The sequence below is a fragment of the Electrophorus electricus genome, chromosome 20, assembly GCF_041902795.1.
Source record: "Electrophorus electricus isolate QZ-2024a chromosome 20, ASM4190279v1, whole genome shotgun sequence".
In the NCBI taxonomy this organism is placed as follows: domain Eukaryota; kingdom Metazoa; phylum Chordata; class Actinopteri; order Gymnotiformes; family Gymnotidae; genus Electrophorus; species Electrophorus electricus.
Window position 1 is genome coordinate 14,222,888 of NC_137516.1, and position 70,873 is coordinate 14,293,760.

Consider the following 70,873-nt stretch of genomic DNA (forward strand, 5'->3'; position numbering starts at 1 on the left):
GATTCATCAGACCACATGACCTTCTTTCATTTCTCCAGAATCTTTATGCTCCCTAGCAAATTGAAGCCGTTTTTGCCGCTGACAAGTTTCACAGCTGTTTAGTCCCAATCCCTTGCGTTCCCCTCGCATTGTGTGTGTGGAAATGCTCTTATTTCCACTATTAAACATATCCCTGAGTTCTACTGTTGCTTTTCTACAATTTGATTTCCCCACATGTTTAAGTGATTGCTGATCACAATCATTCAAGATTTTTTTCCCACCACATTCCTTCCTCTAAAATGATGTTTCCCCACTGTCCTTCCACTTTTTATTAATGCGTTGGACAGTTCTTAACCAGATTTTAGTAGTTTCAGCAATCTCCTTAGATGTTTTCTCTGCTTGATGCATGCCAATAATTTGACCCTTCTGAAACAGATTAACATCTTTTCCACAAACACAGGATGTGTCTTTCGACATGTTTGTTTAACAAATGAGAGGCTACTCACTGCATGCAGTAATTATCCAATGGGAGGCTCTTACCTAGTTGCTTAGTTAAATCCAGGGGGTGACTTTTTTTTGGCCAGGCAGTGTATGTGTTGCAATTACACAGATACTGTTTCAGTTTGTAAGTGAGCAGTGAAGAGACAAGCTCACTTGGTGCCAAGACATGTGAAAATGACAAATTATACTTTTAGAGGGATGTAATTATTCTTCCCTTTGACATAGTAAAGTAGTGTTTGAATTCTGAATCCCTGTAAATATATATAGAGATGTAAAGAATATTGTTTTTTGGACCCAAACATTACTGTGCTTTGCTTGGGTTACAGTAGTGAATGCTGAACAGTGATTTTCAGGTACATGGCTTTGCATTTTTTAAACTCTTCATCTGTTTGTACTGTTAAGGACTGAAACTGACAGTGTTTTGCAGTACATGTATTTTACCCTGTGCATTGCTACTGTTGGTTTAATACATACGTCTTTCTTTAAGTCATTGTTGCATAATCCTACAAGTTCTTCCACATTCTCCTAGGTCTTCCTCTGAGATAGGTCAGCCTATTGTTTCCTCAATGTCTCAATGAAGCATAAAGGAGTTATTTATAAAGGTTTTCATCTATAGTTAGCTAGTTATCAGTTAAGATGAGATGGGTACTACTGCAGTCAAAGTCTGAAAGCACAGGGCGGTGGGGCACAAAGACCAGCCTGAAACCTCCTGGTTAACAAACAATACATACAATATGTTGCAGTCACTTATTGTCAATGAGAAAACATTTTTAACAAATTAGGTAATTTGTGTATACAGGATGAAAACCATTATATTTAGTACTTAGTGTTAGAATGATTAGTATTAGCAATAGTGTCAAGCACACACTATCTGCAATTGATGATTAGTTATGAAGTATTGTAGCACAATTCTCCATACAAAACCTGATCATCTTGATTATCATCTTTTGATCAAGCCATATTATACCTGTTGTGAGTGATTTCTGTTTTGAAGAGAAGCAAAATTAACAGGTCAATTCTATGCCTGATCTGACTGGAATATGTGACTCAGTTTCTCTCTTGCATAAAGGTTATCTTCCTTGAAGTTAATGTAGGTTTTTTTCCTATGCGAGATCATCAATAAAGGCATGGTTATGTAAAATGTGTGTTGTTTGTTACATTATATTTATAATTATTATGACTGAATATTTGATGACATTTTTGAGCCATTTTTGCAGAATTCCAGGTAATTCAAAGTTGTTTATTACATTTTTATTTACCAAGATATCAAATAGAAATAATTTAACATACTCAAATTGATTTAATTTATTCTTGGAAATTTCAAAGCTCTTTATTTTTTAATCTGCATCACTGTTGTCACTAGGCAAACTTGCAATCACTTTCAATGAGATGTTCCCATTGTCAATTAATTCAAGTATTTCACACTCAGTAAATATATTCCTCCTATTTTACTTGTTCTGGTGGACTGTTTTTGCAACAGGAAGCTTTAGCATCAGCGCTAAAAACTGGCACGAACAGCAAACATCAAACATTTTGAAAACCCCTGTGTAAACAGCATATACAAAACACCATGTAAAAATTTTGAGTGGCACGACACAGATACTGGATTATTTTTTATTTCACAATCATTTAAAATTAGAACAAGACCAAAAATAATGAGTGAAAATGCTCTAAATATGTTTAAAATAGTTAAAAAAAACTTTTTTTAAAGCCCTTGTTATCTATGGCTGTGATTATGTTATTTCTTATTAAAATGTCAGATTTTTCTTTAGACACAAATGAAAGGCCTATACTGCTGTTGGACTGGCTTTTAAAAGTCTATTTAATCACACAAGTGTCTGACTGGATTTGTTTGACCACTGTGAAACACACAAATTGTTGCATTAAATTTATTAATAGTCCTTTAGACTGTCAGTTTCTGTCTCATGACATTTCTAAACAAAGGCACTTTATCAATAAGATACTCATCACCTGCAACAACAAACTGAAATCAATTCACATTTCCATACGGAAACAAGAAGTGGCCTCAAAACCCTAGTTTTCCCCTACAGGACAGTATTTCATGAAGTATTTTCAATTAGGAGTCAAGAGTCAAAAAACGACTAATTTCAGCAGCAGTCTAAATGCAAGCTAACATTAGCTAGTTGCACTTTAGAAGTTCCAGTGTTACATTCTTTTTAACTTACATGCAGTTTGTCAGCATGTTGTCCCCTAAAATAACTTTTGATGAACACTGAAAGTCTTCAGGTAACTAGACAATGCCTGTCATAGACAGAAAATACAAATTAATTACTGCTGCATTTCTCTTGTCACATTACAGTAACAATCAATGCTGTACTCCCTACAAAGTAATCTCATTGTTTTGGGTTAATATCTTGACATAGTATAAATAGTACAGGAGATATGGTACAAGTTTTTTTCAGTCCTTTTTGGTCAAATGGTTTCCAGTGACAACAATCTCATCCCCATAAATGTTGTGTACAGTATGACACAAACACCCAGGTTCTTATGTGAGGCATGTCAAGAATCACTAAATACACACAACCTCATGTTCAGAAAGTGTATCGTGCTCAAAATGAGATTCAAAACCAGTGATGCCTTTCCAGTGTTGTGCTTTCAGCAGGGGTTTTAAATCTTAGGTAGTGTCAGCAGAGACCACCTCAGATCTGTCAACTCCACTGGAGAGGGAACAGGCAGGTAGCCAAGGATGGACATTGCATACTGGCAGTACTCTTCCACCTGTTGGATCTTGCTGTAGCTAAGCAGTGCCCTCCAGGCAGTGGCTGCATGTGTGGCGTTCCTGGTCGAGACCTGGAAGTTGCTGCTGGAGAAGTTGCTGCTGCCTGTCATGTTTATGATGAAACACTCGATGTCTCGGCTGGTTGTCAGCTTGACAAAGCAGTAGGTGTTGTGCAAGATCTGGACCGGGTTTTCCACCAGGTCCTTGTAGCACACGAGCATATACTTGCCCTTGAACCAGTCGGGAGGGCTAAGTGCCATCCTCAGGGTGTGGGACATGCATTCGCAGATCACCCCATGCCGGTTACAGCGTAGTAGTCTGAGCCATCCCTTTCCCTCTGGTCCAAATGTAAAATATGTTGGTTCCTGCTGCCTGACTACCTGAAAGTTCTCCCGGATCAGACCATACTTGGACTTGATGCTGGAGTTGGCCACTGTTGGTAAACACTTTAACAGAACTGACCATCGAGGTATATATTTGTTTGGACTGTAATGTTGAAATATATAAATGAAGATAATAGAAATAAATAAGTACTAGGCTTATTTTTCTGTATCTAGTCCAGTATAAGGATAAAACAACATAGGAACATGAACATAGATGCTACAGAGATATGTAGTCTATATAATCTTATATTCTGAGAACTTCTACAATTTTTCTTCAAAAACGACCTTGTATCTAGGAATATCTGTTAGATTTATATTTTAAGATGGAATATGGATATCTGATGATGGATATCTGTGGATCTTCTGTTTATATTCTAATACAGTGAATTATGAATTACACCACTATTTCATATGGTACATGGTAGTTTAATTTAAAAACTGTAACTATTCCCTTGCTCCTGTCCCATTCAAATTTACTCAAAAATCCTTAAAGCAACAAGAAGAAAATCATTAGCTACACTAATCTTCATCTAAGGTATTGCAGATCTTGGTTATCAAAGAACAGCAGACGCAAAACAGTGGGATGACAGTAGCAAAGGATGGGATGCCATTGAGTGGATACAAAGACGTAAATAAAACAAAAATAAAATTTAAAAACCTAATAGTCTGCTTATTTGTATGCAACAAGTAACAACAATGCTGACATCTGATTTGGCATGGATTTAATGACAAATTTAAAACTTAATTTTTGACGAGTTTAGCTTTAACAATATCTATTTAAAAGACAGCTCATCGTGGATTTATTATGCAATATTTTTTTGTGCTACAGAATAACCGCTGTTTGTAATTATAAGAATAATGGACTAATTTATCAAGAGGACTTCCGTTACAGTTATTGAGCCTTTCTTTGTCCATGAGCGCCACCTTCTGTTCCTTGCTCTTTTCACTCAGAGCTCTCTCTCTCTCTCTCTCTCTCTCTCTCTCTCTCTCTCTCTCTCTCTCTCTCTCTCTTTCTCTCTCTCTCTCTCTCTCTCTCTCTCTCTCTCTCTCTCTCCTCTCCCTCTCTCTCTCTCTCTCCTCTCTCTCTCTCTCTCTCTCTCTCTCTCTCTCCTCTCTCTCTCTCTCTCTCTCTCTCTCTCTCTCTCTCTCTCCTTCTCTCTCTCTCTCTCTCTCCTCTCTCTCTCTCTCTCTCTCTCTCTCTCTCTCCTCTCTCTCTTCTCTCTTCTCTCTCTCTCTCTCTTCTCTCTCTCTCTCTCTCTCTCTCTCTCTCTCTCTCTCTCTCTCTCTCTCTCTCTCTCTCTCTTTCTCTTTCTCTCTTTGCCCAGTCTTTCTTTCACTCTTGGTATTTCTTTGGTCGATTTTTTGTTTACCTTTAAGTAACGTCAGTACCAGTTTAAACACAAATTTAAGACAACCTGAGTGCTCAAAAAAAAAAAAGAAAAGAAAAGAAAAGCAAGGTCTGGGAACAGTTTATTAAAGAAGAAAATAAAGGCCAGACAGACTGGCATTTATTTGTCATATATACATATACAGTACAATGAAATTATATTTTCCACATATCCCAGCTTCTTTGGAACAGCAAAGACTTCTTTGGCAGCTAGGATAAGAGCCTCTGGAGCTGAGAGGGTTAAGGACCTTACCCAAGAGCCTAACAGTGATTCAGACCTACAGCCTTTCATTAACCGACAAACAATTGTGAATTTATCGTTTTTTGCAACCCTACTTATTACTATAATTCACAGATAAGGAAACATTTGAAGGTAAACCCGATTATTACATTTGCCATGTTGGTAATATCTGGCCAGTTTTAGTATCACATTAAGCTACTACTATGTTAAGAATTTATCTTCCAGTATTTGAGCTGGTCACATCTCTGACCATTCACGGGAATCATAGGTTCTGGGGTGTATATGTGTGAGAGAGAGAATAAGTTTGTGTGTTCGCTAGGCTGGCTCCTAGTGTCTCTTTCTCTCTGCTCCCTTCTTTCCCATGCTCCGCATTTCCACAGCCTTTCTCTTGTATCCTTCATTTTTCAGCATTTCCACCCAATTGCTCTTTCTTCAGAAAGAATACTGTAGCTGTGGCTAGACACATCTCATTTCTGTTAACCACCTTCAGCTATGAAGAGGAACCATAGACTGTCTATGAGAGGGAGCCATAACCCAGAGGTGCATAGAGAATTCAATCTTTCTTCTGGAACAGAGAACCCAGTGGCACTCTGAGGGGTGAAGCTTCTCTTTCTTTTCAGGACTCTGCCTACAACGCATCCCTGGATGCCTTGCTGCACATTTCCCAGTGGTTCAATTACAATCCAGTCATGGCACTGCTCAATAGTTTTTATGTGTAATAATAATATTTTAAGTATTTAATAACGTAAATAATAAGAATATAATAAACATTGCTTCTACAATGCATGGTCATAAGTGACTGGTGATTTTTATTTAAGACAGGCCTGATGTACGCAGGCTTTACCTTCCAAATGGTACGGTCTTGGGTGAATGGAGGTGAATGCACAATCTGGGAAATTTCCTGGCGGTGTGAATATCTCTAAGGCCAGGCATAGGAACCAAGAGTAGTTCCTAGACAGGTCATTGTGAGCTCAGCTGCAAAAAAAAAACCAAAAAAAAACGTATGTTCCCAACATTCTCTGGGGAATTTAGCCACACCATTTTGTCAGTCAGCGCTTATAAGGCCTTCCCTGATCTTGTCAGGAGCAACACAGGTATGCTCCATAACAAGCCCTTCCCCTGTGGTCTAGCTGTCAGCCAACGCAACATGCCTGAGCGACAGGGGTCGCCGGTGAATAGCGGAATTGTGCGTGGTGTGTTTATCCTGCTTTCTGCTCCAGCAATGGGCTGGCCCAGTTTGGTAACTGATCCTCTTTTCACAGCCATCAATAATGCAGGTAGAGTTGCAATGCCTATTGACAGTCTCTTCAAGAAGCCAACCAGCCTTGGACTGGATGTCAGCAAAGCATCTGTGGACCCTTCAAATAGTTCTTTTTGTTCTCTATGTTCCTTACTTTCTTTTTAAAGAAACCATTTATTTATAATTATTTTTCTTATGTAGAAAAGAGATCATCCTGTGTGGAATTCTCAAGACACTTGAAAGGCATGGCAACTGTTGCGTAGAATCCGCAGTGCAAAACAAGAAGCTGAGAGGATTGGAAGCACTAAGACTGCCTCTTTGTGCTCCTTTCAGAATATGGATGGGTAAGCATAAAGTTAACTATTGCTTAGAAACTGTCAGCTTTCATTCAGCACTAAGATTTTTTCTTATTGTAAACTTGCATTAAGTTCCTTTTCTATCTCCTGTCTTGATATTACTTGACATACAAAATGTATCTTATAGAATTTATTTACTATACTATTATTTCAGGGTTAACTGTGATGACAATGTTGATATTCTGCATAACTGTACTGGGTGTATCAAGCATTAGGTGAAACAGGCAGGGAAATGAGTTTAAGTGCAGGGGTCTACTTGCATCTTGGCTCAGTTATTCCGGTTGATCTTGTAGCATTATGGCAGTGTCATATGAAGCTCTCATGCTGATATAGTGTATCAAACGTATGTCCACTGAGACCAATTAAACTGTCTGATGACAGTTTCATATACCTCTCTTATCAAAACAGGTTCATGGGCATTGTATAAAATATCCACAATTTGTATTAAAGTAATACTTAAACAGTTCTCCACTTGATGATGAGAAAAGGAAGTTATAGGTTTGAGATGTCATTATGCAAATACAACATGCAAATGTGATAATGCTAACTACCATCCCACTCACTTCCACTTACTGGGTGTATTAGCATTTTTGGACTAAGAATCACTTTAAAATGAACGACTTTAAAATGAATGGTCCTTCCTGGCATTTTGGCTTAGCTAGCCCTCTCACCTGTAAGATCTAATGACCCACATTCTGTGCACTGTTCAGGTGTAGAGTGTCATTTGTTTTTACTGCTTTGTTTTCACTCACTCCTATATTCCTCCAGTCCATTTGAGTCTCATTGCAGTAAATGAACTAAACCTATTCACTAATAATAATTAAGCCGAGAGTTGTTTCTGTTGTGTGCAGACATAACTGTATAGGGTAAATATATGTCACATTTTCATCATACTGAGGTTCATTTTTAATATTGGGATATCCAGATATAGGCAATTTGACTGAAAATAGAACAGATTATGGATACTTTTACACAAGGAAAACCACTGACATAGTACTCCATATTACTTTCATGTACATCATGAATGTTTAATGGATATTGATTTAAACATTCATGAATGCATTACTGATGGAAATGTTAATCTTTTGCAGACACCCTTCTCATAAACTGTTACTTAAACCATGAAAGGATATGATCAATCTTCAAGCTCAGGCTGTAAATCAGTGTATAATGATAAGCAAAGTGATACTTATTCAGCCTTTCTCTTGATAAGAGAACCCAAACACAGGCTAAGCATTGCTAACTGCTTTACTTTTGACACTGGCTCTTCACAGGACTTCTACAACCCGCAGGTTTTGACGGCACCTGCTGGCTCGGCATTGGTGTGGCACATTAAACGTTAACCTCAGCTGCTGGGCCATTTAAGGAGACCCGCCCTGAACAGAGTTCAAAAAGGCTGAAGTTCTGTTCCCCTACTTCGCTGCAACTTTATCCTCACCTGTCCAACTCTGTCAAGAGCCTGTATTCCTCACTGCTCCTGTGAGACACTCCTCCTACTTCTAACTGTAACCTGGACCTCAGCTGAACCAGGCTGGAGTGGGAGTCATTCTTAAGGAGAGGTACATTTTAATTAATAGCTTTTTTAGAGCTTCGTAAAGAGTTTATACTCACCATTGGAGACTTGTGACATTTGCTATGCAGTGTGTTGTGGTTTTGTAAAAATGGACACATCAATACTGTCCAGTATTAAAGTACTTATCCTGGAATTTACTTGAGTATTATTAGTAAAAGTAAAAAGCTATATATAGCCTAAAAGATTAATGTGATGTTTTTTTGTGGATTTGATTATAACAGATATAAGCTATGTGAGATGTTTTGCTGTCCAAAGAACTGCTCTTAATTTTATTTAATTATTGAAAAGAAAACTGAACATTGGTGGTTTGTTTTTGAGTTCAATCAAACTTAAAATATGCATCCTTTATGATCTCACAAAAGTATGTCTTTTCACTCAGGAAGACTAAAATTTCTAAGCTCAATGTTCAAAGTGTAAACCATAAATTATGAAATATACGAATATTTGAAAATAGTACTTAATGGTAACTATACTCTGTTTCTAAGCACCCATGTCAAAAAACCATATGTTGAACCTGGTTCCTTTCCTACTGCATTTTGTTGGTCCTTGCCTGAATTGTTTTACTTTGTAGTAGTTTTTGGTTTAATATTGTGGGAGTTTGATCATATGACTACAAGCATATTATCCATTTATTTATATTTTTAAATAATAATAATTATTTTGCAGTATGGTTAAGCTACTTTTGTAGTTTCTGTGGATAATGTCTACAGGTGTTTCATATGGTCAGAGAGGCTGAAGAGTGAGCAACATGGAGGACAGTGTGACACAGATCTCTCGAGAGGACCTGGAGGAGCTCAGGGAGGCCTTCAACAGAATTGGTCAGTTGTTTACCAACACTGCATTGCTCATTAGCTGTTTGCGAAAAACAGGCTGATAAACGATTTGTACAGAATATGAAGAGCAAACTGGGATGCATCTGATTTGTGATTGCTTGTGCTGCATGTGACATGTCAAACATTATCAGATTTTACAGGAAACCAGTGAACATGACATTTACTACACAGTGTCATTTCATGCTTACTGCTTGTTACTATGGAGTTTTGACCATCAGCAGAGACAGAGGTGGAGCAAACCATGGCCTCCTCCAATTGCATGCTTACACACAAAACAATGTCATTCATGTATTCATTGATTGAAGGTTCATTGATTTACGATGCCCTCAGTACAGTTTGTAGTAAGCCAAGGCATGTTTTTTTGTATAGCACTTTTTATACACAGTGGCAAGTGAAAGTGCTTTACACAGATATAGAATAATTAAATAACGAAGCTTATTACATTTCAAGATCTATCACCTCAGAAACATTTTTGCAAAAAAAGAGAGAAGAAAAATTTAGTATGTTCAGTTATTCATAGCCTCCGAGCTATAGTACCTTGCTGACCAAAACACTTTTATAATGAACGCAAGCAGATATAACAGATGAAAGTATATATACCTCACCAAGATTTGCATGCCTTATCTCTCCTGCAGACATTGATAACAGTGGCTATGTCAGTGATTTTGAGCTGCAGGAACTCTTTCGGGAGGCTAGCTTCTCTCTGCCAGGCTACAAAGTGCGAGAGATCGCAGAGAAATTTATCGCTGGTGACACCAACAAGGATGAAAAAATAAGCTTTGAAGAGTTTGTTGCGGTATGGCCAACTATTGTTCTACTCCCTTGCATTATTACACTGAATTTCTAACACACACAAGCATGCATGCGTGCACATACACACACACACACACACACACACACTACAGCCTATGATATTTTTAGCTAAAATCTGGGGAATGCTTTGCTTTAGTGTAATCTTGTATTGCTTAATCATGTCATATCCTGTTTTATTCCATAGATATATCAGGACCTGAGAAGTAAAGAAGTGAGAGAGACCTTCCGCAAAACCATTTCCAGGAGAGATGGGATCCGCTCATTTGGAGGAACATCAGGAATCTCAAGCGAGGGAACACAACACTCATATGCTGGTGAGATTTACCATTGATATCCTGTCAGCTAATGCTGGTGCTGTTGTGCTATTCTTCAGAAGAGAATCTTTGAACTCAAAATGTTCTGACCACTCCAAAACTTTGATATATTAATATTCATAGCCTCCCATAACTGCATGCCTTAGTCAAGCATGTTGTAGCTCTTGCTGAAAGCTGAACCAGAGTGCACTCATTAGCAGTGATGAGTTGCACCACCGAGTCATTTTTATGGTCTTTGGCTCTGCTTGGCTCCTGCTGGTAATCTGAGCCTGCTGTATTGCTAATGTTTTGCCTGTCAAATTGGGCCTCAGACGAAGAGAAAGTGGCCTTTGTGAACTGGATCAATAAAACCTTGGCAAATGACCCAGACTGCAGACATCTCATCCCCATGGACCCCAATAATGACAGTCTGTTCAAATCTGTCAAAGATGGAATACTTCTATGGTAATATGATCATAGATCTGCTCACCCATAGAGTATTGTGAACTTTTGCATGCATTCTTTTATTTTCTAACGTATATTCCAGATGCTTTAGTCTGGAAAGAGACCTGTAGTAAGATTACTAATAATGCTAAACATGTATGCTGTGTGTCGATAGCTAGCGCCTAACTGATTAGGTTTATTTATTTGCAGCAAAATGATCAATCTCTCTCAACCCGACACGATCGATGAAAGAGTCATCAACACAAAGAAACCCACAATGTTCACCATGACTGTAAGCACTCTTCAAAAATACATGTATGTACTATGGCGGTAGATAGAGAGATTTGTGGGTTGGATAGATGGATGGATGGATGGATGGATGGATAGATAGATAGATAGATAGATAGATAGATAGATAGATAGATAGATAGATAGATAGATAGATAGATAGATAGATAGATAGATAGATAGATAGATAGATAGATAGATAGATAGGCAGGCAGGCCTGGACCTGAGACTGGATCAATATTCAGGGCTATGTATACAGCTGTCAATGGTCATCCACAGGGGTGCTTGAAACATTATGAACCCTTTAGAAGTTTCTATATTTCTGCATTTGATCTAAATCTTCATCAGAATGTCACAGAAATCCTAAAAATAAAAGATCAAGAGAACCAAATCAAGCAAATGAGACAAAAATATCAGTCATTTATTTAATGAGGAACCTTATCCATATTTTTGAGTGGCAAAAGAATGTGAACCTTTGCTGTCAGTATCTTGTGTGTCCCCTTTGTGCCGCAATAACTGCAACTAAACTTTTCCGGTAATTGTTGATTAGTCCAGCACATAGGCTTGGAAGAATTTTAGCCCATTCCTCAGTTATGCTGGCGGTTTCCTCCCATGAACCGCTTGTTTCAGGACCTTCTACAACAATCCTATTAGAATAAGGTCATGATTTTGACTTGATCATTCCAAACCTTAACTTTATTCTTCTTTAACTATTCTTTGGTAGAATCACTAATGTGGTTAGGGTCATTGTTGTACTGCATGACCCATGTTCATTTGAGATTTAGCTCACAAACAAATGGCCTGACATTTTCCTTTAGAATGGTATAATTCGGAATTCATTTTCCTCCAGTGATGGCAAGCCCAGATGCAGCAAAAAGGCCCAAACCATGATACTACCACCACCATGCTTCACAGAAGAGATGAGGTTTTTATGTTAGAATGCAGTGTTTTCCTTTTTTCAAACATAAGGTTTCTCATTTAAACCAAAATATCTATTTTGGTCTCATCCATACACAAAACATTGTTCCAATAGCCATCTGGCTTTTCCATGTGAACTTTAGCAAACTGCAGACAGGCCACAATGTTTTTTATGGAAAGCAGTGTCTTTCCGCTTGCAGCCCTGCCAAGCATGCCATTGTTGTTCAGTGTTCTCCTGATGGTGGACTGATGGTTTTCCTGATGGTGGATAAATATTAACCTTAGCCAATGTGAGAAAGGCCTTTAGTTACTTAAAAGTTATCCTTGGCCTTGCAGACTATTACACACCTTGCTCTTGGCTTGATCTTTATTGGTCAACCATTCCGGGAGAAGGTAATAATGGTCTTGAATTTCCTTCTTTTGTACACAATCTGTCTGACTGTGGATTGGTGCGGTCTTTTTAGAGATGGTTTTGTAACCTTTTCCGCCTGATGAGCATCAACAACTTCTTCTAAGGTTGTCAGAAATGTCTATTGTTCAAGCCATGACAGACTTCCACAAATAGGTGTTGTGAAAATCAGTCTTTGCTAGATCTTTAATAAAACAAGGTGCCCACTCACATCTTATTGTCATCCTACTGATTGACAACACCTGACTCAAATTTCATTGTCAAATTTTCTTCTAATCCTAAAGTATCACATACTTTTGCCACTCACATACAGGACCTTGAAAAAGTACTCATACCCCTTGAACTTTTCCACATTTTTACATGTTACACCTACAAACTTAAATGTATTTTATTGGGATTTTATGTGATAAACGAACACAAAGCAGCCAGTAATTGTGAAGTGAAAAGAAAATTATACATGGTTTTCAAATTTTTTAATTAATAAAAATCTGGAAACTGTAGCGTGCATTTGTATTCAGTCCCCCTGTCTGAATACTTTGTGGGACCACCTTTCACTGCAATTACAGCTGGAAGTCTTTTGGGGTATGTCTCTACCAGCTTTGCACATCTACAGGCTGAAACCTTTGCCCATTCTTCTTCAAAATGGCTCAAGCTCAGTCAGATTGGATGGAGAGCATCTGTGAACAGCAATTTTCAAGTCTTGTCACAGATTCTCAATGGGATTTAGGGCTGGACTTTGACTGGGCCATTCTAACACATGAATGTGCTTTGATCTAAACCATTCCATTGTAGCTCTGGCTGTATGTTTAGGGTCGTTGTCCTCCTGGAAGGTGAACCTCCACCCCAGTATCAAGTCTTTTGCAGCCTCTAACAGGTTTCCCTCCAGGATTGCCCTGTATTTAGCTCCATCCATCTTCCCATCAACTCTGACCAGCTTCCCTGTCCCTGCTGAAGAAAAGCATCCCCACAGCATGATGCTGCCACCACCATGTTTAAAGGTGGGGATGGTGTGTTCAGGGTGATGTTCAGTGTTAGTTTTCGCCACACATAGCGTTTTGCATTTAGGCCAAAAAGTTCAACTTTGGTGTCATCTGACCATAGTACCTTCTTCCACATGTTTGCTGTGTCCCCTACATGGTTTGTGGCAAACTGCAAATGAAACTTCTTATGGCTTGCTTTTAAAAATGGATTTCTTCTTGCCACTCTTCCACAAAGACCAGATTTGTGGAGTACACGGCTAATAGTTGTCTGAACTCTGTTCAAGAGGGTGTTGCATTTTCCTTGATTTAATAATAGTTCTGAAGCTCAGAATGCACAGATCAGTTTTTGTTGCTTTGACAGCTTCCTGTAGTGTTCCCGTAGTTCTGGCATGGGGTATGATGTGATTAACTACTAAAGGGACTTGAGTTTAGGCCAGCTCAGTGACATTTCTTTCAGGTTCTGTAAAACCTGAACCTTTCAGGTTCTGCTGTATTTCAGCAGAAGCACTCCGTAGCCAAAAGTGAATTCTTTGAAACGGAGAGGATGAGGACAGGCTTAGAGAATATCAATTACAAGCTTGGGGCCAGTGACCATTGCAAGTGTTTCCAATCAAAAAGAGCTGAGAATGACAGTGCTTGCTGACATGGGCAAGTAAGCCCCAAGGTCTTGTGTGCTTGAAATGATGTGTGCTCAAACAAGTTAAAATAAGGCTAATGACTGTTCTGATGTTGAGTTTTGTTGTGCATAGCTGTCTCTTTTCAGGAATTCTGGAAGGTGCTGTATCAATAAAAAGTGGTTACATTAAGAATGTAATGACCAAAGTATGGCCAGGATTAGGAAATCTCCAGCCTCCATAGGGTACTGTGAAACTGTAGCCAATATTAGCACTGTGACTTTTTTTTTGGAGTCTACAGAAATTCCTTAAGGAAGGCACAGCCAAAATGTTTCTAAATTCACACTGTTCTGAATTAGTGTTAGGCTGCATACCTTGAGTTCCCTGATGATGGAAATAGTAAAGGAAATAAGGGTGTAGCTCAAACCGGTGGTGGTCATCAATGAGGACAGGTTAGCCTATCTTAGCCCCACTGAGGTCTGCTAGCTATAATACTGATAGCAGGAATGAGATGTTTTTTATGTTCCATTGTCCTATTGAACTGTCTCTTATCAACTCCCAACTGCATTTGATTATTTTTAGCATGGTGGCTGTTTGATGGATGAGACCCAAAGCTTGGGGACCTCCCTTTGTTTAACAATGCCCAGTGCCTCAGTGGCCTCTCATTTAATTTCAATAAGCGTTCTCATATGGAATGCATCTATATGGTTGAGCTAACAGTTAAACAGATGTGCCTGGGTATTATGTATTTTTACAGTTCCCTGCAAGACCTTTGTGTACCCATGTTGATGACTATGCAAACGTGCTCAAAGGCAATCACAGACAGGCAGCTTATCATGGGAATTGCTGCCTTATCAAATACACAGGGCATGCTGTGATAACTGTGTCATGGAAGCTTATCATTGGGTTTGATCTGTAAGTGAAGATTCTAACAGACGTGTTGTGTGAAGGTGTGAAGTTATTGCCTGAAATATGCAAAAGACCCTGAATGGGCACCAATGTCCGCTAACACTTCAAGGGAGTATTGTTTGACTTGCATTGGATTTTTTGTAAAGTAGTACTTAAAGTAAAGTAGTACTTAAATCCTGCTTATTCATTAGAATGAAGTATTATTTGAGTCATCTGTAGTGCATTTCTTTTGCATGGTGTTCAGATGCTTCTTTTGTCAGTTTTACTCAGACCCCACATGATGCAATGAGTGGGCATAACCACACACAGTATTCATCAGCAGTTTTAGTTTGTTTGTTAACCTTGCCAGAATTTCTAAACATGAAAATCGACATCCTTTTTTTGGTAAAACGTACAATATGAAAGCAATACACTCAAAGTCCTTGCCCATATCAAGGTGTAACAGAGCTGGCCCAAGTGCCGCAGGGTGCAGGGCAGGACGCACAGACTTCCTTGATGGTGCAACACGTTTATTAAGATTAAACACATACGACACAGGTGGCACTCACACATAACACTTACAGTACACATGACTCTACACTTAACATTAAACGATGAACACATACACATTAACACGTGACTACACAAACTAACGTTATGGCTACAGAGCTCAGAATTAACACACATGTAGGGACAATGACCAACAAGGGCGCACACACTGACACGGCTTCAAATACAGACAAACAATTAACACTAAACCCTGTGCAGGTGTGTGCTATCCCAGGGGGGTGTGGTTACGAATAATGCACATGTGAGACCTTCTGCACGCGGTGGGCCATACCACGTGACTCGTGGGGGGAGGAGCCTTCCGTGACACAGAGACATGGGTATAGAAAAAAAATGTTGGGCCCTGTGAACAATAGTTTGAAATAAACAACAGTGATTCGAAACAATAGTAAGTAAATAAACAAGGGTGGAGGGGAAATTATATATAGAGAACATTCCAGGTGAGTAACTACAGTGTAATATAGTAAGAGATGTAGAAATATTCAAAATTTAGTGAAGTACACAAGGATCCTAGATACACACAACATTTCGGACAGAGGTCCTTCATTAGCTGTAGTGCAAGCAAAGTGCTTCTGAATTTGTAGGAAAAGGAGATGTTGATTTAAATATCTACTTTTTTCAAATATAAGCAGGTTCCTCCTATCCCTATCTTGCTTCATCTTGTTTTCCTTGTTTCCCCCTTGTGTACTTCACTACAAATTTGAAAATCGCTCTCTGTCTCACTCATATATATACAAAGGAGCGATCTCTGGTACAAATGTACAAACACATACTTTTCTCCATTCTCTCACAGGAAAACCTGATCCTGGCCCTTAACTCAGCGTCAGCCATTGGTTGTACAGTGGTCAACATCGATGCCCAGGACATGATGGCAGGGACCCCCCACCTGGTGCTGGGTCTTCTCTGGCAAATCATTAAGATTGGCCTGTTCGCAGACATCGAGATCTCGCGCAATGAAGGTCAGGTATACACTTTAGACTTCAGTCTAAGGTATACACCTTAGACTTCAGTAGGCTAATCCTTCCTCAGTAGTTTCTGCTAACACATGATAGAGTACAAAGGTTTATTAATTAGTCAGCAATGTCTCAGTGAAAGAAAGAGGGAGCCAGAAAGACTGAGAGAAGAGAACCAGTAGGAATATTTTCTCTTCACCTACTCAGCTCTATTTTGAATATGAAATGGACTTCAGCCAAAACGAATGTTTCTAATAATGGATGAAAGCCATTAATTGCTGTGTTCCATTGAGTAATAACTTCTAATGTCGTAAATAATGAAATAATGAAAGCAAATGGGAAGCAATCGGTGGTAAATAATTCATTTTATTAATAGTAAATCTTGTGTACTATATTAGTAACTCTTGATAGTAACTCTTATGTCTTTCAGTGTTATCCTTGTAGCCCTTTTGGATAAAGTATTCCTTTAAGATCAAAACGAGTTGTGTGCAGTACTTAAGTTAGTCCTGACATGATTTAGTATCATCCAACTAATTTCAACAGCTCATTCCACTTGCTAACCTGAGCTAATTAGCAAAAGCAGGTAACTGGAACAAATGGCCTGGCAAGGACTTTTACTTTCTGAACTCTTAGCTTAATATTTGTGTGTGTGTGTGTGTGTGTGTGTGTGTGTGTGTGTGTGTGTGTGTGTGTGTGCGTGTGTGTGCATGCGTGCGTGTGCGTGCGTGCGTGTGTGTGTGCGTGTGTGTGTGCGTGTGTGTGTGTGTGTGTGTGTGCGTGTGTGTGTGTTCATGTACATGCACATGTGAACAGCTCTTATTGCACTTCTGGGTGAATCTGAGGAGCTGGATCACCTGCTCTCGATGTCTCCTGAGGAACTGTTGTTACGCTGGGTAAACTATCACCTCGACGCAGCCGGCTGGCAACAAATCAGAAACTTCAGCGAGGACATCAAGGTATATCCTCACCATCCCCCTTCGCCAATCACAGTGCTAATAGATATTACCTTTTTTGTAAATTTGCCAGAATTTTGTTTTACTAAATGAGAATATCATCATTTCAATTTCAGTACTTTGATGCTAAGAACATCTGAAAATAAACTACTCTTCAGGAGTTATGGAAATAAGAATAGAATCTGTTAGGGTAACATAAAATGATGTGCAATGTGCACCAAGCAAAGTGTTGTTAGTTAGAACAGGAAATGTACTGGCTGTACAAAGTTATTTTGCCAACAATTATCTACCAAATCCAGTGACATTCTATAAAGCTGTTCAAGGGGCAAATCAGTCCAACTTTTACACTGTACAGCAGTTTCTGCATTGCTTGCAGGTTAGAGTAAGCTGTTTACAATGAAAAATAGGTTTCAAATTATTGATTTAGACACAGTATCCTAGCTAATGACTCACACAGCATGGCCCATCAGAGATTAACATAAGATTGTTTAAATTTAGTTGACACACATGAGCCAGCTTCCTCCAAGCTGTTTACAAATGAGCATGATCATATTTATATAATCCTAATTGGCCCCTACAGTTTTATTGTCACTGAGTCTTCCTTTGGCCTGCAGGACTCCAGAGCCTACTTCCACCTGCTTGATCAGATCGCCCCTAAAGGTGACGGAGATGACCAGATCCAAATCACCATCGACATGTCTGGCCTGATGGTGAGCATGCCCTGCCCCCCAATCTTCCATTCTCCATGTGATCCATCAAGCTGTCGTGCGATTGGTCATGTATGAGTGCTGAATCAGTTTCCACTGTGTTAAAGTAATGGCTCACATTTTTATACTTGGGAATCTGACCTGTGAGGCAAATCACAAAACACTTACAAATATTTTATACAATATATGTCTTACAGCTATCCTATAAATAATTATATATAATTATCTACAAACATGTATTTTTATACATTTAATTATATATTTATTTACATATATATTTTATACATATTATTTATACATGTATTTTTACACATTGTATACATATTATGTTATATCTATGTATTAAAAATTATTTAACTATTTAATTTCCTTTCCCCATGCCATTAATTACATACCCACAAGCAACCTTTCCGTATTAAGATGACTGGTTCTCTTTATAGATCTGTGATATTAAATATAGAATAAATATTGAAACGTGGCATGCTTATGCTTTGTAAATGGTTGGAGTTTGTAAGTCTCTTATAATCGCTCAACCAAAACATGAGATAATGTCTGAGGTCCATATTGGGGAATGGGTCAAACAGGCTTCTATTTGCAGTGCCTAGCCTACCAATCCATGAAATCACAGAAAATGCATCTTTATCATAACATCCTAGACCCACAGTTAGAAGTGTAATTATGATTAGATCATCCCAGTTCAAGAACCGTTTTCCTTTGGCGAAAGGTAAAAACAAACCTATAGGAAATTTCAGTTATTTTACAGAAACGTAAGCTATTTTTTGTAGTGTATAATGTGATTATGTTGATTGGATACTGATGCTATTTAGATAGGCCTAGTTATGTAGCTTTGTTGTGTTTTAAAATCTATGTGCTATCCATTTAAACTGAATTACTTTGTACAATATGAATGAAAGTGTCAGCTCTGTGCAGGTAAACGACAATGTATAAAAGTGTTAAACTTTAAGGAAATCCAAGAACGTTATGGTAGAAGGTGGAATGCGAAAAATGGTCGTGGCTGATGTGCCTCTACCTTCCGAAGGAGCGCGACGACGAGAAGAGAGCGGAACTAATGCTGCGTCAGGCAGAGCGGCTCGACTGCCGGCAGTTCGTCACCCCACAGGACATAATGGCTGGGAACCACAAACTCAACACGGCCTTCGTAGCCAACCTGTTCAACATGTTCCCTGCCCTGGGCAGGCCCAAGATCAACGGCATCGACCTCACACTACTCGAGGGTGAGTTCCACTGCGCTAACACAGGCTCCAACTCAGCTGAAGACAAAGGAGCATTTGAACGCATGATCGATTCTGCTTGGGATCCGGCACTGGGCATGTTTAATGCCTCGCAAACTTTGCAGTAGTTTGAAAGCACATGTTCAATTCCAACTTATTAAAGAAAAAAAAAAAACAAATCGAATTTGTTAAAGATTAAAGTAGATGAACAGGCCATCTATACACACACACACACACACACACACACACACACACAAAAGTTAACGTTTGTGTTGTTTTGGTGTCATAGCAGGTACTGTGGAATGTGCTTAATTACTGAAAGAAATATCATGTGAATAAATCCTTATCACTGAATACAACTAATTCCAGTATCTAACTGCTCTTGGACTCAGTACCATGGTTAAACATTGTTCATAGTCAATGATTGTATTATTGTAAAGGAGCTATAGCCAATCCAAAGGCTTTAGATATCTGCCTGTGAAGGACTTACCGTAACTCTCCTCTCTCCTTCCTGCCCAGACCTAACCCCTTCAATTGTAGGTACTGTGATAAGCCACTACTCACTTTGCGTGCTCAGAAGCATGCTTTCACTTTTACTTCCTCTCGGCTCACACGATGACCCACAAACTTTTGTTGTTGTTGTTTGTTCACTTTTATGGCTTGTTTATTGTTGTTTAGTTGGTGTAACTGAATTGCTTACCCAATTGCTGAGAAGTTGGTTGAGGCACCTCCCTTTACAATTTTTAAGTTGTTGATGATGGCACATTTCTTCAAGATAAGATGGACATTCTAAAAAGAGTTAGGATTAGTATTTTGCACAGAGAAATAGTACGTTCTCCGTGTCTCTAGTCTCTCATTCTCTGTGTCTCTGTCTCTCTAGTTTTCATAAAAGGAATGCTGAGGCAAAATCATCATCATTTCAAGATTTAAGATGAAATCTGTTTATTAGGTTACTTATATTGTGACACAATAGTCTTAGTTTCCATTACATTTCTTTCAGAGTAGTTAATGTAAAAATTATTGCATATCTAAGCATAGGGTTCAGTTGATTGGGCAGATGAACATAGTATCTATAGCATTCCTGTATAGAGGTAAACACTGTTACAATCTCCTCAATAAGCATTATGTCTTAACCACTCTAATGTAGTACTTCATTTTTATGACACACGGGTGTAACAGAGCTTCTTTTTTTTTTTGTCAGCTTGCAGTGGTTTACGAAGACCTGATAAAATATTTTGAGACACTCAGCCCTATTTTGCAAAATGTGCGAAGCTAATTTAGAAATATTGTAGCATCACCCCTGTGGCTCATTTGCAGCACAAGCTTGGTTTTATTACATGCTAAAAGGACCAGAGCATAATTTCTACTTCACAGAACCTAACCAAAGGGTTACTGTGCAGTGCCTTTATGTACCCAAGAGTGAATGTAAAGGGGATTGAGATCACTGCATGTGGGTATGTAATTATGTATAAAATCATTGTTTCAAAGCATATAGTCACAACACAGCATGTGTGCATTGATTGTATGAATTAGTGTGAGCAAACGTCTGTGCTGTTCCACACTGTTTACCACGTGAATTACTCAAGAGTGACTGAAGACATAAACTGACTCTGTTCATTTTCTCCCTGCACTTGATAATGCAAAGGCCATCAATGCAGTGGGGCTGTTTTCACTATGTACACTCTGGTCAGACTCTCAACCAGACCACTGCTGTGGTGTGCACACGGTGACGATCCTTTTGACACATGGTGACATCCCTATTCATTTCTACAGGAGAATCGCGAGAAGACCGAACCTTTAGGAACTGGATGAATTCACTTGGAGTTAATCCTTATGTCAATCATCTACATAGGTAAGGCAGCTAGGAAAGTTTTTAAAGGTGCAATTTGTAAGGTTTTTATTTACTGGAAGATGCAGTATCTGCAGTAATTCACAGTTTGTTTCTTGAGCCATTCTTGAAATGCTACAAGGTTGTTCTTACTGTACACTGCAAATACCACAACTTAACTTGCTAAAGCTACTAATATTAAAAAAGATACATATGTGACTTGGCTTTGTAGGCTTGTATTGCTAAGGTTTACAGTAGAGAACTGTACTACCAGGTTGGTTTAGTGCTTGGTTTAGTGTTGAAAGAACTGAAGTTTAGCTCCATGAGCTAATCCACTTTATCTTCAGCAACCTGATGGACGGCCTGATCATTCTTCAGTTGTACGAGCGGATCCAGGTCCCCGTTGACTGGAGGAAAGTGAACAAACGTCCATTCCCAGTTCTTGGCTCCAACATGAAAAAGGTTGGTATGCAAATGATGGAGTGAAGTGACACTTTGAAGTTTGAAACAATATTGTGTAGAATTCAAAATCAGTAGAATTCACCAAAGTTATTCAATACTTATCTAAGTTCCAAAGATTCTCCATGCAAACTATTTATTACAGAAAACAACTGATCAAAATAAAGTTTTGAAAAATTAAATACTTCTACAATGCAGATTTAAACTCTGTGTCTCTGAAAAAGTAGCTTTTGTCAAAAACATTTTAGTATGAAGTAGTAGTATAAAGAGCATCATTGAAAGAGGATAATGTAAATGTATTAACAGATATATAAATTCTTTATTCATATATTTATTATATGAAGACTACATCAGAAATTCCATACCTCTCAGTGGTCAATTCAACACATAAACAGTTTAAAGGAGCAATGTCATTTTTCCAATAAATCTCTGTCACACTAAGAAAGCATTATCTTAAAACTTTAGTGCAACTTTACAAATGTGCTAAATCATGTAATACAATTGCCTCTGTCATTTTGATTTCAGCCATTCATTATAAGCCTTTATATTCCAACATATTCACTATCCAACTTAACAAAGGAAATGTCACCGTAAGGCATGATAGACCTCTGTTAAGAATGCCTACATGTACGTTTGTATCAGAAATTTAAATTATGTTGCGTAAGTTATGCAAATAAAGCTAACATATGTCTGCTTATAGCTTGAGAACTGTAATTATGCTGTGGAACTGGGCAAAAAGGAAGCAAAGTTTTCACTGGTGGGAATCGGAGGTGAAAATATCAATGAGGGCAGTTCCATGCACACCCTGGCCTTGGTGTGGCAGATAATGAGAAGGTGCGTCTAATTATGTTGTATATGGTAACTGTCAAATTGAGAAACATACTCTCAATATCATCTATATTAGACATTTCTGCTTTGCATTTGCACTCACTGGCTACATAGGTACACCTATCTTAGAGCTTCATTTTATAGGTATGCAATGAGAGATTATGGCTCAGATATTCAAGATCTGAGTCACCCTCTACCCCATTCATTACTTACCACTTTCTGACTACAGGACCACTACTGAAAGTATATTATGGGTGTGAGAATATTGTCAACAAAGCTGTGACACTGACGAGGTAGTGGCATGGTGGTGGAGGCTACGCTGAAATGAGTGTATCAAGCTTAGCGTTATTTTTTTCCTCAGTGTGACTGTTAAGATGCTGAGGAAGAGCTGAATTATATTATTTGCTCAACATATTTTTCTATTCATTGATTAAAAGATCTGAATTGCTACAGCATTCTGTTCTTACTTAACCATGGCACACACTTGCTGTGTACAGGTACACAGTCAAAGTTTTGTCAGATATTGGTGATGGAGAAAAAGTAAAAGATCAAGTCATTATCAACTGGGTGAACAATACTTTGCAAGAAGGGCGTAAAGACTCCTTTATCAAGAGCTTTAAGGTAGGAGGTGCAATCTTACTCTGTTTTATTTCTCCTTTTACTAAGCTTTCAAACCCGTACAGCACTTTGATTTCAGATTAGGTCTATGTAGCATAACACACATTAAGCTCATCAGTAAAATTCTCAGTGAGGGTTTGGCTAAAGAGGAAATGCAATGAATGTCTTAGTAGCAATATTATCATGCATCATATTAAATTCAAGCAATACTCTTAGGACAAATCAATCAGCACCAGCTACCCAGTGATCGATCTGATTGATACGGTCGCTCCCGGCGCCATCAAGAATGAGATGGTGAAATGGGGAGATCTGAGTGCTGAGGACAAGCTAAACAATGCAAAGTAACTCTCCCTTACATCACAATCAACTAATCAGAGATCTGCCCCAAAAGCTCCCTATAACTGTCTCATGGTCTATCACACTCACGGTCTCTTTCGGTCATGGTCTCTTTCACTTACAGGTATGCCATCTCTGTAGCTCGTAAAATCGGCGCCAAGGTTTACGCGCTCCCTGATGACATTGTGGAGGTTAACCCCAAGATGGTGATGACTGTGTTTGCGTGCTTGATGGGGAGAGGTCTGAACAAGGTGACAGGCTGACATCTCTCAGAGGAACCTGTGGAAACATCGATGTTCTTTGCTTTCTGTTGTTCCTTGTTGTTACCCCCATCCCTGGTCTTCTACGCTTTTGAGTATTCGTTAAAGCAACATTTCTCCCACAAATGTGAATGTAACAAACGAGGAATGAAACATACTGCAGGAAAATGATCACATCATTTAAGTAATGGTATCCTGTGCTTTCATACATTAGCATTCTTATTTTGACCTGTGAACATTTCCCTTTGAACTTTTTTTTTTCTTGTTTGTATAAAACATGTTGATTGCCGGAAATAATCACTTTTTTTCTTTAAAAAAAGCCTTAATTTATCTTAATCTATCACTTCATTATATGGTAATATTTGCAAATTCCGTTGACCTATATTGACTACTTTTTTCTAAATACATGATTTGTCTAAAAATGTATCTAAGTAACAAGTTTTCAAGTACTAAGTTATTTGTCCACAATGAATGTCTAAACCCTAACCACTGGGGTGGCATTTAAAATGATCAGTATGCAAAGATTACAATGTGTTCTGCTTGATGATTATTACTGAAGCCTCTTAATGGTTTTCCTATCAGGATAGTTTTTCCTTAATATAACTTATTTGGAATTTGCTGATGTACTTTCAACAATTATTTAAAAACCCACATTTTTAAGGAATCATACTATCAATAGAAAAGCCTAAAATGTTCTTTGGAGGTCTGGTGACATAATTAGTGTAATTACTAACAGTCATCAGGCAGCCAGGGACTTGTGTTCATTCCAACCAAAAGAAACAATTAAGCCTCTTCCATTTAAACTGTAGGAAATGGATAATCCAAAACACATTCCCATTCCCCTATGCCACTGTTACTTGAGCCTGCCCAGTTTACCTCCAGGGAGAATTCTGTGGTGGAGCTGGAATCTGGAAGTGATTGCAAAATTTTAACAGTGTGAGAGGGTGTGAGAGAGCCCGGCTAGGGCTAACCTCCGTCGCTTGAACACCCCACAGAGCTCATTCCGCATTGCCTTAGGGAGGCCAGGACCCACTGCCACATGCCCTGGCCCCTGCCGGGGTCCCATTTGGTTGGAGCATTTGAATATGGTGAGAAAAAGCCATGCTAACTCTGATCTAAAGTATTATTAATGTGACTACGAGTAATGGAGTAACCAAACGGCAGCAGTCAGAATAAGCTTCAACAGTGGCTGGACAATCCACTGGGGACAGAAGTGTTTAAGTCTAGAACAGAGAAGTGTAAAATCGAACTGAAGTATATATTATAATGGGGGAATTTCTCAGAGGAAGATTACAGGAGTCAGATAGATAGATAGATAGATAGATAGATAGATAGATAGATAGATAGATAGATAGATAGATAGATAGATAGATAGATAGATAGATAGATAGATAGATAGATAGATAGATAGATAGATAGATAGATAGATAGATAGATAGATAGATAGATAGATAGTCACTTTATTAATCCCAGGGGGAAATTGACATTATGTAATAGGCCAAGCTACAAAAAAGGCAACAGTGCCAAAAACCCCATAAAACTAAAAAAAACACTACAACGTATAAAAATAAGAAATGTATTAAGAACTAAGATACAAAGATATAGTATGCAGGTCTAGTGCAAAGTGTAAAAATGGTAAGGTGTCCAATCATTCACTGTTTACAGTCTAAAAATGTTAACAAAGTAAACATTCTGTTAACAAAGGTCTGATGAACAGAGTAATTACTGAATGCAAACTATATGAGGCCAGGCACCAGCTTTAAACTATTTCAATTATTATTTTGGCCCAAAGTGCAGGACTGAGTACAAAACTGCATTAATGGCAAAACACATGCTCAGGAACAAGAACACATGAAAAAGCATTGTATTTTGCCTCACATTGTGTTCCATCACCTTTAATCTTGTAAGCTCCCAAAAACCATTTTAGAATAACAGAACACCATCTGCCTATCCAACATCACATGCACCCTTATGCATGCAACTCAACCACATTCCCATACACCACAATCCCTGAAGTGGGTCCAGGAGTTTGTTCTGACCAACCAGCAACATGCCTGATTGAACTAAACATACAGCAGGTGGCTGCTGGGTTCCCTGCTGGGGTTTACACATTTCTCCTTTAATTTGTGTGCTGCAGTGCTTCCTCCTTCACAAAAGATTATCTTTTATTTGAGTATTTGTTTTCATCTTTATAGTTTCAGCACTTTCCAGCTGTGTGAATCTGTATTAATCCATAAATCTGCACTTTCCCACAGTCAGGTTCAGACCTGTTTGTATAACCAAGTCGCAGGACCAGAGATCACACACCTATTAAACTGTTGTTGATGGGCTTTTTTTTTTTTTTTTTTTTTAGAAAATTATCTCGTATTTAAACATTTTCAAAGAAATATTGACCCAAAAAACATGACTAAAAGGCAGTCTTACAGACATGAAATGACTCCAGTCCAGGAATAAATTACAGCAAATCTCATGATTAAAAATCATAATTTAGGGTACATGTAGGTGATCAGGTCAGACATTTTATAGTTTTAATTAACAGTACACATAAATAAAAATACACTGTAGTTAAAGCTAACTTGCATTTCACTGGAAATATTCAAAAGTGAAGACCTCAGTCTTTTTCCAAATGCAGAAAAAAATATAATAAATTAATGATTCTTCATTTCTTTATGGTGAACTTTCACAAGCATAATATCTAAAACTAGTCCTTGTCCATATGAACAGCACGAGAGCATTGAGGCTACAAAATCCATGATGGCCTCCTCCTACAATTAACAGCGGATGTTGTTCAACACAGCCAGGTCCCTGTGTTTTGTGGTTTTGAAGGCCATCACAAAGTTATGAGGCGATACAATGCCTTTTCCCAGTGCATCAACGTAGCCCATAATGATGTAGTTCAGGCCTAGAGAACCACAATACACACACACACAAAAGAAAGACAACTATCATTTAAGCTGAATTCGTAAGATAGCAGTATCATACAAAAATAATACAGAATGTAAAAATTATTTCTACTTCCACCAACATTCCACAGCCCATGACAAATGTATCACCCCCACCCCCTACCGCCCCCTCATACCCCCACCATGGCTCCCGTTATCCTCACTTTTCAAAACAAATCCCACCATTGGTGCCTTTTTTAGATATTCCTCTTGAAAACTAAATGGCTATACTTGACTGTCAGACTTTCCATCTGTGCTGGTGCTGCCACGCTCCTGTGCTAAATAAACTGAGGCGTCTGGAACGAAACGACAGGCACACATGCCGTTTCAAAGCAGCCTTACTGCCACTGCCTAAGGCAGGAAAAAGACAAACAAAACAAGCTTTGGGTTACACACCATGATTCTGCAAATGGCGTATCCTGCTTTAAATATCTCACCACCAGGGACAGAGCCAAGCGAGTCTCGAAGCTGCAAGCTGGAATCTCCATATCCACGCAATCTTGGCACTAGATGCACTAAACCCTTCAGTGTTGATATAGCACCAGGCTGACAGTTATAATAACTGAAGGGAAACTTCACAGACAAGTGCCAATGTCGCTAATTATGGGCCGGCCGGCATTATGCTGAGAAATTCTGCTCTCTGATCATCACAGCCATCAGTTCTCCATCAGCCATGGTCGCACTAGGACAAAGTGCTCCAGTAAGGTTTAGATGTAGAAAAGGTGGCCTCACCTCTCCTGACTAGAGGGCACTTCTTACAGAGGACTACGACTCTGGTACTCATAGCCTTGCCGGCCTGCTGCACAGTCAGGTTTCCTTCCTTGTGCAGGCTGGTGATGGAGAAGGTGGCAAGCACACTCTGATCCCGCATGGCCGCTGAGATGAGCGTGCCTGTTATCACTGCAAGGCGAAAGCGAGGGTCTCTGTGTCAACAGTCAGGTCACTCTAAATATACACAGGGTCTGACTGGCTACTGGCACACTCTTCATCAAACAGTGTATCCTACTGTACTCATGTCACAACAAAATATGCATGACAAAATTACCTTTCTTTGTACAGGGTTTTGTTGCATTTACTTTTAATGTGAAAAAAACACTAAATGTTACTTCATGAAAAAAGCAAGGAACAGTTTAAAGTAATATAGCCACTGCCATCAACATATTTATACAAACTGAATTTCCATAGAACCTTTTATAGCTCAGCTGTACAGCACAAAACATATTCACTCGGTAGAAGCTCTCTGGCTCCGTGTTGCTCTAAAGTCTTCGAGTTCTTTCCTCTGCACAAAAGCTTCTTGCTACTTCCTATTTAAAACATTTGATGCTCGCACACATTCCAACTCATAAATATCACAGGCTAGAACACATGCTTGGCATTCTGTTTTTTCCAGTAACATTTGAGCAAAATATCTCTGCAGATATTTGAGCACCAGACAGTTTCATAAGGAAGAGCAAAGTCAAACAGATGTAACTGTTTTCAAAAGAGAATTTTACATGCCCAAATCAGTGAAAACCAACAAAGAAAAACAAAACAAATACAAAAAAAAAAACCCTCACACACCAAAGTTACTCGAGCAATAATGACTTTCAATTGTTCCAGTCCTCCTGCACTTCTGCTTGCAGAGAGCCTCTGAATATGTGAGTGCTGTTGGGAAGAAAAATCATTATCACCACAGTGGGGAACAACAGCATAATTTCACAACACTGAGTTATTAGAAATTGTGCTGATGCACTCATGCATATGAATAACAGGCCACATGACTGAATGGTGGCCCAATCTAATGGCCTTGGCTGAGCAAGCTAATACATTCCATGCGCAAAAAGCATCATGAAACCAAATTTGTACTAATGCTAACAAATACATATATATTGAGTTGCACTGTGAACCAAACATACAGTGTGAGCGGAACAGGAGGCCTGCGCAATACATTGTTTGTTAATTATTATTGCAATACTGACCTTTGAAATACTAATATCACAGAAGGTTTCAGTATGCAAATAAGACATCACACATATGACAGCTTGATTTCTTTTCTGTGCTCTGAATGTCCTGAGTAATCTCTAACCTACCAGATAAGTGTTCTCTGTGTGCCTTGTTTAGTTATATACATGACATTACAAACATGGAATAATTTTGGTCAAAAATACATTTTAAAGGAGTTTTTAAATATATTGCAAAGCATATCACAATTGCAGCAATAAATTAGCAATAATGTAGTAATAAAGTACTTTGTCCATATTATGCTGCCTGCAGAGGTACAAACCCATGGGCAATGTAGTGAGAGTGGCTGGAGTGGTGGTGGGGAAAGAGCGTGTGATGCTCGAGTACTTGGGCTTGAACAGGTAATGGCCTATGAAGCCGTCAGCTGTAAGACTTAGGTCGGAGACAAACTGAATGAAGAGTTGGCTGCCTTCAGAAAAGATTGGGCTGGAGAAAGATAAAAATGAATGTCAGACACTTTAAAATACCTCAAAAAAACATCAACTGCATAAACATCAAACGTGGAGATTTTGAAAGCACATGAATGCCAAGACAGGTCTATGACTCCTGAGCATCTCAGAGCATGATGTAAAAAGACCAGTGTGCCAAGTGGTCATTACTGGGTGTACATCCAACCAAGTAAAGGTCATATTTAACACCACATAGTTTACCGATGACACCATGTGATCTGAGTTTAAACTTTGGCACTAACTGGAGTTGAGATTTAGAATGTGAAGATGGTCTGAAAGACCATGAACTGACCACAGTGCTAGAACAGCAGAGGCGAAGCTCTTACGTAGGGGTGCTGTCTCCACAGAACCTGCCAATCCTCCGAGCCTCGATTGTCTCTGGCCCATTATAAACAGCTACGTGATCATAGCGGCAGTAGTTATCCCTCTCCACATCGAATTTCTCAAACTTCAGTTCTATGATCTGATATGACAATGCAGAGAGAGAGAGAGAGAGAGAGAGAGAGAGAGAGAGAGAGAGAGAGAGAGAGAGAGAGAGAGAGAGAGAGAGAGAGAGAGGGAGAGAGAGAGAGAGAAAGAGAGAGGGAGTGGTGGAGAAGAGTGGTGTATCTGATCAGTGCCCAACTGACCATGAGACATGGAATGGTGTACAATGCAAGGTTGAACCTGATTTGTTTTAAAAATGTATAACATTGAGCAGAGATAATGATTCAGAGTTAATTACAGAAATGTTGACTCTCCATTTCCACTAAATAAACATTGTGTTGACCTCTGAAGCCCTAATCCACATTTTGTTTAATTGTGAGACGCACAGATAAACAAGTCAAATAATTATTACTATCCAGCTTTGCAAAGGAACTCTCAGTGTGTACTTTAGCCTTCCTTCATATTATTTATCTTTCGTTTATATCCTTCATTTATTGTTTTTTTTCCTATCACACTTGGTTTTTTTTTCCAGAACCCTCGCTCTCAGTCATAGAACAGTGTCTTTAATGTCCAGTAGCGAGGAAAAACTTGCTTGGTTCTCGGGTGCGACGATGTGCCACGAACACGTCACGCCCGCGGGGTAGTCCCTGTCTGGCCAGTTAGGGGTCTTTAAGGTTCCCGAGGGCTCATCCAAACGGCCGCCGCAGTAGCGCTCCCCTGAAACGAGCGAGCATCAGGCAAATACGGAGGACGCGTTCAAATTCGACTTTCCTTCTTGGTACTTTGGGGGCCAAAAGGCACACAAAACATTTATTAATGACCTACTTAATAGTATTTAAGGGTATTACATAAATACTAGAGCTATAACTGCGAGCAAAACTAGGCAGTGCAAAAACACTATTACACTATAAAGCAAACAACAGTGCACTCAAGTGCTCGTCCACGAAATGGGTGAACTCCAGCACAGGGCAGGGCTCCCTTTCTGTATTTAGCTAGGAACGAGTTGGTAGCAGAAGATTACCTCTTTCGTGTGGATGAACGGCTGCGTACGCAGCCAGGAAACCGCTCCCAGCCGTGTTGGCATCTGACACCATGACCACAAGCATTTTGTTACCGCTGGCGACCAGCGCACTGGGCCTGGATGTGCCGCAGAAACGGCCGAGGCGTTGCCCGTTAACGTATCCATCGTAGACGTCCACATAGTCGTATCTACAGAGACTGTCATTCTCCAAGTCGAGTACGCGGAATGAGAGGGACACTACTTGGCCCCGAGGCACCTGCGGACAGTAGGTTTGGACAATAAAATCCTGATGACACTGGTCAGTAAGGGGAGACATGGGATCTGTTAACACTAATTAAGTTTATGAAAACGCACGTACCATTATGGGTAACTTGACATGCTTACTGTTATTCAAAATCAATGCTCGATTATAGAACGCCAAAGTACGCATTCACTGAATAAATTCCTTACCGTAATTCTCCAGACACATTTGCTATTAGACGGGTAGATACCAGGGTACCCCTGGCTCCCAATGAACCCCGTATCTCCTGTAAGATTTCCGCCACACGCAAATACAGGCCTATGGGAAATGTATGATGAAATAAACACATTTTGCTAACAGGTACAAAAACAAAATAAAACACATAAAGCAGGACAGTAGAGTATGTAGATGGCAGACGGACTCTATTTAAGGACGTAGGGTCCTCCGTTTTGTTTCCGTGACTAGCTCACGTAGGCTACGCATACATTTGAGTTGTCAGTGCAGACAAAGTTAGTTTTCTAAACAAGAGCCACTTGCAAGGACGTACCTTCGATGCCGCTCGCTAGAAACCAAGGAGAAAAGGACAGTGCTCCAAACACTCCACGTTACTATCCACATTGTATTTGGCAGTTTGGAACAAACGTAACATTCAGAAAATCGTTTTCGGCTGCGCAGCCTCGAGAAAAAGAGTAGCTCAGAAATCTCCCAAGGGATTTTTTTTTCTGTCTGCAGCGGGAGTGGATGAATGCACAGCTTGTTTCAAAGAAGCACAGGAAGGGTAGTGCGGAATTTAAACTGTTTTCATTACGGTTCAGTAAAATGTTGTTCAAAAAGGTTTTTAAATATGTATAAGGCAACTTGTGCTTTATCTTGGCCTACTGACAATGGGACGTAGAAACAAAGCAAGCAAACTAAAAATTAATTACATGTATAAATGAGTTCACCTAATAGCAAGTTTATTAAATGTATAGCCCATTCCACATTCCTTTAGGGCTCATATGGACAGATGTAACACCGAATGAGGCTTGTAGACAAGAGTATTCATATTCTGTTTTACCATTCAAGTAACATGAAGGCTTAATAAGGTGGCTGAGTGAGATCTGACTTTAAATGCAGGCCTATTAGCCTATAGCGTAACAGTAATTTTAAGTCCTGCTCCTGGGACGCAACAACAACCCCGATCGGACACCGCCAATTCAGCTCATAGCACTTTTGAGCTGACAAGTTGGATCAGGGGTGCAAAGACATCGAAAAATGTACACTTTGGCCCCACATGAGCGGGACTGAGAAACACTAGCCAATGATTTCACAGCTCCTCTGTGCATTTCTGTTTTGCCGTCAATTGGTTCATACACATGACCACTAGATGTCTACACTGTACAAGCCTTTGCAAATAAAGCGGACAATCTAATGTCTGTCGGTAATCAATTACAGTAATAGCCATCTTCTTTGTGTTTCGACTTGTGGTCTATATCTATGCACAGATTTAGAGATACATGCTACATTACATTTATTAAATATGGCCAATAAGCCTGCACCTTAAACGTCTTACCGTAAATTGTGACATGTCTATAACTAAACATTCCTCTGTTAACAAAGGCTAATCCATCATATTCACACTATGGTTGAATATTATGTCCATAGTGTCATAATTGCACTATTACCCTATTTATAAAACGGGTATTAGAGGGGGAGAAGGCGAGGCCTGTCTGACTTCCTTATTTCATAGGTGCAATGTGAGTTCCTCTCTATAACAGCTGTGGACATACAACGCCAGGCCCCAGCACAGTCGCTGCTGCTCAGATGGCCAAATGCGGCATTAAAGCAGCCTGTACGTGGGAGGAATCTTTTATACAGTCACGTAAGTTTGCCATCGCTGGTAACTGCAAATTGCCTGCATACTCCAGCCGTCTCCAGCTTACCCGCCGACGTTAGCCGGCTGCCCTCCAACACACCTTGATGTGCCTCGGACGAGCACGAACAACTTTTATGACGCACTTACACGGCCCCGTTAACAGCTGAGCCTCGGTTCCCTGCCAGCAATTCGAGGAACTTCACAAGCATGAGCAGCGCACATCTTTCATTTGGGCCGTGGCCATTGTGGACGTTAGTTTTTAGTATTGGGGTTAATGGAAGAAGGTGTCGCCACACAGCCAATTGTGTGACACACAATTCATTAAAGCTAATACACAGCCATGGGAAGGTGCCCTGATAATTCGCTCAAACGTACATAAGTGCCTCTAAAGGCGCAAACTGCAAGCGTCACGTACGTCGGTCAGGACCCTCTTCTACTCGCAGAGTCAAGTTATTCTCACCTCATGTTGTCAATTGTGCGATTTGTTTTTTGCGCACGGGTGTCCCAATATCCATCGTCCGTATAGCTTTCTGTTTAAATCCATGCCAAGATAAAGACTTTTTTATTATCCATAATGATAATGATCTATGGATCCTCTAAATGTGACAGAACACCGGAGGAAAGACCCACGCCGGATTTTTCGTTTACTCAGCTTTGTGAACTGGCTTACCCCCCAGAGGGCCCTCGGCCAAGCAGTGCCAGACCCCAAGAGCTGTGTGATATTACATCTTTAATTGACTGGAAGATTCCTTTGTGATAAGTCCCTCGGTGCCTTGGACCGAGCCAGCTGGGGGAAATGTGGTAAAAAGAATTTCAGGCAGAGTAAACGCTGTCATACTAGAGGAAAGGTGTTAACACGAGCGCCGCAGGAGAGGTGTAGTAGAATAAAGAATTGGAAAGGATCTTTTTTCGCAATGATAGTTTTTAAAGTGTTTTATTTTGCTTTTTGTGATCAAATTCACTGAGCATTGTGTTATGATTTGTTGCTTACTGGAAATATCTGGTTTGTTGATGCAACAAACCGAAAAAGTAATTGCTTTAAGGATGAATTATTAATTCTGGTATTTCATTAAGTAAAATAGGGATTATTCTTAATTTCCGCACTAGTGCACATTTAAATTAACACTGAAGACCGGGTTTTGTTACGAGAAAAATAGAATGGTGCTCATATGTTCTAGTAGTCCAAATGTACATGCTGAGCTTTTTCACACTGGTTGCAAACTTACACACGTATACATGTATTTTGGCTAGCGTATTTAAAACAGAAAAAACAACAACATTACATTTAAATAAAAAAGAAACCTTGCAGATATAAATTATTTCTTACTTAGCTTATATGATAGCTTTCAAAGGACAGGTTTCTGTTGTGCTTTTTTGTAGTAAGCCAGCAAAAAGCACACCTGATGATCATCAAGCCTGATGCAAGAACTAGATGAATCAGGTGGATATTTTGCAGGGCTGCATGAAAATGTACTGTTGGGACCAGAGCTGAAAATCGCCATTTTAGGATTTAAAAAAGAGAACGAACAGGAAAAAACAGATTAGTTAGGCAGAATTTTCCCCTCAACACGAGAAAGTCCAAAAACACACTGAAAATGACAAAAGACAGCGAAACATGAGACCCACAACCAGTAAGCATAACCTGTGGTAAGGCTTCCACTGGTGACAAATGCAGTGACATTTCCCCTGTAAAACCAATTTAAATCAAGTCAAAAGAAAAAGACTATATAGGACATGTAACCAATTTAGTATTTTAGAGCATTTGACTCTGGTACAGGTGCACTCTAAGTAATAAGTAACCTACCTTAATTACTGGCTTTTCATTTGAATATTACTCACTCATTGCTGGTCACCTGGGTGGCTACATGACTTCACAGCAGGAAGGTATCACCTTTTTCACTTCAGCCATGAAAGCCACTTAATATGCCTGTGAACTGCTACCATACCTTTTTATATCATGGTACAACCACTTAACCCTCCCCCCAAATACCATTAAGTTACATTAATGTCCCTCAAACTTCCATTTCATTTTAGTGTCAAAACCTATATACTGCAATTAAAATATAACTCCAGTTCAGTAGAGTTACCATCACTGGATTTTGTAAAGTAGCATTCAGCCAGAAACCATAATATGAAATGAATTATTGACCACTAACCAACAAATCAGACCAAACCTCAAGTAGAAGTCTATAAGGAGCCCACCATGTTGTGTATTAATGAAAAGCACAGAGTGTAAAAAACAAAAGTGTTAAAATACAATCCAAACATAATTTCCTCCCCACCAGGGCCCCCTTAATCAATGCTACAGACAAGCGCAGAGAGGCAGAACGTTTTCCAAATGGAAAATGAATTCTGAGTCAGCCCACTGGAGATTAAAAAGGTGGAGAGGATGAATAATGATGGGAGACCATGGAGGGAAAAGCAACGAGGAAGAAAAAAAAGTGGCGACTCATCAGTATTCCCAGCTGAGAACGTCTCTGTGTGAAATACTGCAGCTGAAACAGTCCACTAATGGATATGTTTTCAGTTCGTTCTTCTTCCCTTTTTATATGGATAAACATCTCCTAAGGCTTTGTGTTGGGTAGCACAGTCTGAGAGCAGTGGATCTGGGCAGTGATTGTAAGATTGCTTCGTTTGAGCAAACAGTGGTCACAACTCAAGTGAAGTAGGATTTTGTTGTTTGTTAGGGTCAGTAGGTGTGCTTTTTTTCTTCCTACAGCACATGCTATACAGAGTATATATGTTCTGAAATAGAGGTAAAGCAGATGAAAGTTGATGTGTTGAGATTCAGAACAACCAGTAATTCAGTTCTAAACTGAACAGATATTCGGGTCCAGCCATGGACACAACCCTGTCTAAAACCCATCAAAAATGACCATATTCAAATATTCAGTTTGTTGCTTTCCAAATATGGTCAGTATTTCTCTGAGCCACCATGGCCCTCGCAACGGTCATCGCCTCGCTGTGGCGCTTCACACATGAGCTGGAGTGCTCACAGATATTTCAGCTTCATCATAAAGGCTGACCACATGGAAAAGAACGCTTTATCCACTGCTCATAGCTTTACTACTCCAGGCCAGCATCGGCCCTTCCTCTTCCTGCCTCATCCTCCTCTTCATCCTGGGATGTTCCCTGGCCAGTCTCTGTTAAAGGCTAAGTATCCATGCACTACAAAACATGGTCCTGTGGACACCCACTTCAAGTGAACAGATGTGCAAAGTGCCCCAGATTTGGGCACTACAGTACAATTGTACAATCATATTAAAACTGACATTTTCACAGCAAGATGTTACACCGTTCAGTTTATTAGAAGCACCATGTAGGTGTACAGTGAGACTACCATCTCTCAGCTTTTTTCCCCCTAGTGGTCAGTTCTGACTGTAAGATTGCTGTTGACAGACCTCTTTCAAACTCAGCAGTGACACTACCATGGCAGGGTCTCCTAGTGCTGCAAATGATGAGTTATCCAAATATCATCCGAAAAGCAGTGAAACAGTAATGAAAAACTGTATTTATTAGGGTGAAGGGTTTCATGGCTATATAGGAACAATAGCCTGCATTTGTAATCTACATCTAGGTACATTTACAGCATTTAGCTGACACTTTTGCCCAAAGCAACTTACAATTCGGACTGAACACAACATAAGAAACTGAGGGATAAGGGCCTTAATCAGTGGTCCAACAGTGACAACCTAGCAGTGGTAGGACTTAAACTGACAACCTTCTGATTACTCGTCAAGTACTTTAACCACTGCAGTCAGTGTAGGCAAATGGTTATTTGGTTTCTGAATGAATAAGCCTAGAACTTCTGCACTGTTACTCAGGTATGTTGTATCCAAGTTGCTATTAAGTCTCATTGGGGACCGTTCACAAAATTAGAAGAAATCTAAAAATTCACATCTAGCATTACGTTGTTTCTTAGTGTAACTTGTACCTGAACGGTTAACGTGACCGATGACTAGCATTCCATTGTAACAATGATACAGTGGTAAGAAAACAACGCTGTTGCTCATTGGTGCCGTCTGTTGTCATTTATAATATTCCTACAGTAGGTAGCTGTTTGTGTAAACTTTCGGCAAAGCTGACCCTGCTGGACTCAGGGGTTGTAAAGTAGCAGTTTTTCTCAAATTTCTCAACTGCTCATTTGTGTGATGTTCACAGAAAGCCATTAACTGTGAACTGGGGTTTTAGCTGCAGCTTCACAAATTCAGGAAACAAACTTGGAAATTTAGTAGAAATCCATTGGTAGGTCGTGTTGCAGACAAAAAAGGTAATACAAATCCGAAAGGATAATCATACGTGGGTTTTTTTGTGTCCTTCTTGTGCCTACACTACCATACTTTGATTTTAGTCGTAGTCTGGTAAATCTGCAATACTGGAGTCACGTTCACGCATAAAACCCAAATTCTCGTCACGTGATAGCATTTGTGACTTGTGTGTAACACCCCTAAACACTTAATAAGATCGCGTGGCCACTTTTATCTAAAAATACACATAAAATAACTGTAAGGGGCGCTGTGTGACAACTATTTTGTTGTACACTCACGCTCAACTAGATATCAGAGTTCTTATTATAGCAAAAAAAAAAAAAGGTGAACAATAGAATTTAAATCAAATAAATAAGAATGACTTATTCCGAGTATTTTGGCCATTCCATTGGGTTACTTTGGTGTAAGTGTGGACTCAGCATTGTTTACCGCAGGGGTGTGCCCCCGAACACCGTGTGAGGTTGAGGGGTGGGGGGCACTGATTGCACCCTCCTTTTCTTCTGTGCATTTCCCCCATTCGTCGCTCGATCTCGTAAATTGTCACTCCTACGTGTAGTCGCAGAGAAGCAACAGCTACTTTTGTGGCGAAGATGTACACGTAGAACTGGTCGTCAAACAACATGAGTGACGGTTGTGACAAGAGAGATGCTTCGCGGATACGCACTCCTTGGCTTTCACGGTTCTGACTGAAATTAAGGGAGATTCGAGTGTAGTGGGAAATGGATATGCCTTTGAGCTAAAAAAGATTTTCACGGAACAATCAATCGTTAGCCAAGTCTTGTTACTGTGGTTTTATTAAAGTGTGCTGAGATTTCGACCTGCAGGGTTAGTCACAAACTGCTATTCATGTTGCAACCCCAAGGTTCATGACGATGGATTATTTGCTGTTTTTATACAGCCTTTTGGTCCCTGTGGTCTCCGCTGTTGAAGGTAAGTCAAAGTGGTCTTTGTTACGGGCTGGACTGTTTCGCAATTCTGTATTCGCTTTATGGCCATGGATAGTGTGTTCCCGTTATTAGTCTGTGTTCTTTAAAATGTGCAAACGCGAGTCTGTTTCCTTAAAGTGCATCGATTGTTGCACTTATTTAAATGAATGATTTGCTATAAGATGCACGTATAAGAACTAATAAACTTGTTTTTTGTTGTTTTTTATCTTTATATGAACCTGTTCAGTTCACGCGACCATTCTTGTTTCATTGTGTCGGAATGTCGTTATTTTTGGCATGATGGACGGATAGCCTACAAGAATAAACGTGCTTATTGTAACAGTTATACTTTATAGATTACAGAGAATATCGCTCTAGATTGTACATTTTTATGTTGCCATAAAATATACAAGCCACCTCATGTTACAATTTGATAAAGGTATACGTTTGAAATAATGATGATCATCTTTTACTTTTATTAAATATCTATGTCCCGGTGGTATGTTTTGAAATACATTTTTTTTCACACATGTAAAAACTGTAGACTACATAGTCTCGTCTCTATTCAATACTGTGACAACATGTTGTTACGTGATAATCCCTCCTTATCTACCCGCCCTTTGCTCCGATACATTCTTTTTGTTCATATATAAAACAAAAAGACGTTTTAATGATCGGTGTTAGAATTTGTATGTGCGTGCGTGCGTGCGTGCGTGCATGTGAGAGACGTTTATCTACACATGTATGTAACGCTGATATGTAAGACAATGCTTTTTCTCCAGTGAGTTTAGAATTAACCAGCCCCCTACCCCACCCTTCCCCAAACAGCTTTTAAAAGGTTCTTATCAGTACTTTACTGTGCAGAGAAAACCCCCTCCGTTGGTCAGGTGTAACACCTCTCAACCCTCCAGAGCCCGTTAATGTGAGCCCACGCGTGCTAAAAATGACATCGCGTCAAGGCGTGCGCCACGCACGATCTCGTGCTAACTGGCAGCTGGGGCTACATCTGCTCAGTTGACCATCAGAATACGAAAAGGAAAGGACAGCAGGTCACAGTATACTTTACAGCGTGAAGCAGTATCATACCTACAAGAACCCAGTGGGCGTCTAAAATGTGTTGACTGTTGATGCCTACTGTGGCTTCTGGTAAAGGTGCCGTCACAGTTTGCTGACGGTAAGATCACACTGAACTCACTAGGCCTTACAGACAGTGCCTCACCGACCTCTGCTGAGGTCACTGTGAAGTCATTCCTGTCTCAGAACAATTGAACTTTGTCTGTGTTTTTCTAATATCAGTTTCATAATCGTTGGATAATGGCTGTGAAAATGGAGGTGCCTTATTCCTATGTCTTTTGGTCAAGACAGTCGGGTTTTTGTGTCTTGCAGTTTTGTTTATGATGAGAATACGTGAATAGGCAGCAATATCCGATGGTCTAGCCACGTCTTGCTAATCTCTGGTCACAGGACAGCCTCAAACCCGCTCACCGCTGTTCATGCTGGCTCGATTCGTCATCAGTTTCAGTGTCAGTGTCAGCGCTCAATCGATGCTTGGAGCGTGTGTGTGCGCGTGTATGTGCGTGTGTGTGCGTGCGTGCGTGCGCATGCATGCGTGTATGTGTGTGCGTATGTGTGTGCGTATGTGTGTGTGTGTGTGTGCTTGTGTGTGTCAGAGACCAGGCTCTCACACAGGTTTGCTAACAGAGTACATCACTTATACATCCGGTGTAGATCAAGTGGGCATAGCCACCCTGTGACATGAGGAAAAGTGCAAAACTCCATTCTTGGTCCCCAGAGTCAACTTAAATCAACTAAAAATTACCCATGTGTTTATTGTTGCCTTTCTTTAATTTGTATTGCTAATCTAATTTCACATTGAAAGTAAAGTAATATAGCAGTGTTCAAGAATGCTTGTTTTCTGTTTCTGCTCACACCATTAAAACTGAATGGAGAAAATTAGCTATTCAAGGGTGTTTCTGTATATGCAGCATGCAGCTTCAGAAAGAAAAAAACTGGCAGTGACACCATAAACTCCAGGCCAGGCTAATGCACAAATTGCAAAGGGCCTGCAGCAAAGAGCAAGCACAGTCATAAGGAACTGATCAAAGCATCAAAGCAACTTCCCTCTAATTATAATTATATGAATATTTCACATAGCCTGATGCCCTTAAATTCACCCAATGCCTCTCTTTCACTCTATAATTTCCACAGTGATAGAAAGGACCTATACGATATGCATAAACGTGTGTGTGTGTGTGTGTGTGTGTGTGTGTGCGCATGCATATGTGGAGTGTGTGTTTGTGTGTGTGTGTGCATGCATATGTGGAGGGGTTTTTTTTTTTTGTGTGTGTGTGTGTGTACATGCACATGCATGTGTGTGCATGCATATGTTTTTTTTGTGTGTGTGTGTGTGTATGAGTGAACAGTAGTGTCTGCTGCCTGCACTGTATTTCCCAGAGTCCTAATCGGCTAAGTTGACGTTCTGCTCTGAATATTTCATGGCCATGCTTGGAGATGTGTGTGTCACTTTAATTTGAAGTGAACACTCGGCCTCATCCAACAGCAACTCCACAAAGTGAATAAAACATTAGCACACATACAGCCCCCACGTAGGCCAGCGTTGGCAGTTTTGCTCTGCTGATTGCAGTGTGTTTAGAGAACAGGGAATGCTGGAGGAGCTGAATGCTACTGTACGCGCAGCGCACCCTCAGGGAACGCAACAGGCGAGCTGCGGGCTGCTGCTGTTGCTGATAGATAAAGGAGGGATGCACTTATCTATCAGCCGATGTGAAAACTGATTTAGGTGTTCAGCAGATGGAGCAACGAATGCTAATAGACAATTGAGCTTGGTTTGGTAGGGCTGCAGTTTAGATCTGTGTTAAAATGGTGTTGCATGGTGGTTGGGCATGGCTGGCGTTTGCCTGGAGTCTTTATTGATTATCTCTGGTTTGCAGAGACTCTTATGGACAGCAAGTGGGCCACAACCGAGTTAGCCTGGACTACCTATCCAGAAAGTGGGGTAAGTATATGTGTATGTGTGTGTGTGTTATCTGATTGTAAATATGTCTAAAGGCCTCTACACATACTTTACACTCATGTCTGTCTGAAAAAAGAAAGATAAATGAAAATAGCCTGCTCTGATAAATGGATTTCTCCCTGAGGAAACTTCCATTTCTAAAAATGTTTTTTCTTTCTTCTGTATCCAAAATGTGGTGGCACTTGTTACCTGGATGACCAGTGAGGAAATTAAGCACCACAAATTTTGACCTTAAGCTTGATAGAGCTTGCTCTACTCCTGTAGTATGATTTGTCTTTGGAATGTGCATGCAAAATCAGTCAATGGAAACGATGGGTTGCCATGGCAACAATCTTAAGCAGTCCGGTCCCCTCTACCGGCTGGCGCTCGATGTCTGGCATGCCGAAAGCCATACATCATAATAAGTAATGTGCTCCCGCGCACCCCGAGATAAACACATGCTTCCCCCTCGCCGCTCTACTTCTTAATTGTGTTGTGTGAGGTTCTCAGACCCAAATGTCACCTTGGAAAATGCATTATATTTACCCAAATGGCTGACAGGGAATTCACTCGGTCATTGTGTGCAAGAATCACATCTGGTCCAGGACTTCAATGAATTCTTGGGTACAACTTATAGATCTCATTAAGGATGAAGAGGTCTAGAGCTTAATTCTCAGACTCTAGAAAATAATTTCTAGAGGAATAGAGATTCTGATACTCATGGCTAGAGACTGCACAAAGGGCTTGATTGAAGAGGGAAGATTAAGTTTCACATAAAGTAGAGGAAATACTTGATAGGATGAGGGTGATTAGTATATCAGCAATGACCTAGATTTGGAGCACTTCAAGCTAATTTGTAACATTATTGACAGTCAGAATTGGCAATCGAATCGACAGTTTTAAAGTTCTTATCAAGTCTTAGATGATTCTGCAGCCTGTCCTTTCTTGATTGACATTGTGTGTACTTCCTGATTCTGGCTATGGTCTGCCCTCATAACGCAGCATCTTCTTCCCTTCAGTGGGAGGAGGTCAGCGGCTATGACGATTCCATGAACCCCATTCGGACGTACCAGGTGTGCAACGTACTGGAGCCCAACCAGAACAACTGGCTCCGGACAGATTTCATCCCACGGCGTGGTGTGCTGCGTGTCTACGTGGAGCTCAAGTTCTCCGTAAGGGACTGCGCCAGCATCCCTAACATTCCTGGGTCCTGCAAGGAGACCTTCAATCTGTTCTACTATGAGTCTGATGGAGACACAGCCACCGCAACCAGCCCTTCCTGGCGGGAGAACCCCTACGTGAAGGTTAGATCAGCTGAGTTTAGTGGACTTGAGGTTTTCTGCAGACTCCTGTGCAAGGGCCTTGGACATACACTTTATTTTGGATCTTGTGTAGCATGACAGAGAGAAGCACTATTTTGTTCCTCTTTGTAATCTACTGTTTCTTCTGTAGTCCTCTGTATTTTTAAGTGGTGTAAGATTTGGTTAGAGGTATGCCCACTGGCAAGTCTTGCACTACTCAGAAACAGTAAATTATTTTCCGCTCCTGCCATGTATTGAATCTGTGTTGGTAAGACAAGATGTTCTCCTGCTTTAGGTGGACACCATTGCCCCTGATGAGAGCTTCTCCCTGCTGGAATCGGGGATCGTCAACACCAAAGTGCGGAGCTTCGGCCCACTCTCTAAAGCCGGCTTCTACCTGGCCTTCCAGGACCTCGGGGCATGCATGTCCCTCATCTCTGCTAGAGTCTTCTTCAAGAAGTGTTCCACCACCATTGCCAGCTTCGCTGTCTTCCCCGAGACAGCGACGGGTGCCGAAGCCACCTCGCTGGTGATTGCTGCTGGGGCCTGTGTCCCCAACGCCGTGGAGGTGTCTGTCCCTCTGAAGCTGTATTGCAATGGTGATGGCGAGTGGATGGTTCCCGTAGGATCCTGCACCTGCATGCCAGGCTTTGAGCCAGCCAAGAAAGACACACAGTGTCAGGGTAAGTGGAGGCTATTGTCCGACTAAAGCGGCTTTTCATCAAAACCTTCTGAGTGATTTCTAGCGGATGTCGCAGTCTGAAAAGAAGAGATAGCAAGGACATAAGCAGTTCGTGAACTTGTTTTGGTGGGTACAGTGTGTTTTTATGATATAAGTGATGATTCCAAGGTCAGAAAGAGGCTTTTATGTATCTTCTCAGCCCAGACAGCATATTATCTGGTTCCTTATAGTTCAGAAAGATTAAACTGAAAAAAAATTTTTTGATGGTGAAGTTGTTAGTCATAAGGGGTTTCATTATGAATTAGAAAGCGGGGGGGGGGGGGGGGTGTCTAGAAGGTCTTTCTGTTCTAAAGAATGTGAGGGATTCACCCGGACTGGAGTGTATTCTCCTCTAAACGGGGCCTGGGTTTTCTGAAGTAGGGAGAAAATCCAGCCAGCAATGGGTGGAGTGCTGCAGTACCATCAGAGAACAAAGCAGCTAGCAGCAGCAAGAGCCCAAAAGCTGACAGGTCTGATAGGGTCCTAACAGAACGATAGCATGAAGACGGATGGTGCTGCAGAATAGAGGAGGGGAAGCACAGTCTGCGAGCCAGAGAGAAGGGGGTTGGTGGGAGAGATCCACAGGGCAAGATAGAGGGGGGCACTCAATGGGACAAACAAACAAACAAAGACAAAGAGAGTCAAGGAGGGAGAGGAAGTGAGGGCGAGTGAGACGAAGGCGAGGTAGACTCTGGCTAATAAGGGCTGAGTGGTCGTGAACTCAGCCCTTCTCTCGGGCAGTGGAGAACCTGCAGGCAGAGCGCAAGTTCCTCTGAGAGTGTGACTGCTGAAGAACTTCATTTGTTTCCATATGGTCGCTCAAGGTTAAGAGCGCGCCTTAAAGAACTGATAAATGACTCCCCTCAGGGTTCCAGCATGCTTCTGTCCCAGCACTTGGTAAGGGAGAAGCAGAGGCAGGGGGGCTAATTTCCTTTATCACCTCACCGGCTGTAATCCGCTAGCTGATGGACACCACAAACACTCACACCAGGGACGCAGGGAAGCCTGTTAGTATTTATCTGTCAGGCTGGGCATGCTGTCAGTGTCTCTCTTGCTCACTCACTCACTCACTCTCTCTCCTATCTCCTGTTTTTCTCCCTCCCACTCTTTCTTTCTCTCTCCCGCTCTTACTCCCTTACTGTTCCCCCCAACCCACCACCCGTCCCCCAACCTCCCTGATTTTCCAAGCTTTGCCTGTCTCGCTCTCTCCCCCTCTATCTGAATGTGAAATGCTGTGCGTGTTAAGGGGCCACTTGCTTAGATTTTCCACTTTCTTATTATCCTTACTCTGACTCTTTCATTCGCAAAGTAATATATATCATGAGAAGAATACTGACACTCCTCTGTACCTGACATATAATTCAGATCCTGCAGTATGTATAGCAGTGCTACATGGATTGGGCATTAGAGAATGATAGCTTTCACATTATATTTGATTTGGAGGTAGGGTGTGGTGAACTGCTGGCATGTGTCCGGAAAGAACAGAAAAATAACAGCTCCCCTTTGCCATTTTCAAAACAGCCCCATTCCATCAGCAGTTGCTTGTATTTTCAGTAATAATTTTTGTGGATGCATTAACATGATCAGTCATATAAAGTCATAGAGATAATTATGGCTCTGTTTTCTGAGAAGCATCAGTGTATTTTGGATAGCCAGATTTCAGTCCTCTGGATAAAACATTTGCACATGTGTGCGCGTGTGTGTAACTGACCTGAGCAAGCCTTCTCCTTGTGTGTCCTGTTCAGCATGCACCGCTGGCTCCTTCAAGTTTAAACAGGGTGAGAGCTTCTGCATGCCATGCCCTCCAAACAGTCATGCCAACTCCCGAGCATCCAGTGTGTGCCCATGCCAGAGCAGCTACCACCGGGCTGACAGCGACTCTCCTGACTTGCCCTGCACCAGTAAGAGCCACCGTTTCTACGCTAGTTCATTTCCCATCAAAGCAATGAGGATGCTTTGTAACCGGCCACATGTGTTCAAGGTCTTCCGTGTTTTCTGTCTCGTTTAAGTCGCTTGATGACATGGAATTTTTAAAAAGTGATAAAGGTCATATTCATTGCTGTTATCAAAGTGCATTCCAGTTCAGCTCAGCCTGAGGGTTAATCACGCGTCACACAAACTTGCACATGGGTTTAATGAGCACTCCATGCATGAACTCTCTTCTGCATGTGCAATTACCATTCTAAATAGAAACTAGCTTATTTACAGTATTTCCCTGAAAAGCTGGCATGTTTTGAATGTGTTTCACAGAGGGCCATGTGCTTAATATCGTTTGCAGAAAATGATTTTCCTTTCAGTAATCAGCCCTAAAGCTCAGAATTCACCAGGGGTTTATTTTGTTCTTTCAAACTGCAGCCTCTGCTTTTAATTAGTTTGCATTATGACTCACTGAGCCAGAGTCATAGGTCTGAAATTCGACCTGACAAACAACACTATATCCCGTGCTCCAGAGTGAGCCTCCAATCGGACGCTTTCGCAATGAATATGCACGGGTGATTAACTAAATGAATCGATGGGGTCTGCTGAAATGAGTTGGAATAAACACCCACTTTTATCTGGCCCTTTGGGGGATTATATTTGATCCTGCACAGTCTGGCAGTTGGCAGCACGAGTTTTCACACTCTGGCCGTTTGCGGAGTATGCACCCGCTGTAAAGTATGGTGTATCACACGAGAGAAAAAAAAAACATTCAGCATGCAAGAAGATTCATCCCTGTGATATTCTCCAGATATGTAAAATTATAGAATTCAAACCAAGTAGCATAGGGTCATGGAGTTAGGGTAAAAGGCTTGTGTTACATGGTATAAAGGCCCATTGTTTTGTAGTGTAGTGATATTACGTAATACTATGTTACTGCTTAATGTAACAGTATGTAATGTCCATTGGGATAGTAGTACATAATGTAATATCATTATGTTGCACAGTGAAATGGCACTGAATTGAATTGTACTATTATACTGTACTCTTGCACTACATAAGACTACATAGTGTGATTCTCTGCTGTCGCATAATAGAGCAGACTTTAATTACATACCATCATAGCACTGTGTTGCAAAGTTTATATAGATGTTACAAAGTGTAACGGTCTGCGCTAAAACTCTCGCAGCCATCCCTTCCGCCCCGCTGAATGTCATCTCCAGCGTGAATGAGACCTCGGTGTCCTTGGAGTGGGCTGAGCCGCGGGACTCTGGCGGCCGGGCTGATGTCGTCTACAATGTGGTGTGTAAGAAGTGCTCACATGGGGGTGGGCCCTGCGCCCGCTGTGACGACAACGTGGAGGTGTCGCCGCGGCGCCTGGGCCTGGCTGAGAGGTGGGCGGCGGTCAGGAACCTGCAGGCACACACGCGGTACAGCTTCGAGATCCAGGCCGTCAACGGCGTCTCTGCCAAGAGCCCCGCAGCGCCTCACTACGCCACTGTCAACATCACCACAAACCAAGCGGGTGAGGATCAGACTGGGGTTTGAAGTATGCCTAGCTGTGATTGGCTATATGTTTTCTTGTCACTATTCTCTGTGTGCTTGGCAGTGCCTTAGCAGTCCTCTTTGATAAAACTCTTTTTTTTTTTCTTTTCTTTTTTTTTAATCCAGTACAATTTTTTTTTTTTGTGCTCTAAAATGCTTTTTCTAAGATGATGATGATAAGATGATATGAATTGAAAACTTCTACTGTTGAAGGCTTGACCTAAAATGCTCAGGATGGATAAGAAAGAAAAATGTTTAAGCAAGTGTTATTGAATAGGCATTTCCTCTCAATCTCAATCTCTCCCCCCTCTCCTATAGCTCCCTCAGCCATTCCCACAGTGCACCTTATGCGGGCCACAGCCAGCACCCTGAGTCTCTCCTGGTTACCCCCAGACCGGCCAAATGGGGTCATTCTGGATTATGAGATCAAGTACCAGGGGCAGGTATGAACTGCCAGCATAGGTTTATTAGGCCTCACCTTAAAATGGCTTCAGTTCCTTTCAAGCACAGGACAATGACAGGAACAGATGGCCCTCAGTCACAGTTTAAACCTGAAAAAGGCTAAAACATAAGCCTGGTGCAGGGTAGCCTAGTTCGAGTCACTTTGGTTGTTATTTTTGTTGTTTTAGTTTTATTGATACCTTTTTACTTACCAATTCTCCAGTAGTTTAAATCAAAGTCGTGATTGCCATGCTATCCTTCATTTACTCTCAAAACATGTTTCATTGGCTGATGTGATTTTTCACAGTGTATGTGCATGTATGTCTCAGGGAGAATCTTTCTCTCACACGGTCACCGCCCAGACCAGTTCTGCCCGCGTGGAGGGCCTGAAGAGTGGCACGGTGTATGTTGTCCAGGTACGAGCCCGCACGGTGGCAGGATACGGCTTGTACAGCAGCCCGGTGGACTTCAGCACAAATCTGCATGGTACACACCTACTTTTCATTAACCAGTTCTCAGTTACCTAGCTGCATGAACCATCTTATGCTGCAAATTATTGCGAGTGCAAATGTGTCTTCTCTATAGTCTAGTCATAATTATCTCATAAGTATTCAAAGTTATCATTATTGCTGCGTGTTCTTTGTTTAGTAACTTTTTTTTTTGACTGACCTTTTTTTGCTGGATGATTAAATGAATCTCATTGTATTCTGTGGCTTTCGGTGTGGTCATGCTTCTGTTGGAGAATACTGAGCTCATATGTAATGACTTTTGATTGGCCGTGTGGTACATCAGATGATCCAGAGCGGTCAGTGCAGGACCAGCTGCCCCTCATCATTGGCTCGGCTTCAGCTGGCTTCGTGGTCATCATCGCCATGGTGGTCATTGCTGTGGTTTGCCTGAGGTGAGAGCGAGATACCGAATCTTCTCAGTGTGCATTACATTACGCTAATGGGGCCTTACTACTCACATTCGTCACTGTTCTTTAGCATGTTGGTATTTTAATGGCTTGTTCCTTGGAACTCACTTGAAATTCAGTGCACTTTTGACTGCTCTTGCCTTAAAAGAGACTCAGGAGGAACACTGACAAATTTTTTTAAAAGTATCCAGCGTTTTCTGTTTTGCAGAGGTGTTTTGACATTATGTTGCTCTTCAGCTTGTGGTAGCAGAGAAGAGAAAAGAAAAGCTTGCCTTTAGATGTCACAGGTTTCAGTGCAGGCTCGGACTCCTCCACATACAGCAAAGAATCCGCACTGACATCGTGTCTGTGTTAGCTAGTCTTCCTGTCCAGGCCTTCCATATCATGCCCGATCCTCCCCTCCTCACTGTGGCCCCTTTTCTTCTTTCTCATTCATGCATTCACTACCCTTGTGTGTGTGTGTGTGTGTCTGTGTGCGTGCGAATGTGTATTTGAGCGGCCCTCTGTGTGCGTGGGCGAGAGGCATCGTTCTCCCCTGCCATCCATTTAAATTGGAGATGAGATGCTAATTAGCAACAGGCGTCATTGTTAGCTCGGGTCAAGAGACAAAGGGGGTCCTGGGGACAGTGCATTCCAATAGGCCCCTTCTGCTCCCAGGAGCCTTCCAAAGTCCTGCTTCTGTGAACCCACCGAAGCAAAGGCCTAATGAGATGACTCCAGCACTAAAGACACTATTCAACACCTTTTACCTAATGACACAAGCATCAACACGGACCGAACCTAGCCCACTTATTCTGCTAAGCCCCGTTCGCTTAGAGTGCTGGGCCTGTAATGAGACAACACCCAGCTTGTGCTACGGAACCTTACGGACCTGCCCTTGTGCGGTGATGCCACTGTGTCTGGAGAGAACACGAAGTGGCCTCCACAGCCAATCCCCTGCGTCCACTGCTGTGGTCCAGAATGTGGTGTCCAGTGTGAAGTTAGTGCAGTTCCACAGAGGCCAGAGTAAGGCACACTTGTGGGGAGGGATCGTTGAACATGCTCATGCTGTGAGTGTGTGTGTGTGTGTGTGTGTGTGTGTGTGTGTGTGTGTGTGTGTGTGTGTGTGTGTGTGTGTGTTCTGGGCTTTCAGGAGGCAACGTACTGGCTCTGAGCTGGAGTACACTGAGAAACTCCAGCAGTACGGTGAGTTTCCTCTCCCACAGATGGTAGGAAAAGCACCCTAGATTACAGAAACCATATCTCTGTGTTCTGAGGGGGATTCATTGCATTAAGCCATTGCTTTGACTTGCAGTGTCTCCAGGTGTGAAAGTGTACATCGACCCATTCACTTACGAGGACCCCAATGAGGCTGTCCATGAGTTTGCCCGCGAGATCGACATCTCCTGTGTGAAGATAGAGGAAGTCATTGGAGCAGGTAAACAAGGCATTTCATGGCAGAAAGAGTGCTTTAGGCCAACCCAAGCCACAAACACAGACACATACCACCTGCCCATTTCAACAGATCGGTCCATCAGAAAAAAGCTAACATCTAATCAGAACAAACCATGATAGCTAACATTTTTTTTAAGTAATCATTCAGCATTCCAAGCAGAGAAAGAGAAACATCAAATGGCTGTCTAGGGCTTTCAGAGGTCTTCCATGTGTACAAAGCAGTAACACATTACCATATTTAAGATGTAGAACTGTCAAGGGACAGGTGGAGCAGTCAGCTTGTACTTTAACCAAATGACTGCATGCAGCTTGCATGTTTCATCTTCATCTCTTTCTTTATGTCTGTGCTGGTCTATTTTTTCCTTTCATCTCATTTTATTGCTCCATCTCCTCTTCTCTCATTTCCTCACACATTTGGACACAAGTTCCTCATTACCTTCAAACTGCTCTCCCCTCGGAACACCACGGACTCTTTCTTGTCCTCTCTCTCCATCCGTACCTCCCTCGCCCCTTTCTTTCTTTCTTTCTTTTTAGAATATCTCCACTGCTACAGAGCATGTCCCTCTCACCATGAGTGAGTTTTTGGCACCTTGGCTCAGATCCATATTCCTCTGACCCCCACTCCCTACCCCCATGCTCCCTTCCCTTTCTGTCTTTGCCCCTCCTCTAGGAGAGTTTGGGGAGGTGTGTCGTGGCAGACTGAAGCAGCCTGGCAGGAAGGAGATGGCCGTGGCCATCAAGACTCTGAAGGCGGGCTACACAGAGCGGCAGCGGCGGGACTTCCTGGCAGAGGCCAGCATCATGGGCCAGTTCGACCACCCCAATGTCATTCGCCTGGAAGGGGTGTTGACCAGGAGCTGTCCAGTGCTGATCGTCACTGAGTTCATGGAGAACGGTGCTCTGGATTCCTTCCTCAGGGTGAGTTGGGGCTGTGGGCCTTCCAAAAGCATTGCCCTCCGAGAGCATCATAAAATGGTGTTAAGTTAAGGCGTGAGCAGTTACTCAATGGTAGTGGTAGCTCAGTGGTTAAGATTAAGACTTGTAATTAGAAGGTTGCTGGTACAAGCCCCACCACTGCCAAGTTGCCGCTGTTGGGCACCTGAACAAGGCCCTTAACTCTCAAATGCTCAAGTTGTACTCAGTCATAATTGTAAGTTGCTTTGGATAAAAGCATCAGCTGAATACCATAAAAGTGAAAGGCAAGTTTTTCTACAGCAGTTGTCAATGTTAGAGTTTCTGGGGCATAGTGGCCTGATCTTCTGAGAGACCATGATAAATGAGCCAGGTCCTGTACCCTGATTTTAACTTCATGAACATCTAATTGGATTGGGCCAATGATGATGCCATTGTCCATCATCAATTGTTGATAGACGTCACAATGTTCAGACATGGTTTATTAAACTTACCTTACTTCATTCATGTAGACATTTAAAAATAATACTTAGAATAATGCTTTATATTATTGTGTTTATTTTGTAGAATATATATCTCAAGACCAAAATAAATTCATGATAGTGGGGATAAATGGTTCTTTTGTGTGAGCATACATTTACATTTAAATATATTGCTGACTAAATGGAAGAACTACTTTAGTGAACCCTTTATTTTAAAAAGAGGACATTTTTAAAAAAATGTCACACATATGGTTTTTCATGTTCAATTAATAGTAATTAATGTACAAAGGTAATTAATTGAATAGTCATTGGAGAAAGTGTAAAAGAACATATATAAGAATTTGTACTAGCTTTTGAAAGACTGCTGCTTATTCCCCTGTACATAGTGGTTCCCTGTAGAAATCTTCACATGCCTGTTAGGTAGACATTGCCCAACTCTAATGGCCGCAGTTTTGACTAAGCGGGTTGGAGCGGGAATCTAGCTACGAAGCCCTCTGATTTCTCCATGACGACAGAAAAGCTTGCAAATGCCCATGTGAGACAAGGCACCTGGGATTTCTTTTCAGAAATAACCTCGAGTCACCTACAACCTTCTCATGCCTCCGGCATCTCTCTGAAGATGGCGGTCATGTCAGAAAAGACTCCACAGAACAGCGCTGCTCTTAAATGAACCTGCATCTTCTGGAGCCCTATGCTTCAGCGATTCTTCTTTAAGCTATTCTTATTCACTAAAGACAGTGAGGCCTTCACCTCTCTTTCCCCCTTGCTCCCGTCATCTCATAGCACATATCTACACTTGCTCACCAACACAAGCTTTGACAAGAATCATCTTGAACATAGGAGGAAGAACAATTTCTAGAACCTTGTAACCAAATCTTTCCCTACCGCAATGGGAGCACACGCAAGTGCTTAATGATGTGATTACGTTCTTCCTGCTCCGAGGCTCAGCGTGAGTCATGTGGTATTTGGAGAGGCAGGAGATTGAGAAGTAGGTCTCTGAGACCTGCGTTTTACTAGCATTTAGAACTTAGCATGGTAGAGAGGACATATTCCTCTTAAATATGGCATTGTGTTTTCGAGAAAAAAGAACAATTTCAGTGCCCCATGAAAAGGATGTTCTATATTATGCATGCAAGAATTAACAGGCAGAAGGAATCCTACTAGGAGATTAGCTACCAGGGAGATGAGCAAGTTTGCCCATCACAGCATCGCCAGTTCTGTTATCTCAGGGTGGATTACTCATTGCAGCAAAGACAGTCAAATGGAACCGTCACGGCAATTAACCCGATTAGCCCGGGAATGGTGTTGTGTCGTGCACCTGTAAACGGCGCTCACACGTTCGTCTCTCCCACTGCAGCTGAACGACGGCAGGTTCACGGTTACTCAACTTGTTGGAATGCTGCGAGGTGTCGCTGCTGGCATGAAGTACCTGTCAGACATGAACTACGTGCACCGCGACCTGGCCGCCCGCAACGTCCTGGTCAACAGCAACCTGGTGTGCAAAGTGTCTGACTTTGGCTTGTCCCGTTTCCTCGATGACAGTTCGTCGTCTGACCCCACCTACACCAGCTCACTGGTATGGTTCCAGTTTGTAAGATCCAGAGTGGATGTTTTAATTGGAAATTACTTGGAAATATACCTGCAAAATGCTACCCTGCCATTCATACCCATATTTAAATGGTCTGTAAAATCCTTATTAGAGTAAAGAAATCTGTTATCAAGCTCCACTGTGGAAAAAAATCTTATCTTAGTGAAAAGATCTTAGGTCTAGTGTAAATATATAATATTTCTAATTTTGAGACTGTTGTAAGAAGATTACAGGATTATTGAACTTATTGCTATGTGTTTTATTACTTGTTTTAAGTAATTTTATTAGGTAAAATTCTCACTATATTGGCAGATGGTTTTCTTATTTCAAGATAAATGCTTAAAATTACCTGCCAATATCGTGAGATAATTAAAATAAAAAACAGATTAAAAAACAGATTTAAATGTGTCATTTGCAAGTGATTTTTTTAGATCTTTTCCAAATGGGTTTATGGCTGTTTCATATGGAGATAATCTGTTATCAGCCTCAGCTGCCATACAATTTAGAATTAGAAAGTGTCAATTACATGCTCTTGGAAACATCTCAGTTTGTGTGGAGAAAAAAAATTCAGCTCAGACCTTTAGCAGTAGCTTGTAAATTGAGCACTGTACAGATGTTGGCATTTCATGGTTAGCATAGTGCATTTTATGCTCTGGCATTAAATTGTGATACTGGAGGACTGAATGTGCTGCTTTCGTTCCTTGGCCATCTTTAAGTAGTTCAGAATCGGCACACAAAAGGAGTGTTTCGAGCTCATAAACTATGGGAACGATGGAGCCATTTAGATAAAGATAGAATGGCATTTTTTGGTATTAGCATGTGTTTTGATTAGCTGCTTTGTCCTTGCTCTTCCGGACATAGCTGCTTCAATCCGGAGACAGCAAGAGCCATTTTGCTGTTGCTTGTGTGTCCTTAGCACAAATCAATGATCACACTGAAAAAGCCTAAAGGAGGGAAACCCATGAGAAAGTGTTGAGACTCAGCTCTAATTAGGCAACTATGGACCACTGGTGGGTTTGAAGTTGGCGTCTCAAACTCAGGCGTCTTATGTGGTGCGTGGGCGTATGTATATCTCTCTCTCCCATCTCCATCTCGCAGGGTGGCAAAATCCCGATCCGCTGGACCGCCCCCGAGGCTATCGCCTTCCGCAAGTTCACCTCTGCCAGCGATGTGTGGAGCTATGGTATCGTTATGTGGGAGGTGATGTCATTCGGAGAGCGACCCTACTGGGATATGAGCAACCAGGACGTAAGAAGGCTCCTACCACAAGCATCAAACCAGTAGCACACTTTTACTTGTTTTATTTCAGTTTGTACAAATCGATGGAACAAGTACCAGAGTTTTGTCACTCTTTAGTTCTTACAAACGCGGAATATACATTCCGACTTTCTGCTTGCCTATCACTATCGCTCTGCAAGCAGTGTGAAACGAGCTGTAAGCCTGTGAGTGCTGTCTCCCTCACGCTCGCATCAGCCAAAAAACGCTAACGTGAGTGAAATCTCCCAAGGACCAGCCAACATGATCTCATTTACATAACGCTAACTAGGTTTCGCTCACTTTTAGCGGGACTGGCGTTTTCCACAGCAGCGTCCCTCCTCGCGCTCACCGAGGAAGGCAGTGGCACCAAAGATGTCTGCCTCAACCTGTTTTTGTCTTTGGTTTGTCTGTTTTGTTTATTTGGGTCTCGTTTTGCTTCCCCACCCCCCACCCCACCGGCCCACTGCAGGTGATGAACGCGGTGGAACAGGACTATAGGCTACCTCCGCCCATGGACTGCCCGGCCTCGCTCCACCAGCTGATGCTAGAATGCTGGATGAAGGAGCGGAATGCCCGGCCGCGTTTCGCCCAGATTGTCGGCACGCTGGACAAGCTTCTTCGTAACGCTGCCGGCCTGAAGCCGCTGACCTCCGCACAATCAGGGTGAGCCCGTGCGCTTAGCCTTGCCTCACTGCCTCCCCTCCCCCACCACCTCTCCTGACCACAGCAGGCCGACTGACCGCAAGCATAGTGACTAAGCCTTTATGCAATAGTTCTATATTTAGTTTCTCGTTTGAAGGCCAACATGTTCTTTACAGTGACCTACTATAAAAAAAAATGTCAACATCAAATAAATGTAGGCAGAAATGGGAAATGATTACAGTGCAGAGAAAGACTCGGCCACTTAATTTCTCGGAATAGGCAGCTGACCAAAGATTTTGGCAGCATAGCACTCTAGATCTGGATTACTTTACAGCATGTATGTCTGAGATGTGCAGTGTTAAAATGAGCATGACTGCACCAAAATAGAGCTTGCACAGGCCTTGCACTGTTGTCCACCCAGCTGAATACCCAGGCCAAGCTTGGTCCGTACAAGATCATCCCTGACGTTACGGGGGCTGACCTCCCCCGAGCAATCTCTGACTATGCCGTGGGCCGAGAAATAAAAGCCACCTGCGGAGTCCAGAGTCAGGCACATGCAGGCCTTCCTAAACAGATGGTTGACGTGCATCTTGGGGTCTCTGTTTCAGAGGCGGTGTGGGGGTTGATTTTAACATTGCGGTCTTAGGATCAAGCATAGTCAGGCAATGGTGCCTGTGGTGGGCAGGAGCATGTAGAGGGACTGGGGAGGGTGACGTGGGGCTGATCATGGGTTGACGCAGGGACGCGTGCCATACAGATGGAAGAGAAGCTATGGAGAGAAGGGTGCCTTTAATCAGGTTACTAATGAGCTTTTTAATGCGGCAAGTGATGAGGGCCGGGCGCGCGCCTCTGAGAGGGGCAGTGCGTATGATGTGTGTGTGTATGTGTGTGTGTGATGTGTGTCTGTGCATGCATGCGTGGGCACAAGAGAGACGCTCTTGTATGGAGGTGCATGCTGATGCCCTGCCTATGATTCATTTATGCTCGCATCTGTATGCGAGAGCAGCTCGATGTGATCCAGTGCCATGCAGTGGTCCAATCTCCAGAGCCTGCGGCTGCAAGCATATGCTAGGGATGTGTGTGTGTGTGTGTCTGTGTGTGTGTGTGTGTGTGTGTGTACCATTTCATTTGAGCATGTGCATACTTAGTACTCCTTTCATGTGTAAATTGATTGAAATACCTTTCACTGCTCTCGTCAGTTCTTCAGTTAGCTGTTTTTATGGCTCCTAAATGGCGAAGTCATTGGACAGTGACTTGTGCTGAATCTATCTTCTTCCTCGCTCTCTTTACCCCTTGCACTTTCCCTCTAACTCTCTCTCCATCCCTTGCTCTTTCTCTCTACTCTCTTTCTCCATCCTCCCTTAATCTGTTTGTCCATGTCTTGCTTTCTCTCTTGCTCTTTCACCCTCTTGCTTGCTCTTTTTTGCGTCTTTCTCATTCTCAATTTCTTCATCTATATCTCACACTCTCTAGGGACCTGTATCGTATTGGCGGAACCCTACCCGGGCATCAGAGCAAAAGTTTAGGTGGCGTGCAGGACATGAGGCAGATGAGTCAAACTCTCCCTATCCGAGTCTGACCAACCACGGACACCACCTGTGAAGCCTGCAGAGCCAAACTCTCCACTGAAGGCCATCCTCAGCAACACCACAGGAGACAGCAGGACCAGGTTACCGGACAGCCGTTGGAAAGCTTGTGCAGTGTTTCATAAATCTTATGTCAAACTCCACCCGAAGAACTTGAGGAGAACTTCCTCAAGGGCGACTACTCTCAGACGATAGACAGGATGTGTATAAAATACTAAGGGGGAATTGTGTGGCCTATAAAGCAGACATGTTTTTTTTGGAATTCTCTGTGACAGTGCCTCAGGCAGTAGATTTTTTCTCCGCTTCCTCTTCCTGTCACAGCTTTCACGTTTGCGCTGGACATTCATTATGCAGCTCAAATCCATAACAACCATGTTTCTTCTACTCAGGTTAAGTTTGCATGCATGCATGTGTTTCTCTAACGGCCACCTCGTCGGCCTTTTAAAGAGCTCTTGTTCCAAAAATGCTAACATGGCTAACAATGAATGAAGCTTCATCGGGAACAGTTAGCGTTATGCTAATTGGCTCTTTCATTTGTTGCTAACTTTAGCATTTTTTGGGGGGGTGAAGTATTGCTTTAACTAAATCCTTCCTTTTCTCAGCTGGCCTTACTTTCTGACAGTACAGGCAAAGACACAGACTGAAGTATTATAAGACAACGGAGTACTATTTAAGAAAAGACATGAATTAATAATGTGAGACAGAAGTAGGTGTTTGACGGTGGCTTGAGGACATTTTTGATGATGCCTCATGTTTTGTTTTTTCCCTTGACCCATTGAGACTTGCTCTTCTGATCTTTCCTTCATATTGAAGAAAGGATGGGTGGAGAAGTAGAGAGGAGAGGCTCAGAAAGGAGTTTTTTCCCCAAAGGGGGCAAGAGAGCCACAGAGTGAATGAACCCTGGATCGCTACCCTCCGGAGCATTTTGAGGGATTAAGCCCCAGGGACCTTTTTAACCAAGCTAAAGTCAACTCCTGCATAAATACGACACTGTTTCATTTTACCTCTGTTGTACTGTCTTCCATGTTACAGTGTTACAAATATCTCATTGTGACAGTTGCTGGACTGTGATTGGACAATGAACCGCAATCGTGGAATCACTGTTAACTGTAACTGGAGAGGACTTTGTGGAGTGGGAGTGCATGAGGATGCACAGGAACAGATTCATATGCATGCTAGTTTCAGAGCTCTGTGATTGACCGTACCAGTGAAGAGAGGCAATGCGTTGACTGTTGAAACCTGTCGTTTAATGAATAATCCAATTATTTCACTCTGTTACGAACATGCATAATTGTGTAAATAAATATGCATAGTTGTGTAAATAAATACAAATAAGAGAGGAAATAAGGCCCGCGCAAGTGGTTAAGCTGACCATTGCACTAAAACCTTCATCATCCACGACACGCCCACTACTCATGCATGCTGGTCCATTTGTGTGTCTGTCTGCTTTGCATGTCATAGTCTACAATGCTCTGGGTTCTCTTAGGCATTTGGATGTATATGTGTGGACTTTGGCAGCAGTTTGTCTGTGTGATCAGAGAGTCTCCATCTCCTGTGCATCTGGCTGATTTCCCTAGTCAGATGTCTCTGGGGACCCAGGCTCTCGCTCCTGGCACACGGAGGCGCGTTTGATCTCCCCAATTACGGCAGCTGCTGGGGCCGGACCACGCGAACATCTCAGCGGCAGACTCACCCGCAGCACGCTCGCACCAGGCTTTTTCAACTACCACAGCAATTTACCGAGAGCTTGCCAGGCCTACAATCTTATAGCCTCATCAGTGCAGTGAGCGAGAGCGCCGGAGCTGGGGGGGGGGGGGGGGAGCTGGGGTAGAGAGAGAGGGGAGAAGAAGAAGCAAGGAAGGAGGTGAAGAGAGAGAGAGGGAGTGAGAGGAAGAAAAGGGAGAGAGAGGGGGAAAGAGAGAGAAAGCGCCCTGTCCGAATGTGCTGTAATAATCACAAAGTGAGACTCCTCATTAAAGACTGCGGGGGATAGTGAGTGAATATAGTGAGAGAATATTTGTGTGTGTGTGTGTGTGTGTGTGTGTGTGTGTGTGTGTGTGTATACAGGCATGTGTGTGACAATGGAAGGATGGGTATGGCTGAGGGTTCCTCCAACACATTATAACCAGCATTCTCCTGCAAGCATTCTCTTGACTGTCAAGACACGTTTTTCCTCTGTCCGCTCCACAACTTGCGATTCCAATTAGACGGAGCAGACATGTCCATCATTCTGCAGATATCCAGCAGCCGAGTACTGCTTCCGACAAAGGGAAAGGACTACACAGGGAACAAATTATTTACACTGTCTGTTATCATAGCTTTTCCTCTATTGTAAAACCCACTTAGACTCACCAGTGTTGTTCAGATAAAATAAATTGTGTTTTACGTTGTGTTCGCTTACTGCGAGTTTTGGTGAACTCAGATATTGAAGGTTACCTTTTGGAAGTGAAAAAAGAAAGACATTTTTTTTAATAGTGTGATAATCGGCAGGACATTATTGCAATGCCCACGCAGTGCAGTTCCTGCAGAGACTACACCCCCAGATTGTAGCGCTTTGTCGCCGTGACCTGCCGCCACACTGGCTGGAGGAGATGGAAGGTACGCTGGGGGACCATCTGACCTGGTCGGTCTCCACCCACGTGTGGGATGGCATTGTCGCAGCCCTGCTGTCCATCCCACTGTCCATCCTGCTTCGCCTCCTTCACCACTGGTGTTGGCGTCCTCCGACGCGAAAACGGTCGAAGGAGGGGGCGGAAGTCCAGAGGGGCCACTGCTACCCCCCCCCCCCCCCCCCCCCCCCCCCCCACAGGCTTGCACATTCAGAGATCTGAAAGACGTGAAAGTGAAATGCTAGTGGCATGGAAAACTGGGCGAGGCCGACGACATTGCTACCTGCTGCCCACTTTAGGTGTCTTTCCTCCACAGAAGTCTTCAGCATGATGGTTACAGCTTGTCAGAGACTTCAAGAAAGGCACTTGTAAAAAGAAAAAGAAAAAAAAAACAGCCCCCAAGGTGTTAAGCAGACGTTGGAGGCCACAACAAATGCAGAGTAGGCGATGTGAAGCAGTCAGGCAGACGGCGGGTGGTCCCGAGCACAATCAAATGGGTGGCGCATCCGGCCCATGCTCAAACTGCACACGCTAACGTAAATGAAACCCATTTGCTGCGGGTCATTTGCTTGTAACTGATGCAACGCCATGGGAACGTTGCCAGCGCCTCGTGTAATGGGACATGGCACTGTCTTCTCTGGATCTAGATCTTTCTTTTCTCACCAGCTGGTCTCTTATTACTACTGTCCAAGCTGTCCAGAAATCTGCTGACTCCAGATCAGCCTTTAGAGGCACGTTTAACCACTGATTTATATTTATGGGACACTTAACCGCCCAGCAAAGACTGGTTGCCATTGCCCACCCCCCAAATGGAATGCATGAATGCCCACGTGACTATCCCCACTGAACGGCTGCTGTACTCACACCCAGGTGCCAGCATGATGGCTGTGGAGGCGGCTGAAGGTCCGGTGTTGCCCCACGCCCCTGCAGGACATGAGGAGATTAGAGCCGCTCTCTGTTTGCCGATGGGATTGAGGAGTGGGTTCATGACCCCCTGCTGGAGCTCCTGCCAACAAAGCCAGCCAGTAAATCAGTGGGGGGAGGCAGAGAAACTGCAAGGGGAATAAAAGACCCAGTGGGGACCTCATGCATTATCCTTTGACGTCATTGTGGAACAGTAACGCTGGATGGCAGGATGAGTATAGGAGGTTACTTTCAGCAGAGCAATATGACCACCAGTGTTCATGCAGCTTGCTGAAGACGGCCACCATGTGAAATCAAATCAACTTTACACTGAAGTGGTCCTCGGAGGCGGCCCTGGGGAAACCGTCGGAAAATGCCGTGATAAATCTTTAGTGTGCCTTTTCTCTCCTGCCACTCTTGCTCTCCTCGTCCGCCCCACCCCCTCCCTGATCTCCTCAGTGCAGGTGATCGAAGCTTCGCGACTGACACCTGCAACTGGTTGCCTGGATAAATTGCACAGCCACCAGGCTCGCCCATTACCTCACCATGAAGTCATGCAAATCAGTCACCCCACCTCCACCGGCCTTGGTGCACAGAAATAAAGCCCAAAAACCAGAAACACACTGGTTCACATTACTCCCTATCTTGTGAGCGCACACACAATATGGTGCTGCATGTGTGGAAGTGAAATTAGTGCTTGCGTGTTAGTGCTCGTATGTTACAGCTAGCATATTTCTGGCCACAACTAAATGGCCAAATTATACACTTACACTCATTGGACTTTTGGACAGACCTGGGGTAGGGTCACTTTCAAATCGAGGAGAAATACCCACTAAAACGTAATCAAAAGTGTGCTGCTTTTTCAAGGGAGGAACAACGCATTAAAATAAATCAGTGGCGCAAATTAGCAGAGCTGACGAGGGCCTGGCAGTGTGGCATTTCTGAAGATGATCCAAAAAGCAATTAGGAGGCATAAGAGAGGAGTGTGATGATTGATCGCTCACCAAGGGCCGAGTCGCACAAACACCCCTGTCCTTGCTGAGCGGTCGCTATGGCAACAGGAGAAAGGAGATGGACCAAAGCAGAGAGAGAGAGAGTTTGCTTCTGGAGTAGGCTGACCCATGTGGCTCCCTTGCTGACTTTGGGTTGCCAGTTATGACACTTTAATACCTTTAAGATCCTAATGACATGTCAGTCGAGCCAATTACAACACATCAAAAGTATCTGTTACATTCTACTTTGTTTCCTGAAAACTAAACTTCTACACTATTTTTCAGATTGTAACTGTCTACTATTTTTTAGTTGTGCAAGTGATTGCGCATTTATCTGTTTATCTGGAAAATATTCACATTTCATAATATAAGCAATTTGTTGAGGAATGTGAAGAAAGATATTGTCCAGATTCTAGGGAGTAACTGCAGTGTACTGTAGTAAAAGATGTAGATGTAGCCAGAGAGATCTCTCTCTGTATGCATATATTGTATGTGTGTGTGTGTGTGTGTGTGTAAGCCACTTAAAGTCATAAAGTTTGTATTTTAAAGCAAACACTGCACCTGTTATAACCTTCCCACACAATTAAATTCAGCGACTGTGATGGTTATGTTGTTTCTTGAGGTGACAGTGAAGGGAACAGGCATCTTAACCTTTACAGTGACTTTTGAAGCCAACCTCAGTTCACTGAGAATCATTCAGAGGTCACATATAACTCTACTCAGATGCTGTGTGGACCATTGTAATTGCAGCTCCTCACCCTCAAGAACAACAGAAAGGTGTTTTACATGGAACCTGGAATGATGTGCAATTTGCAGCTTTCTTTTTCTAAGTTCAAACCAGGCAGATGGATATCTGTTTTGTAAAATTCCCAGTAGGCCAGCATGTCCTGTAACCCTGTAGGCTGTCAGACTGGACCACTGAGCCAAGGTCAGAGTAGAAGACCCAACTGTCTGAGCACAAGTGTTCATTCTGCTGTATGTGTCCCTCCATGAGGGCAGGTTCATAGACCACCCTGAGAATACCAACATTTCATAATTTATTTTCATGAGAAAATCTACTTATTGTACCTTTTAAAAAGCCAAGGGCACTTCCGATGTCTTCAGATGTCTGAAAACTTGATCAGTATATCTGCAGAATAATACATTGCTTTCAAAGAAACTAAAACTGATCATTCATACCGATCACCCAAATTAGTCTGGAGTTTATTTATAATTCTCCTAATTATGATAATTCAGGCAAGGGTCCTATAACCCATTTTTATACAACCATTTCGAACCCCTTTTACCTTACAGTGACTGTATTTGATCCCTGGCCCGGTTACTGCCTGGGTGGAGTTTGTATGTTCTCCCTGTGCCTGTGTGGGTTTCTTGGGTGCTGTAACTCAATGTGCAATCACAGCTTCATTTTAATATATTTAATCATGTCCTCCTCAGACCAGCATGTACACAGCAGTGTGTTGTGTTTTTGTTTACCTGTTGGTCTGTTTACTCTTTGGGGATGAGAGAGAAACTCATTCAAGTTCAAAGAGGGAAGGCCACCCAACCAGTGACTGGGCCTCCGCAAATCCTCCTGGGTATGTCGGCACAGCCTTCAAAGCAGCCAAACAGATGTGCCCCAAGATGAGTCAGATGCAGTCAGAACAGGCCCTCTAGGCTGCATTGCACTGGGGTCACCATCAGTTGCTCAGATATGAACCTTTTCCAATATAGCACTAATATAGCACCAGTGCAAGTTTGCAACAAATCAGTAGAGGAATCCCACTGGCCACAAGATTCACCTGCATATAGGGTAACACCCGATAATCTGCATGCTAGACGTGTGTGAAAAAACAAAGTTAAGAAGCTGTGTGATTTTAACTGCAGGTATTGGAATGGCAAAGACACGTGAGCCCCTGTCACTAAAGGATGAAATTTCGAAGTTATGGCAGATGGTAGATTGCGTTTTTGCCCCCTGTTGCGTTCTCTTAAACAAACGACAACAGAGCCTGAAGGTAAATCACCAGGATCTGAGGAGGGTCTCACATTCATATCTACAGTTGCCACCATAACCATATCTTGAGAGTTTGCCACTGAATTCCTCAACAGTGTGCCCATCTCTGAAATCGAATTCAGAAACAAAGCAAGACAAAAAATCTTCTAATTTCAGTTAGGGAAAACAAGGTCTTTAAAGTGACATTGTGGCATCTTCAAATTGGATTGATTATATCGTTCGCGCCGATGCGGTGGTAGAGCGAATTAGCCTTTGCTCCTCCGGTGACTGTCTCATCAAAGCTTTGGCATGTTCGCACCACTGAGGTCTCTCTTTAATCAGATTTGCTGGAGTGAAAACTCTCCGGCACACAAAGAGACCATTGATACCCAGCTGATGTCAACAAAGGAAGAATCTTGACAAGGGAGGCAGGCTGCAAGGAGAGAATGATGGAGCGGGAGAGACGGAGTAAGAAGAGACGGAAAAAATGGAGGGGGAAGAAACAGGAGGGAGGAGGCAGATTCCTTTTTTTAAGACCACAATTTGTGTTGCACGGGGCTCCTCAGTAGGACCACTGTCAGTTGCCGACTGGATGGCTCAGGCAGATAAACAAAGTTTATTTTTTGAACATTTTGTATTATTTAAAATAAATAGGCTTGCTTGGCACTGAGAGGAAAAGTTTCTTTTTGAAGTGCATCAGCATGCACACACAAATGAAAACTTTAGTCCTCTCAAGTACACCTGGATACCACTTGCAACCTTTTACAAGCTTTCTTCCAGAGGTTGTGTAGAACGGATTAATTGCAACCACGCTATGCAGCAGGGTCACTGACTGATAAAAAGATAAATGAATAATCTATCTGTGTAGGCGAGAGTTATCGCACAACCCAAACAGTGCGTAACATTAGTCCCTGGATTAGATGAGGAATACAGTACAGTTTAATCCAATCAGAGAAGTTTCAATTCACCATTTATTTTTCGGCTGCAGAATCGGTCACGGTATTACACTCACTGGCAGTGAATACAGAACAGCCATTCACGGAGAGATTACACACGGCTTTGGAAATGCAGTTACCATTACAGGAGACGGCAGATTCAATTAAGGACGATCTCAGGTCTGCACTGACCTGCGGCTGGCCCAGTTGTTGTCGTCTGTATTCCAGGCTATAAATGCATACCATATTGGGTGACTTTTGAACTTTAAAAATATGTTGATCCCCAGCTGTCACAAAAAAAAAAAAAAAAAAAAAAAACCTTATTGGAAAGATTTGGATTCTGCAGTACTTTTGTCAAAGCTATTTCTGTTTCTGACTCTTACTGTATATATACTGTTATATGCCGCTATATTTATATATTTATATAGGAAGTAAAAAGAAAAGATAATTACCTTTAAAGCACAAAAGGTGTCTTTTGGGGTGGATGTATGTGTGTGTGTGTGTGTGTGTGTGTGTGTGTGTGTGTGTGTGTATGTGTGTATATGAGAGAGAGAGAGAGAGAGAGAGAGAGAGAGAGAGAGAGAGAGAGAAATATTTAAAATTGTATTTAAAAGTATACAGAGTATCCAGAGAAACGTTTTGGACAAAGGTCCTTCATCAGCTGTGCAAGCAAAGTGCTTCTGTAGTTGGAGGAGTCAGTGTTTATATATATATATATATATATATATATATATATATATATATATATATATATATATATATATATATATATATATATATATATATATATATATATATATATATATATATATATATATCTGTGTGTGTGTGTGTGTGGTGTTCTGTAGTCTATGGCTATGAGAAATTAATTTGCGCACATGCAGACCTGAAAGTCCTCCTTTAAAGGAAAATGGAGATGAGAGGCAGCTGCCTCAAAGTGTCCCTGTCCCCTACAAGTGTGCCTGTCCTGGCCATGTGGTCTGTGGTTCACAGCAAAGGTTCAGTATGACACAACTCCTTCACTAGGTTCAGCTTGGGGTGCCAAATGGATGACACTGTTTGTTTATTTTGTTTATTTGGGGGAGGGGGGGGGGGGTGAATAGTGGTGAGGACCACCAGCTGTGCAATAGTGCCCACCCCCCAGCCCCCAAGCTCCAAATGGATAAGGTTTGTGACAAAATGGCAAAGAAGAAATACCTATACAAACACATACACATTTTAAGAGGATCAGAAGTAGATAGGGGTGCTGGAGATAAAAGCGCAGACGCAAACACAGACATGAACAGTGGTGGTGGCTCGGACAGGAGAGAATACACGCCCCTCCCTGGTCTCGATGCAACATCTTAGACACTTAGACTCTGTCTCCACAACAAACCAAGCAGGCTGAAGTCCAATACCCCCACCCACTGCTATGACTATTAACTGCTATTAATGGTAAATGTGATTCTGACCCAGCAGCCCACGCTAAGTAAGTGGAGCAGCACACTTTCTAATTGAGCAGATGAAATCTGAATGAATCTTGTCATTTTGATGCTAAGCAAAGAGAGCCAGGCTTGAAGTTTGGTAGCCCCCTCAGGCTAAAGTGTAGCAGCCAGCTAACTGCTATCGCTGCAGTGGTGTCAGGGTGCACAGACTGGCCATTGTGTGTACCAAGATGGGATTTGCACACATGTTAAACAGGATTACCCACGGCGCAGTGCGCACTGGGAACCTGAACCCTGCTGTCCACTGTCACTTAGTAGCTCACCAACTGCTCTCTGAAGGAAATGTCCACTATTGTTGTTTTTTGTGTTCTTTTTTAAAATAAAACTTCCTACAGCAGCCAAAGGTGATGTGATTAAAATAGGACATGATAATAATGACAATAATAAAAAGTAATAATAATGATAATAATAGGTCATTTTATTCCTGTAAAGACTTAATTTGCAGAAGTGATGAAACTACATGTAATAACTAGGGCCAAGCCATTTCTGAAATCTTGGGTGGAATCTTTTTTCTTATCGTGTGTGAAACTGGAAACTCTGCTAACCAATCACCTGTCCCTTCCCTCTCAGCCTCTACCAGAGCTTGTGCTTCAGATGCACGTTGCTTGGAATGTTGACAGTCCCTTTTTTTGTCCTGCCAGGATGGGGTTAATCCACTAATCTCCTGAAAGTGATATCCACATCAAACCCATTTTAATCCCAGCATCGTAGATTCACGCTGAGAGACAGCAGCGGTTGCAAACCACCTCAGAACTATAAAGCAGCGGGATGCTTAAATGTCTAAATGGTACATACGTTCTGTGTTTAAATTTAGGAGCAGTGGAATTCAGCTTGGCATAGTTGTAGGTTACACAGTCACTAGGAGTTTGTGAGAAAGTCAGAATGATATTTTACATTGCCTGGTCATGGTAATTCACACCTCAGTCTGTGTGACACTTAGACCTGCTGCATTAAATATGAATGGGTTTTAAATAATATATTGATGCCCCGTTGAGAAATAGTTCAAGCTGTGGCAGAGTCCAGAGGGGATGAGGGTGATTAACCACAGTCAGTTTTGCCATTTGCTAAATATAACATAGGGTTTCCTAATTTGAGCACACTGTCTCAGACACACTATAAAAATGATCATAATATGCTGAAAGCCTAGATTAGGCTATAGCAATGACATGTAATTCCAGTCCCAGGTCAGAGCCAAAGCACTGTATTCCACCCTTCACAAGCTTGATCATTAGCCACTGTATCAGATGTGAAAAAGCCAGGAATGCAATAAGATGTACACTGCAGTGGGTCAGAAAGGAAACTGAATGCCCTTGGCTACACCGTGATACTACCAATGGTGGGATACTAAGGCTATCGTTGGTAGTATTAGTTAAAAACCATTCCGGTCAGTACTGAACACCATGCATAGACAACTTTAGAGCACTGGCTCTGAAGTAGGCTATCAATTGTTTACTTGCTATTGACCAGTACTGTGGAAATGCTGGACACAGTAGACTATGTAGAAGAGTTTGTGAATGAGAGCAATGTAAATATGATTGAATGGTGGAGAAAGGGGTTGTGTTAGTTACCTCAGCCATCATTTTCTCTCTGCAGCCCCCTCCAACCCCAGCTCCCTACTCCTGCTGCTGTAGCCTTCATCTTAGATACGCCATATCAACAGGCGCAGATCAAGCACAACTTAGTCATTCATAATTTATAGGCTAGTGGGGCTCTGAGAGTCGGGGGCGCAGCGCGCCTTGCTTTGAGGAAACGTCAGCTTTGCACGGCGGATGTCTACCCGTGGAACTTTTGTTCGAAGGGAATGGCCTTATTCGTCGGCCTTGCCATATCGTCATAAAGACTTACTTCAGGCGAGTTGTGTCATAAGATAAAGCTGCGGCTGCATCGACGCCGAGTTGCACAATATGGCAGTGCACATTATCAGGCCTAATAGATTACCTGTCAAACGCAATGAAGACAAATGGAGGCAGCTGCATCCTTTCAAGGTTGATTTTGTGTCGTTTTAAGACAGTGCTCAGCGCATCCACCAGCACTGTTTGGGAAGTAAGGGTTTTTTTTTTCTCATATGCGAGCACAGGTAATGCGGTTTGGGTTCGCGTGAGAAACGTCGTGTTTTTCCCACTCAAACGCTGCGTGTTTAATAATCTGTGTGTGCGTCTGAGAGAAAGAGTGAGAGACTGTACCTTTCGGGATGACGTGATAAGATTAGCGATCGAGCGTTTGTTGACCTCACGTGACGCGATTATCTATTTGTAATAACTTCCGCGTGAACCTTTATTACAATCAAGCTACGTTCCAAAAAAAAAACAACAATCCGTGCGGGGACATAAAGATCTAATGTTCAAACCAATACAGTAATAGAGCGAACTGGGGAATTTTCAGAAAGATTATACAACTTTAATATCCTTACTCTTTTGAGGTTATTGAACTGCCAGTGAGTTTAAAACCCAATTACGCTTAAATGTTGCGTTTAAGAGTAGCCTACTCTAAGAACAGACACCACTCTCCATAACCTTATCATACCTGGTCCAGTTCACTAAACCGTGGTGCCCTATTCAGAAGTGTCTCAAACCACAGCAAATGCCAGCACTGCATTATCCCGAGTCACTGAACGCTACAATACATGTCCTGTGACCGTGTCCTAGGCCGAAGCGAGACGTTCAAAGCTTATCTCCGCGCCGCATCTGCTCCAGTCTCGCCGCTCCCAAATCAGTCCAATTCGCCCCCTGGCTGTCTGCGTTTTTTTTTTTCCTCAAATGTTCAGCTTTCTTGGCTGACATATTTTAATCTCAAGATTTTTATGACGTCCGATACATTTGTCAAACAGGATACGGGCGGTGTTATTCTGCTTTAGCTGCGACCTGCTGATTCTAAATGACATTTGAAACAGAACTGAGCAAAGCCGTGTCGCATCAGTAGGCACGTCTCTCTGAAATCTGCAAACTGAAATGCCAACCCACTGGTAATCCATTATTCTCGTGCGTACTGCATCCTGTGCTATGAAATCTTCCAATAATTTATGAAAAGAGGCTAATTTTTCCCTTCTCAATTAGTATTATGCTCTTTTTGTATCCTCAGCTGTAAAATGCTTTGCGCTAATGGTATAATACGAAAACAACCCTCTTTTCATGGAGGACTGCAACTAGAGACTCATTTATAACCCGTTTATGAAGAGCAGCGACACGAGGGATCATAAATATTTACCTTCTACTATGTAATAAGGAGCAGAGAGGATATAATTACCGAGCCGTCGCTCACCCTCAGACAAACGTGTCTGGCAGAATTATTAAGGCGTTATGACAAATAATGTCACAGAGGTTTTTAAATCACAGGGATTAATATGTGTCGCTGTCTCGCTGGGTGTATGGTCCTCGACTTGATTTGTGCTGACGTGAACATGTGCTCGAGATTGGAATTATAATCTGTTGTAGGTAGCGAGGTACGGAGAGATAATATGGATTAAGGTGTGAGATGTTAAGGTCCCTACAGCAAAAAAAAAATAATAATAATAATAATTGTAATGGCACTGATGTTATCGGTGTTTGTTAGATGATCATAAATATGCCACTAAAATCACATTTTCTAATATACCTATATTAATAGGCCGTATAATAGCGTCACTGACATGAGTTCTGTTATTGTAAGTTTTCATCTGGTCATCTGTTATTCTTAACACCAAACAATTCATGCTGGCTCTGCTGTTCTCTTCCTTGGTTTTTGAAAAGTAATTAACTGCGGACATAAAAGTTGATAAGACTAAAGCAATAGCATTTGTTTATATTTTAGAGTTATAATCTATTGTCTTAAGTTCCTTCTTTCTCTCACATACGTCTTGGATACCCAGATCTATTGTAAATTGCGACGGAGGGGTCGCGCTGTGCTGAAATAGCGCCCTCGTGTGTGCAATCACTGCAAACAGCAAACATCAGCACGTCAAATATCATAACATATCAGAGGTTTTTACACTGCACAGACTCATTTGTTACAGTATCGTTTAATAAAAAATAATTTACAATATGATACTAAAGCTGCACAGTAACTGCAGGCTACAAGAAACAAAACAAATGAGTATTTGGTGTGAGCGCGCGTGTGCATGTGTGTGTCCGTCCCTCTCACTGTTCGAGGTCTGCTACCTCTGGCACAAGCTCGTAACTCCCACCGTTTTAGCATCTGTTCCACCAAACCGCTCGCGCACACACACACACACACCAAACTCAGCCAGACGGTCCACTGAGAACTCCTGTACTGAATGGAAATATATAGGCTATATGAAGAAAAGTCCAGGGAGTAACTGCAGTGTACTATAATAAAGATGTAGAGGTGGTAAAAATTGTAGTGTTGTACACAAGATTTCTAGAGAAACAGGACGTTTCGGACAGAGGTATATAAATATAAATTACAGATATATTAATTTAGTTCCTGCCATCTTGGGACATAGTGGAGGGCTTGGTGCTGTTTGTTTTGTACCATGTCATCAAAAGATTATATTGTAGTGGTCCTGCAAAAAATTGACAAAGTGTAAGAGCAGTTTTAGGCCAAAAAGGATAATCAGTAGAGAACCACCATTTATAGCATCATCCATCTTAAACTACACTCTAAAAACACTAGCAGCATGAAAACAAAGTGGCCATTGCCTGGTTAGCAATGCACAAACGGATCGTTCTAACACACCCCACAGTAAAGTTAACCCACTGCTAGCCCCGTCATCTTTTTGGAGGAGGTATTCTTTTAACAAGTGTCCAGAAAGCCTCCCCAATACAATGCTGTATTATTATGCACTGGTGAGGAAACAACACTCCGATTCCCATAAATCCGACAGGCGTCCCTGCTCACCTGCTCTGTGTAGCATGAATCAGTGGGCAGCATCCAAGCATCATAGTCCATTCTCAAAGCTCCCCACGTGTTGAACTACAGGAGGTTCCACCAGCTTCTCGTAGGACAGAGCCATCATAATCTGACAACCATAGCACATTCACCACAGCATAACTGACTGACAGTTCCAATGAAATTGGTTAATTAAATATGGTTCTCTAAAACCCATTCTGTTTCAAACATATACATGCTAGATATAAACAGCTTAAATGAACTTACAAATATGACATACAACTAAAAGACACTGACATACTAAATGTATTGAGACGCTTAAAAGACCTTTCCAGTTAAGAGTGCTGACCTGTGCTTTTGTTTTGTTTTTTTCTGTCATAATTACTTGAGCTCTATGGAGCTGATTCTGGAGGGTAGTTTAATAACAATCAATCTGTAAGTGCTGGTGGTTCCATATTTCCCACTTACCATAATAAGAATGAGGAGAAAAAGCATCAGTCCCAACATGACGTACAAATTCCCAGTTAGACCACCTGCCCAAAGAGGCCCCAGGATGGTGGCCAGGCCTCCAACTGAACTCCGTACACCCTGACTAAATCCTTCAGAAATAAACACACACACTCATCATAACAAGGAACAGGATGAAATCAATGCAAAGTGAATACTACGTTATCATGTGAGGATTTTTCTTTCTCATAGTTCTTTCTCACCCTCTTTTTCTCTCTTGCTTTCTCTCTCTCTCTCTCTCTCTCTCTCTCTCTCTCTCACACACACACACACACACCTTGTGTCTTCTCAGCAGTAACTTTGGAGAAGAGGGACACCTGAGACACAGCGACGAAAGGAAGCCCCAGCAGCTGTAGGAACACTCCAATAATGAACTCAGTCAGCTTGATCGCAAAGCCACCTGATCACAACACACACACACACACACACACACACACACACACACACACACACACACACACACACATGCTCATATGCTAATCAGGCACACCTGCCCCACTGCACAATGCAAAACCAATTTTTTAAATGAAGTTGAATATCAATGGCCATAGGGAAAGATGCTGTGTCTACAAAGGACAAAATGGAGATTTCAAAATGTGAGTGCTTGACCAACATATGACCCAGAGGAACAAATACTGCACAGTGTTAAGAAGATTAAGTGTTAGCAGATTACACTTCAGCATTCATAGCCTCTCTCCACCTCGACTACAAGCCCTTCCCTAGTTCGATAAAGATTTTTAACCTCATCTGCATTTCTCTGTATCTCAGTACTGCATTTTTCATTTTCTCCCATCAGGACTAATTCACATGTAAGCCATAGTCTACACAGCCTCAGCAGCCAATGAGGGAAAACTCATTTTGCTGCGACAAAAGAGCATCACCTGTACACGCTGCCTGGCGCCTGACAGGGCCAGCATATTGTGTCTGTCGGTGCAGGTGTGAGTCCGCCTGTGCTGGCAACTGCCCAACCACCCCCCTCCCTCTTCCTCTCCATCTACAACCCCCTGCACTGCTACCACACACACACACACACACACGCTGACCCTGGGGATTAGCCAGGAACACCAAGCACCAGACGCAGGCTCCGCAGCAGACAAGTAGGCCAGTGGCGAGCAGCACCCGGTCCTCCAGTGCCCGGCTCAGCC

At 42.0% G+C, this 70,873-nt stretch overlaps 4 protein-coding genes across 8 annotated transcripts in view; 2 read left to right on the forward strand and 2 right to left on the reverse strand.

The window, feature by feature from the left end:
- Positions 1-6,688: 6,688 nt before the first annotated feature.
- Positions 6,689-24,151, forward strand: pls1 (plastin 1 (I isoform)). 3 transcript variants are annotated; one of them, XM_081703755.1, is made up of 18 exons: positions 6,689-6,815; positions 8,102-8,386; positions 9,111-9,218; positions 9,365-9,462; positions 9,869-10,029; positions 10,231-10,360; positions 10,672-10,804; positions 10,994-11,075; positions 16,241-16,406; positions 17,214-17,356; positions 17,968-18,063; positions 19,100-19,295; positions 21,066-21,144; positions 21,468-21,582; positions 22,280-22,413; positions 22,905-23,028; positions 23,242-23,366; positions 23,486-24,151. In XM_081703755.1, the coding sequence occupies exons 4-18, from the start codon at positions 9,387-9,389 to the stop codon at positions 23,622-23,624; spliced, it is 1,899 nt and encodes a 632-aa protein (XP_081559881.1). In that variant the 5' UTR covers positions 6,689-6,815; positions 8,102-8,386; positions 9,111-9,218; positions 9,365-9,386; the 3' UTR covers positions 23,625-24,151. The 3 variants fall into 3 exon arrangements, with proteins under 3 accessions (XP_081559881.1, XP_026854146.2, XP_026854145.2); XM_026998345.3 differs by lacking the exon at positions 9,365-9,462 and having other exon boundaries at positions 6,690-6,815; positions 9,089-9,218; XM_026998344.3 differs by lacking the exon at positions 9,365-9,462 and having other exon boundaries at positions 6,691-6,815.
- A 914-nt stretch (positions 24,152-25,065) lies between these two features.
- pcolce2a (procollagen C-endopeptidase enhancer 2a) lies at positions 25,066-31,429 on the reverse strand. 2 transcript variants are annotated; one of them, XM_026998340.3, is made up of 9 exons: positions 31,249-31,426; positions 30,911-31,019; positions 30,461-30,716; positions 30,032-30,156; positions 29,340-29,476; positions 28,827-28,990; positions 28,124-28,207; positions 27,296-27,463; positions 25,066-26,523 (listed from the first exon to the last, which is right to left on the reverse strand). In XM_026998340.3, the coding sequence occupies exons 1-9, from the start codon at positions 31,317-31,319 to the stop codon at positions 26,393-26,395; spliced, it is 1,245 nt and encodes a 414-aa protein (XP_026854141.2). In that variant the 5' UTR covers positions 31,320-31,426; the 3' UTR covers positions 25,066-26,392. The 2 variants fall into 2 exon arrangements, with proteins under 2 accessions (XP_026854141.2, XP_026854142.2); XM_026998341.3 differs by lacking the exons at positions 25,066-26,523; positions 27,296-27,463 and having other exon boundaries at positions 27,477-28,207; positions 28,792-28,990; positions 31,249-31,429.
- A 5,876-nt stretch (positions 31,430-37,305) lies between these two features.
- Positions 37,306-57,306, forward strand: ephb3a (eph receptor B3a). Of its 2 annotated transcripts, none has more exons than XM_026998355.3 (16): positions 37,306-37,754; positions 40,702-40,766; positions 41,783-42,067; positions 42,360-42,747; positions 44,531-44,686; positions 45,892-46,227; positions 46,566-46,690; positions 47,018-47,174; positions 47,481-47,589; positions 48,737-48,789; positions 48,899-49,021; positions 49,709-49,956; positions 51,790-52,008; positions 53,119-53,268; positions 53,747-53,940; positions 55,393-57,306. In XM_026998355.3, exons 1-16 carry the CDS (start codon positions 37,691-37,693, stop codon positions 55,496-55,498), a joined length of 2,778 nt encoding a protein of 925 aa, XP_026854156.3. In that variant the 5' UTR covers positions 37,306-37,690; the 3' UTR covers positions 55,499-57,306. The 2 variants fall into 2 exon arrangements, with proteins under 2 accessions (XP_026854156.3, XP_081559549.1); XM_081703423.1 differs by having other exon boundaries at positions 47,051-47,174.
- Positions 57,307-68,487: 11,181 nt separating this feature from the next.
- Positions 68,488-70,873, reverse strand: part of mfsd8l2 (major facilitator superfamily domain containing 8-like 2) — a 7,068-nt gene continuing 4,682 nt past the window's right edge. Inside the window, exons 8-12 of the mRNA XM_026998392.3 lie at positions 70,772-70,873; positions 70,006-70,128; positions 69,690-69,820; positions 69,231-69,351; positions 68,488-68,895 (exon numbers count right to left, since the gene is read on the reverse strand). The exon at positions 70,772-70,873 is cut by the window's right edge and continues 112 nt beyond it. Of these exons, the coding sequence (XP_026854193.2) occupies positions 69,271-69,351; positions 69,690-69,820; positions 70,006-70,128; positions 70,772-70,873 (437 nt within the window). The 3' untranslated portion in view covers positions 68,488-68,895; positions 69,231-69,270. The remainder of the gene's footprint in view (positions 68,896-69,230; positions 69,352-69,689; positions 69,821-70,005; positions 70,129-70,771) is intronic.

What these genes read in the sequence shown, in the direction of transcription:
- ephb3a (XM_026998355.3), top strand. Translation starts at nt 37,691, where the DNA reads ATGACGATGGATTATTTGCTGTTTTTATACAGCCTTTTGGTCCCTGTG. An exon ending in TGTGGTCTCCGCTGTTGAAG is followed by an intron (nt 37,755 to 40,701) that starts GTAAGTCAAAGT and finishes TCTGGTTTGCAG; the next exon opens with AGACTCTTATGGACAGCAAG. An exon ending in CTTCAGCACAAATCTGCATG is followed by an intron (nt 47,175 to 47,480) that starts GTACACACCTAC and finishes GTGGTACATCAG; the next exon opens with ATGATCCAGAGCGGTCAGTG.
- pls1 (XM_081703755.1), top strand. Translation starts at nt 9,387, where the DNA reads ATGACATTTACTACACAGTGTCATTTCATGCTTACTGCTTGTTACTAT. An exon ending in AAAGATGGAATACTTCTATG is followed by an intron (nt 10,805 to 10,993) that starts GTAATATGATCA and finishes ATTTATTTGCAG; the next exon opens with CAAAATGATCAATCTCTCTC. An exon ending in CGAGATCTCGCGCAATGAAG is followed by an intron (nt 16,407 to 17,213) that starts GTCAGGTATACA and finishes ACATGTGAACAG; the next exon opens with CTCTTATTGCACTTCTGGGT.
- pcolce2a (XM_026998340.3), bottom strand. Translation starts at nt 31,319, where the DNA reads ATGTGGATAGTAACGTGGAGTGTTTGGAGCACTGTCCTTTTCTCCTTG. An exon ending in CGTTCATCCACACGAAAGAG is followed by an intron (nt 30,157 to 30,460) that starts GTAATCTTCTGC and finishes CGCTCGTTTCAG; the next exon opens with GGGAGCGCTACTGCGGCGGC. An exon ending in TCGTCGCACCCGAGAACCAA is followed by an intron (nt 29,477 to 30,031) that starts GCAAGTTTTTCC and finishes TTGTCATATCAG; the next exon opens with ATCATAGAACTGAAGTTTGA.